General features: G+C 42.1%; 2 protein-coding genes across 2 annotated transcripts; one reads left to right on the plus strand and one right to left on the minus strand.

Moving 5' to 3' along the window:
* The first annotated feature begins 29,004 nt into the window (after window positions 1–29,004).
* Window positions 29,005–29,703, plus strand: LOC143891207 (uncharacterized). Its single transcript, XM_077395837.1, has one exon. It carries the CDS (start codon window positions 29,005–29,007, stop codon window positions 29,701–29,703), a length of 699 nt encoding a protein of 232 aa, XP_077251952.1.
* Window positions 29,704–39,737: 10,034 nt separating this feature from the next.
* Window positions 39,738–40,355, minus strand: LOC143891208 (uncharacterized). The gene has a single exon (XM_077395838.1). It carries the CDS (start codon window positions 40,353–40,355, stop codon window positions 39,738–39,740), a length of 618 nt encoding a protein of 205 aa, XP_077251953.1.
* Between the last annotated feature and the right edge of the window lie 31,734 nt (window positions 40,356–72,089).

Raw genomic sequence — 72,089 nt, forward strand, 5'->3', positions numbered from 1 at the left:
TACAATGTCGCCTTGATAATATGTTGCCTTCAATGTCGCCTCAATTACAATTTCTCGGATACAATGTCGCCCAGGATATAACAATTACTCGGATAAAATATAACCTCAGATACGATGTTGCCTCTGATACAATGTTGTATTCAGATATAACGTCGCCTCGGATACAATGTCGCCTTGGATGTAACTTCGCTTCGACAATATGTTGCCTTCAATGTCGCTTCGGATACAATGTCGCCTCAGATATAACGTTGCCTCAATAATATGTTGCCTTTAATTTAGCCTCAAATACAATATGGCCTCGAATGCATTTTCTCCTCGAATACAAAGTCGCTTCGGATATAATGTCGCCTCGGATATAATGTTGCCTCGCATGTAACAATTCCTCGACTACAATATAGCCTCAGATAAAATGTTGCCTCAAATACAATGTCGCCTTCGGATACTACGATGCCTTCGGATATAATGTCGCCTCGGATACAATTATGCCTTTGGATATAACGTCGCCTCGATAATAAGTTGCCTTCAATGTCGCCTCGGATATAATAATTCCTGAGCTACAACATAGCCTCGGATATAATATTGCCTCTGATATAATGTCGCCTTCTGATACCGGATACAATGTTCCCTCGGATACAATGTCGCCTCGATAATATGTTGCCTTCAATGTCGCCTCAATTACAATTTCTCGGATACAATGTCGCCTAGGATATAACAATTCCTCGGATAAAATATAACCTCAGATACGACATTGCCTCGGATACAATGTTGCATTCAGATATAACGTCGCCTCGGATACAATGTCGCCTCGGATGTAACGTCGCTTCGATAATATGTTGCCTTCAATGTCGCCTGGGATACAATGTCGCCCCGGATATAACGTAGCCTCTATAATATGTTGCTTTCAATGTCGCTTCGAGTACAATGTCGCCTCGGATACAATGTTGCCTTGGATACAATTTTGCGTTGGATACAATGTCGCTTCGAGTACAATGTCGCCTCGGATACAATGTTGCCTCCGATACAATGTCGCTTTGAGTACAATGTTGCCGTCGCTTCAAGTACAATGTCGCCTCGGATATAACTTCGATTCGATAATATGTTGCCTTGAATGTCGCCTCAAATACAATGTCACCTCGGATACGATGTCGCTTCGAATATTACAAATCTTCGGATACAATATAACCCCGGTACAATGTTTCCTCTAGATACAATGTTGCCTTTGGATTCCACGATGCCTTAAGATATAACGTCGCCTCTGATACAATGTCGCCTCATATACAATATCGCCTCGGGTATAACGTTGCCTCGATAATGTCTCCTTCAAAGTCGCCTCAAAAACATTGTTGCCTTGAATACAATGTTGCCGTAGTTAGATTGTCGTCTTCAGATATCAAGATGCCTTCGGATACAATGTTACCTCAGATATAATGTCACCCCGATAATATGTTGCCTTCATTGGTACCTCAAATTTAATGTTGCCTCGAGTACAATGTCGTCTCGGATACATTGTCGCCTCGAATAAAACAATTCGTCGGATACAACATAGCCTCAGATACATTGTTGCCTTGGATACAATGTTGCCTCGGGTACAATGTTCCGTTGGATACAATGTCGCTTCAAGTACAATGTCGCCTCGGATACTATGTTGCCTCCGATACAATGTCGCTTCGAGTACAATATCGCCTTGGATACAACGTTGCCTCGGATTCGGATATAACGTCACCTCAATAATATGTTCCCTTCAATGTCGCCTCAAATACAATGTTGCCTCAGATGTAATAATTCCTCGGATACTATATAGCCTCAGATACAATGCTGCTTCCGATACAATGTCGCCTTCGGATACCACAATGCCTTCGTCGCCTCGGATAAAATGTCACCTCGGGTACAATATGGCATCGGATATAACGTCGCGTCTATAATTTGTTGCCTTCAATGTCACTTCAAATACAAAGTCGCCTCGTAGACAAGGTCGCCTCGGATATAACAATTCCTCTGATACAATATAGCCTCGGATACAATGTCGCCTTAGGATACCACGATGCCTTCGGATATAACGTCCCCTTGTTACTATGTTTCATTTAATGTCGCTTCAAATACAATGTCGTCTCGGATATAATGTCGCTTCGGATATAACAATTCCCCGGATAAAATATAGCCTCGGATACATTTTGCCTTAGAGACAATGTCGCCTTCGGGTGCCACAGTGCTTTCAGATATAACGTCTCCTTGGATACAAAGTCACCTCGGATACATTGCCGCCTCAGATATAACGTCGCTTCGATAATATGCTGCCTTCAATGTCGCCTCGGATATTACAATTCCTTGAATCCAATATAACTACGGATACAATGTTGCCTCAGATACAATGTTGCATTCGGATATCATGATGCCTTCAGATATAACGTCGCCTTGGCTATAATGTCGCCTCGGGTACAAATTGCCTCGGATATAACCTCGCATTGATAATATGTTGCCTTTAATGTCGCCTCAAATAAAAACTCACCTTGGATACAATGTCGCCTCGGATATAACAATTTGTCTGATACAATATAGCCTCGGATAAAATGTCGCATTCGGATACCACGATGACTTCGTTTATAACCTCGTCCCTAGATACAATGTCGCCTCGAATATAACGTTGTCTCGAATATAACGTCGCCTTGAGAATTTGTTGGCTTTAATGTCGCCTCAAATACAATGTCGTCTCGGATACAATGTCGCCTTGGATATAACTATTCCTCCGATAAAATATAGCCTCGGATACCATGTTGCCTCGGGTACAATGTTACCTATGGATGCGACGATGCTTTCGGATATAACATCCCTTCGGATACAATGTCGCCCTGGACACATTGTAGCCTCATATAACGGCGCTTCGATATTATGTTGCCTTCAATGTCGCATCGGATACAATGTCGCCTCGGATATAACGTTGCCTCGGTAATATGTTGTCTTCAATGTCGCCTCAAATACAATGTCGTCTCCGATATATTGTCGCCTCGGATATAACGATTCCTCGGATAAAGTATAGCCTCGGATACAGTGTCGCTTTCGGATTCCACGGTGCTTTCAGATATAACGTCCCCTTGGATACAATGTCGCGTCGGATACATTATCGCCTCAGATATAACGTCGCTTCGATAATATGTTGCCTTCAATGTCGTCTCGGATACAATGTCGCCTTGGATATTACAATTCCCCGGATATAATGTCGCCTCCAATACAATTTCACCTCGGATATAATGTCGTCTCGAATACAATGTCGCCTCGGATACTATGTTTCCTCGGATAGAATGTTGTCTTCGAATACCATCATCCCTTCGGATATAACGTCGCCTCAGATACAATGTCGCCTCATATATAACGTCGCCTCGCTAAAATGTTGCCTTCATTGTCGCCTTAAATACAATGTCACATCGGGAAGTATCGCCTCAGATATACCAATTCATTGGATACAATGTTGCCTCAGATACAATGTCGCCTTTGGATGCCACGATGTCTTCGGATATAACGTTTCCTCGGATACAATGTCGCCTTGGATATAACGTCGCCTCTATAATATGTTCCCTTCAATGTCGCCTCAAATATAATGTCGCCTCGGATATAACAATTCCTCGGATAGAATATATCGTCGGATACAATGTCGCCTTCGGATATAACGTCGCCTCGAATAAAATGTCGCCTCGAATATAACGTCACCTCGATAATATGTTGCCTTCAAAGTTGCCTCAAATAAAATGTCGCCTCGGATACAATGTCGCTTCAGAGCTAACAATTCCTCGAATATTATATATTCTCGGATTCAATCTTGCCTCGGATACAATGTCGCCTTCGAATAACACGATCCCTTCGGATATAATGTAGCCTCGGATACAATGTCGCCGCGGATATAACTATGCCTCGATAATATGTTGCCTTCAATGTTACCTCTGATACAATGTTGCCTCAATGTCGCATCGGATACAATGTCGCATCGGATACAATGTCGCCTCGCATACAATGTCGCCTTGGATATAACAATTGCTCGGATACAATATAGCCTCAGATACTATGTCGCCTTCGGACATCACCATGCCTTAGGATATAACCTCGCCTCGGATAATATGTCGCCTCAGATACAATTATGCCTTCGGATATAACATCGCCTCGATAATATGTTGCCTTCAATGTCACCCCAAATATAATGGTTCCTTGAATACAAAGTCGCTACAGATATAACAATTCTTCGGATACAATATAGCCTTGGATACAATGTTGCCTCGGATACAATGTCGCCTTCGGATACCACTATGGTTTCGGATATAACGTTGCCTCGGATAATAAGTCGCCTCGGATACAATTATGCCTTCGAATATAACGTCGCCTTGATAAAAGGTTGCCCTCAATGTCGCCTCAAATAAAATGTTGCCTCGAATACAATGTCGTCTCGGATATTTTATAACCTCGAATAGAATGTTGCCTCGGATACAATGTCGCCTTTGGATACTACGATGCGTTTGGATACAATGTCGCCTCCGATACAATGTCTCCTCGGATATAGCGTCGCCTCGATAATATGTTGCCTTCAATGTCGCCTCAAATACAATGTCATCTCCGATACAATGTTGCCTTGGAAACAACAATTCCTCGGATCCAATTTAGCCTCGGATACAATGTTGCCTCGGATATAATGTCGCCTCGGATACCACGATGCCTTTCCGTATAACGTCGCCTCGGATACAATGTCGCCTCAGATATAACGAGGCCTCAATAATATGTTGCCTTTAATATCGCCTCAAATACAATATGGCCTCGAATACAATGTCGCCTCGAATACAAAATCGCTTTGGATATAATGTCGCCTCGCATATAACAATTCCTAGGATACAATGTAGCCTCTGATAAAATGTTGCCTCAAATACAACGTTGCCTTCGGATACTACGATGCCTTCGGATAAAACGTCGCCTTGGATACAATTATGCCTTTGGATATAACGTCGCCTCGATAATATGTTGCTTTCAATGCCGCCTCTGATATAATAATTCCTGGGATACAATATAGCCTCAGATATAATATTGCCTCAGATATAATGTCGCCTTCCGATACCACGGTGCCTTCGGATACAAGGTTTTGTCGGATACAATGTCTTCTCGGATATAACGTCGCCTCGGTAATATGTTTCCTTCAATGTCGCCTCAATTACAATTTCTCGGATACAATGTCGCCTAGGATATAACAATTCCTCCGATAAAATATAACCTCTGATACCGGATACAATGTCGCATTCAGATGCCACGTTGCTTTCGGATATAATGTCGCCTCGGATACAATGTCACCTCGGATGTAATGTCGCTTCGATAATATGTTTCCTTCAATGTCGCCTCGGATACAATGTCGCCTCGGATATAACGTAGCCTCGATAATATGTTGCTTTCAATGTCGCTTCGAGTACGTTGTCGCCTCGGATACAATGTTGCCTCGGATACAATTTTGGGTTGGGTACAATGTCGCTTCGAGTACAATGTCGCCTCGGACCAATGTTGCCTCCGATACAATTTCGCTTCGCGTACAATGTTGCCTTGGATACAATGTCACCTCAGATATAACTTCGCTTCGATAATATGTTGCCTTCAATGTCGCCTCGAATACAATGTCGCCTCGGATATTACAAATCTTTGGATACAATATAACCCCGGATACAATGTTGCCTCAGATACAATGTGGCCTTTGGATACCACGATGCCTTAAGATATAACGTCGCCTCGATAATATGTTTCCTTCAAAGTCGCCTCAAATACATTGTTGCCTTGAATACAATGTCGGCTCTGATACAATGTCGCTTCAGATATAATAATTCCTCGGATACAATATAGCCTCAGATAAAATGTTGCCTTAGATACATTGTGGCCTTCGGATACCACCATGCCTTCGGATACAATGTTGCCTCAGATATAACATCACCCCGATAATATGTTGCCTTCATTTTTGCCTCAAATTTAATGTTGTCGGATACATTGTCTCCTCGAAAACAACAATTGGTCGAATACAATACAGCCTCGGATACATTTTTTCTTTGGATACAATGTTGTCTCTTGTACAATGTCGCTTCGAGTACAATGTCGCCTCGGATATAACTTCGCCTCGATAATATGGTGCCTTCATTGTCGCCTCAAATACAATGTCGCCTCGGATACAATGTCGCTTCTAATATTTCAAATCTTCGGATACAATATAACCCCGAATACAATGTTGCCTCGGATACAATGTAGCTTTCGAATACCACGATGCCTTAAAATATAACGTCGCCTCGGATATAATGTCGCCTCGGGTACAATATCGCCTCTGGTATATCGTCGCGTCGATAATATGTTGCCTTCAATGTCGCCTTAAATACAAAGTCGCCTCGGATACGATGTCGCCTCGGATACAATGTCGCCTCGAATAATATGTCGCCTCTGGATATAACCTCGCCTCGAATAATATGTCGCCTCTGGATATAACCTCGCCTCGAATAATATGTCGCCTCGGATACAATTCTGCCAAAGGATGTAAAGTCCACTCGATAATATGTCTCCTTCAATGTCGCCTGAAATACAATGTTGCCTCGAATACAATGTCGGCTCGGATACAATGTTGCCTCAGATATAACAATTCCTCGGATACAATATAACCTCGGTTACAATGTTGCGATACATTGTCGCTTTGGATACCTTGATGCCTTCGGATTCAACATCGCCTCGATAATATGTTGCCTTCAATGTCGCCTCAAATACATTGTTGCCTTGAACACAATGTCGTCTCGGATACAATTTCGCACCGAATTCAACAATTCCTTGGATACAATATAGCCTCTGATACAATGTCGCCTTCGGATACCAGGATGACTTAGGATATAACGTCGCTTCAGATACTATGTCACCTCGAAATATGTTCCCTTCAATGTCGCCTCGGATACAATCTCGCCTTCGATATGACAATTCCTCGGATACAATGTTGTCTCGGATATAATGTCACCTCGGATACAATGTCGCCTTCGGATACCACGATGCCTTAGGATATAACATCGTCTCGGATACAATGTTGCCTCGTATACAATTATGCTTTCAGTTATAACATTGTCTCGATAATATGTTGCCTTAAATGTCGCCTCAAATTTAATGTTACCTTGAATCCAATGTCGCCTCGGATACAATATAGCTTCGGATATAACAATTCCTCGGATAAAATGTAGCCTCGGATAGAATGTCGCCTACAGCTAGCACGATGCGTTAGGGTATAACGTCGCCTTGTATACTATATCACCTCGGATATAACGTCGCCTCGATAATATGTTGCCTTCAATGTCGCCTTAAATACAATGTCACCACGGATACGATGTCGCCTCGAATACAATATCGCCTCTAATATAGCAATTCCTCGGATACAATATAGCCTCCGATACAATGTTGCCTCGGATAGAATGTCGCCTTCGGATGTTACGATGCCTTCGGATACAATGTCGCCTCGGATATAACGTCACGTCGATAATATGTTCCCTTCAATGTCGCCTCAGATATAATAATTCCTCGCATACTGTATAGCCTCGGATACAATGCTGCTTCGGATACAACGTCGCCTTCGGATACCACAATGCCTTACATATAACGTCGCATCGGCTAAAATGTCACCTCGTGTACAATATGGCGTTGGATATAACGTCCCCTCTATAATTGGTTGCCTTCAATGTCGCCTTAAATACAAAGTCGCCTCGTAGACAGGGTCGCCTCGGATATAACAATTCCTCTGATACAATATAGCCTCGGATACAATGTCGCCTTCGGATATAATGTCGCCTCGGATAATGTCCCCTCGGATACAATTATGCCAACGGATATAATGTCTCCTCGATACTATGTTTCATTCAACGTCGCCTCAAATACAATGTCGTTTCGGAAACAATGTCGGCTCGGATATTACAATTCCTCGGATCCAATATAACCACGGATACAATGTTGCCTCGGATACAATGTTGCCTTCGGATACCTCGATGCCGTCAGATATAACATCGCCTTGGCTACAATGTCGCCTCGGGTACAAAATCACCTCGGATATAACCTCGCATTGATAATATGTTGCCTTTAATGTCGCCTCAAATAAAAAGTCGCCTCGGATATAACAATTCGTCTGATACAAAATAGCCTCGGATAAATTGTCGCCTTCGGATACCACGATGCCTTCATTTATAAAGTCACCTCGAATACAATGTCGCCTCGAATATAACGTCGCCTCGATAATATGTTTCCTCTAATGTCGCCTCAAATACAATATCGTCTCGGATACAATGTCGCCTTCGATATAACAATTCCTTCGATAAAATGTAGCCTCGGATACAATGTTGCCTACGGATGCGACGATGCTTTCGGATAAAACGTCCCTTCGGATACAATGTCGCCTCGGATACATTGTTGCCTCATATATAAGGCGCTTCGATAAAATGTCGCCTTCAATGTCTCATCGGATACAATTTCGCCTCGGATATAACGTCGCCTCTGTAATATGTTTCCTTTAAAGTCGCCTCAAATACAATGTCGCCTCGGATACAATGTCATATCGAATACATTGTCGCTTCAGAGTTAACATTTCCTTGAATACTATATATCCTTGGATTCAATCTTGCCTCGGATACAATGTCGCCTTCGGATACCACTATCCCTACGGATATAATGTAGCCTCGGATACAATGTCGCCGCGGATATAACGTTGCCTCGATAATATGTTACCTTCAATGTGCCTCTGATACAATGTTGCCTCAATGTCGCCTCGGATACAATGACGCTTCGGATACAATGTCGCCTTGGATACAATGTCGCCTTCGATATAACAATTCCTCGGATACAATATTGCCTCAGATACTCTGTCTCCTTCGAACACCACCATGCCTTAGGATATAACCTCGCCACCGATAATATGTCGCCTCGGATACAATTATGCCTTCGGAGATAATATGTTGCCTTCAATGTCGCTTCAAATATAATCGTTCCTTGAATACAATGCCGCTACTGATATAACAATTCTTCGGATACAATATAGCCTCGTATGCAATGTTGGCTCGGATACAATGTCGCCTTCGGATACCACTATAGTTTCGGATATAACGTTGCCTCGGATAATAAGTCGCCTCGGGTACAATTATGCCTTCGAATATAACGTTGCCTCGATAAACGGTTGCCTACAATGTCGCCTCAAATAAAACGTTGCCTCGAATACAATGTCGTCTCGGATACAATATAGCCTCGTGTCACGGGCCAAATATTTGAGCAACGGAATAACCCGTGCGGCGCCCCAACATGCACGAATGCTAGGGCCAGCCTTCAATCGTGCAAGCCTTTAAAGGCCCTACACGCCAACACCCCTTGATGCTTCAATTGTGCACACAAACTCTAAGCTGTTCAACAGGCTACTTGGCTCAGATCTTGACATGCGCTTCTAGATACCCACACTCATGATCAGCCTGCATCACGAGTACATCGAACATAAGGCCTTGGGGCCTAATGCAAAGTCCATCGAGTACGAGGCATGACGATGCCACGCACCAATCCGCCAAGCACTAGGCCTTGGTCATCCAAGGAGCAAGATGCCCCATGGACTGATCCGCAAGGTGTACACCTCGCGAGGGCAACCGAAGTCTCCCCGGCACGAACCCATGGAAGACCTACAGAATGGCCTACCCACGAGACGTACCGCGGTGCAGAGGGGCAAACAGTATAGGTAGCCCCTGCACCGGCCCGCCGCGCAATGCATGTGGGAACCCAACCCAACATGCACTGTCTTTGGCCCCCATCCTCAACCAAAGAAACTGGAGCATCCCTATGGATAGCTCGCAGTCCGCACCCAAAGCTCCCTTAGGGCACGCCTACGAGTTGAAGTATGATTTCCTACTGTGTGCAACAAATGCACAAGTAAGTCCTCTTGCAACCCATGAGCAAGCCACCAAGGCTCCTGTCCACACCTGCTGGGCCTAACGGGGGAGGAGTCAGCAAGTCACGGGGTCAACTCCTATAGAGTTTGGCCAACCAACCAGCTTAGCGGCGAGTGGCGACCAAAGGTGCTATAAACAACGCATTTCCAAGACGCAACGAGACAAGACGAGATGGATTTTAATACCGGTTGTGTCCTGAACTGTTTCCCCGTGACACTCGGCTACAATGTCGCTTTCGGATACTACGATGCGTTTAGATACAATATCACCTCTGATACAATGTCTCCTCGGATAAAACGTCGCCTCGATAATATGTTGCCTTCAAAGTCGCCTAAAATACAATGTCATCTCCAATACAATGTTGCCTCAGAAACAACAATTCCTCGGATACAATTTAGCCTCGGATATAATGTCGCCTTGGATATCACGATGCATTTCCGTATAAAGTCGTCGTAGATACAATGTCGCCTCGGATACAATGTCGCCTCAGATATAATGTTGCCTCAATAATATGTTGCCTTTAATATCACCTCAAATACAATATGGCCTCGAATTCAACGTCGCCTCGAATACAAAGTCGCTTCGGATGTAATGCGCCTCGGATATAATGTCGCCTCGCATATAACAATTCCTCGGATACAATATAGCCTCGGATAAAATGTTGCCTCAAATACGTCGCCTTCGAATACTACGATGCCTTCAGATATAACGTCTTGGGTATAACGTCGCCTCGATGATATGTTGCTTTCAATGTTGCCTCGGATATAATAATTCCTGGGGTACAATATAGCCATGGATATAATATTGCCTCTGATATAATATCGCCTTCCGATACCACGGTGCCTTCGGATACAATGTTCCCTCGGATACAATGTCGCCTCGATAATATGTTGGCTTCATTGTTGCCTCAATTACAATTTCTCGGCTACAATGTCGCCTAGGATATAACAATTCCTCGGATAAAATATAACCTCGGATACGATGTTGCCTCGGATACAATGTCGCATTCAGATGCCACGTTGCTTTCGGATATAACGTCGCCTCGGATACAATGTCGCCTCGGATGTAACATCGCTTCGATAATATGTTGCCTTCAATGTTGCCTCAGATACAATGTCCCCCCAGATATAAGTAGACTCGATAATATGTTGCTTCAATGTCGCTTCGAGTACAATATCGCCTCGGATACAATGTTGCCTCGGATACAATTTTACGTTGGATAGAATGTCGCTTCGAGTACAATGTCGTCTCGGATACAATGTGGCCTCCGATACAATATCGCTTCGAGTACAATGTTGCCTCGGATACAATGTCGCTTCTAGTACAATGTTGCCTCGGATATAACTTCGCTTCGATAATATGTTGCCTTCAATGTCACCTCGGATATTACAAATCTTCGGATACAATATAACCCCGGATACAGTGTTGCCTCGGGATACAATGTGGCCTTTGGATACCACGTTGCCTTAAGATATAACTTCACCTCTGATACAATGTCGCCTCGTGTACAATATCGCCTCGGGTATAACGTCGCCTCGATAATATGTTTCCTTCAAAGTCGCCTCTAATACATTGTTGCCTCGAATACAATGTCGCTTCAGATATAACAATTCCTCGGATACAATATAGCCTCGGATAAAATGTTGCCTTAGATACATTGTCGCCTTCGGATACCACGATGCCTTCGGATACAATTTTGCCTCAGATATAACGTCACCCTGATAATATGTTGCCTTCATTGTTGCCTCAAATTTAATGTTTCCTCGAGTACAATGTCGTCTCGGATACATTGTTGCCTCGAATACAACAATTTATCGGATACAATACAGCCTCGGATACATTGTTGCCTTGGATAGAATGTTGCGGTATAATGTTGCATTGGATAGAATGTCGCTTAGAGTACAATGTCGCCTCGGATTCTATGTTGCCTCCGATACAATGTCGCTTTGAGTACAATATCGCCTCGGATATAACGGTGCCTCCGATACAATGTCGCTTCGAGTACAATGTTGCCTCGGATACAATGTCGCCTCGGATACAATGTTGCCTCGGATACAATGTAGTTTCGAGTACAATGTCGCCTCGGATATAACTTTGCCTCGATAAGATGTTGCCTTCAATGTCGCCTCAAATACAATAATGCCTCGGATACAATGTCGCTTCGGATATTACAAATCTTCGGATACAATGTAAACCATGGATACAATGTTGCCTCGGATACAATGTAGCCTTTGGATACTACGATGCCTTAAGATATAACGTCGCCTTGGTTTCAATATCGCCTCGGGTATATCGTCGAGTCGGTAATATGTTGCCTTCAATGTGGCCTCAAATACAAAGTCGCCTCGGATACGATGTCGCCTCGAACACAGTGTCGCCTTTGGATATAACGTCGCCTCGGATAATATGTCGCCTCGGATACAATTCTGCCAAAGGATGTAAAGTCCCCTCGATTATATGTCTCCTTTAATGTCACCTCAAATACAATGTTGCCTTGAATACAATGTCGGCTCGGATACAATGTGGCCTCAGATATACCAATTCCTCCGATACAATATAACCTCGGCTACAATGTTGCGATACATTGTCGCCTTTGGATACAGTGATGCCTTCGGATACAACATCGCCTCGATAATATGTTGCCTTCAATGTCGCCTCAAATACATTGTTGCCTCGAACACAATGTCGTCTCGGATACAATGTCTCCTCGAATTCAACAATTCCTTGGATACAATATAGCCTCTAACACAATGTCGCCTTCAGATACCACGATGCCTTACGATATAACGTCGCTTCAGATACAATGTGCCTCGGATATGACGTCGCCTCAAAATATGTTCCCTTTAATGTCGCCTCGGATACAATCTCGCCTTCGATATGACAATTCCTCGGATTCAATGTTGTCTCGGATATAATGTCACCTCGGATACAATGTCGCCTTCGGATATAACATCGTCTCGGATACAATGTTGTATCGTATACAATTAATGCTTCAGTTATAACGTTCTCTCGATAATATGTTGCCTTAAATGTCGCCTCAAATTTAATGTTACCTTCAATACAATGTCGCCTCGGATGCAATGTAGCCTCGAATATAACAATTCCTCGGATAAAATATAGCCTCGGATACTATGTTGCCTCGGATATAACGTCGCCTTGTATACAATATCGCCTTGGATATAATGTCACCTCGGTAATATGTTGCCTTCAATGTCGCCTCAAATACAATGTCACACCGGATATCATGTCGCCTCGAATACAATATCGCCTATTATATAGCAATTCCTCGGATACAATATAGCCTCCGATATAATGTTGCCTCGGATAGAATGTCGCCTTTAGATGCTACGATGCCTTCTGATAAAATGTCGCCTCGGATATAACGTCACCTCAATAATATGTTCCCTTCAATGTCACCTCAAATACAATGTCGCCTCAGATGTAATAATTCTTCGGATTACTATATAGCCTCGGATACAATGCTGCTTCGGATACAATGTCGCTTCGAGTACAATGTTGCCTCGGATACAATGTCGCCTCGGATACAATGTTGCCTCGGAGACAATGTCGCTTCGAGTACAATGTCGCCACAGATATAACTTCGCCTCGATAACATGTTGCCTTCAATGTCGCCTCAAATACAATATCATCTCGAATACAATGTCGCTTCGGACATTACAAATCTTCGGATACAATATAACCCCGGATACAATGTTGCCTCGGATACAATGTGGCCTTAAGATACCACGATGCCTTCGGATACAATGTCGCCTCGGATATAACGTCACCTCAATAATATGTTCCCTTCAATGTCGCCTCAATTACAATGTCGCCTTAGATGTAATAATTCCTCGGTTACTATATAGCCTCGGATACAATGTTGCTTCCGATACAATATCGCCTTCGGATACCACAATGCCTTGGATATAACGTCGCCTCGGATAAAATGTCACCTCGGGTACAATATGGCCTCGGATATAACGTCGCGTCTATAATTTGTTGCCTTCAATGTCGCTTCAAATACAAAGTCGCCTCGTAGACAAGGTCACCTCGGATATAAAAATTCCTCTGATACAATATAGCCTCGGATACAATGTCGCCTTGGGATACCACGATGCCTTCGGATATAACGTCCCCTCGTTACTATGTTTCATTCAATGTCGCTTCAAATACAGTGTCGTCTCGGATATAATGTCGCCTCGGATATAACAATTCCCCTGATAAAATATAGCCTTGGATACATTGTTGCCTTAGAGACAGTCGCCTTCGGGTGCCACAGTGCTTTCAGATATAACGTCCCCTTGGATACGAAGTCACCTCGGATACATTGCCGCCTCAGATATAACGTCGCTTCGATAATATGCTGCCTTCAATGTCGCCTCGGATATTACAATTCCTCGAATCAAATATAACTACGGATACAATGTTGCCTCAGATACAATGTTGCATTCGGATACCACGATGCCTTCAGATATAACGTCGCCTTGGCTACAATGTCGCCTCGGGTACAAATTGCCTCGGATATAACCTCGCATTGATAATATGTTGCCTTTAATGTCGCCTCAAATAAAAACTCGCCTCGGATACAATGTCGCCTCGGATATAACAATTTGTCTGATACAATATAGCCTCGGATAAAATGTCGCCTTCGGATACCACGATGCCTTCGTTTATAACCTCGCCCTGGATACAATGTCGCCTCGAATATAACGTCGCCTTGAGAATTTGTTGCCTTTAATGTCGCCTCAATTACAATGTCGTCTCGAATACAATGTCGCCTTGGATATAAGGATTCCTCCGATAAAATATAGCCTCGGATACAATGTTGCCTCGGGTACAATGTTGCTTACGGATGGGACGATGCTTTCGAATATAACGTCCCTTCGGATACAATGTCGCCTCGGATAGATTGTCGCCTCATATAACGGCGCTTCGATAATATGTTGCCTTCAATGTCGCATTTGATACAATGTCGCCTAGGATATAACGTCGCCTCGGTAATATGTTGCCTTCATTGTCGCCTCAAATACAATGTCGTCTCCGATATAATAATGTCGCCTCGGATATAACAATTCCTCGGATAAAATATAGCCTCGGATACAATGTCGCTTTTGGATGCCACTGTGCTTTCATATATAACGTCGTCTTGGATACAATGTCGCCTCGGATACATTCCGCCTCAGATATAACTTCGCTTTGATAATATGTTGCCTTCAATTTCGCCTCGGATACATGTCGCCTCGGATATTACAATTCCTTGGATACAATATAACCATGGATACAATGTTGCCTTCGGATACCATGTTGTCTTCGGATATAACGTCGCCTTTGCTACAATGTCACCTCGGGTATAAAATTGCCCGGATATAACGTCGCCTCGATAATATGTTGCCTTCAATATCGCCTCAAATACAATGTCGTCTCGGATATAATGTCGCCTTGGGTATAACAATTCCTTGGATAAAATATAGCTTCGGATACAATGTCGCCTTCGGATGCCACGGTGCTTTCAGATATAACGTCTCCTTAGATACAATGTCGCCTCGGATACAATGTCGTCTCCGATATAAAGTCGCTTCGATTATATGTTGCCTTCAATGTCGCCTCGAATACAATGTCACCCCGAATATTGCAATTCCATGGATACAATGTTGCTCTCGGATACCACGTTGCCTTCAGATAAAACGTCGCCTTAGCTACAATGTCGCCTCGGGTACAAAATCGCCTCGGATATAACATCGCCTTGATAATATGTTGCCTTGAATGTCGCCTCAAATACAAAGTCGTTTCGGATATAACAATTCGTCTGATACAATATAGCCTCTGATAAAATGTCATCTTCGGATGCCACGATGCCTTTGGATATAACGTCGCCTTGGATAATATGTTGTCTCAGATACAATTATGCCAACGGATGTAACGTCGCCTCAATAATCTGTTTCCTTCAAAGTCACCTGAAATACATGGTTGCCTCGAATACAATCCCGGCTCGGATACAATGTCGCCTCAGATATAACAATTCCTCAGATACAATATAGCCTCGGATACAATGTTGCCTCAGATACATTGTCGCCTTCAGATACAAAGTTTCCTCGGATATAACGTCACCCCGATAATATGTTGCCGTCATTGTTGCCTCAAATTTAATGTTGCCTCGAGTACAATGTCGTCTCCGATACATTGTCGCCTCAAATACAACAGTTCGTCGGATACAATACAGACTCGGATCCATTGTTGCCTTGGATACAATGTCGCCTTCGGATACAATGTCTTCTCGGATATAACGTCGCCTCGATCATATGTTCCCTTCATTGTCGCCTCAAATAAAATGTCACATTGGATACAATGTGACCTCGGTTATAACAATTCTTTGGATACATTGTTGCCTCGGATATAATGTCGCCTCTGATACAATGTCGCCTTCGGATACCACTATGCCTTAGGATATAACGTCGGCTCGGATACAATGTTGCCTCGTATACAATTATTATGCCTTCAGATATAACGTTGTCTCGATAATATGTTTACTTAAATGTTGTCTGAAATACAATGTCACCTCGGACATAACAATTCCTTGGATACAATATAGCCTCGGATACTATGTTGCCTCGGATAGAATGTTGTCTTAGAATACCATCATCCCTTCGGATATAACGTCACCTCAGATACAATGTCGCCTCGGATATAACGTTGCCTCGCTAAAATGTTGCCTTCAATGTCGCCTTATATACAATATCACCTCAGATACAATGTCGCCTCGGAAACTATCCCCTCAGATATACCAATTTGTTGGATACAATGTTGCGTAGGATACAATGTCGCCTTCGAATGCCGCGATGTCTTCGGATATAACGTTGCCTCAGATACAATGTCGCCTTGGATATAACGTCGCCTCGATAATATGTTCCCTTCAATGTCGCCTCAAATATAATGTCGCCTCGGAAATAACAATTCCTCGGATACAATATATCGTCGGATACAATGTTGCCTTCGGATATAACGTCGCCTCGAATAAAATGGCGCCTCGGGTTAAATCTCGCCTCGGATATAACGTCGCCTCAATAATATGTTACCTTCAAAGTCGCCTCGAATACAATGTTGCCTCGGATACAATGTCATCTCGAATACAATGGCGCTTCAGAGATAACAATTCCTCGAATACTATATAGCCTCAGACACAATGTCGCCTTCGAATAACACGATCCCTTCGGATATAATGTAGCCTCGGATACAATGTCATCGCGGATATAATGTTGCCTCGATAATATGTTGCCTCTGATACAATGTTGCCTCAATGTTACCTCGGATACAATGTCGCCTCTGATACAATGTCGCCTCGCATACAATGTTGCCTTGGATATAACAATTCCTCGGATACAATATAGCCTCAAATACTATGTCGCCTTCGGACACCACCATGCCATAGGATATAACCTTGCCTCGGATAATATGTCGCCTCGGATACAATTATGCCTTCGGATATAACGTCGCCTCGATAATATGTTGCCTTCAATGTAGCCCCAAATATAATGGTTCCTTGAATACAATGTCGCTACAGCTATAACAATTCTTCGGATACAATATAGCCTCAGATACAATGTTGCCTCGGATACCACTATGGTTTCGGATATAACGTTGCCTCGAATAATAAGTCGCCTCGGATACAATTATGCCTTCGAATATAACGTCGCGTCGATAAAAGGTTGCCTTCAATGTCGCCTCAAAAAAAATGTTGCCTCGAATACAATGTCGTCTCGGATACAATATAGCCTTGGATACAATGTCGCCTTCGGATACTACGAATCGTTTGGATACAATGTCGCCTCCGATACAATGTCTCCTCGGATATAACGTCGCCTCGATAATATGTTGCCTTCAAAGTCGCCTCAAATACAATGTCATCTCTGATACAATGTTGCCTCAGAAACAACAATTCCTCGAATACAATTTAGCCTCGGATACAATGTTGCCTTTGATATAATGTTGCCTCGAATACCACGATGTCTTTCCGTATAATGTCGCCTCAGATACAATGTCGCCTCAGATATAACGTTGTCTCAATAATATGATGCCTTTAATATCGCCTCAAATACAATATGGCCTCGAATACAATGTCGCCTCGAATACAAAGTCTATTCAGATGTAATGTCTCCTCGAATATAATGTCGCCTCGCATATAGCAATTCCTCGGATACAATATAGCCTCGGATAAAATGTTGCCTCAAATACAATTATGCCTTTGGGTATAACGTCGCCTCGATGATATGTTGCCTTCAATGTCTCCTCGCATATAATAATTCCGGGGATACAATATAGCATCGGATATAATATTGCCTCTGATATAATATCGCCTTCCGATACCACGGTGCCTTCGGATACAATGTTCCCTCGGATACAATGTCGCCTCGATAATATGTTGCCTTCAATGTCGCCTCAATTACAATTTCTCGAGTACAATGTCGCCTAGGATATAACAATTCCTCGGATAAAATATAACCTCGGATACGATGTTGCGTCGGATACAATGTCGCATTCAGATGCTACGTTGCTTTCGGATATAACGCCGCCTCGGATACAATGTCGCCTCGGATGTAACGTCGCTTCGATAATATGTTGCCTTCAATGTCGCCTCAGATACAATGTCGCCCCGGATATAACGTAGACTCGATAATATGTTGCTTTCAATGTCGCTTCGAGTACAATGTCGCGTCAGATACAATGTTGCCTTGGATACAATGTCGCTTCGAGTACAATGTTGTCTCGGATACAATGTTGCCTCCGATACGTTATCGCTTTGAGTACAATGTTGCCTCGGATACAATGTCGCCTCGGATACAATGTTGCCTCGGATACAATGACGCTTCGTGTACAATGTCGCCTCGGATACGATGTCGCTTCGGATATTACAAATCTTAGGATACGATATTACCCCGGATACAATGTTGCCTCGGGATACAATGTGGCCTTTGGATACCACGATGTCTTAAGATATAACGTCGCATCTGATACAATGTCGCCTCGTGTACAATATCGCCTCGGGTATAACGTCGCCTCGATAATATGTTTCCTTCAAAGTCGCCTCAAACACATTGTTGCCTCGAATACAATGTCGGCTGGGATGCAATGTCGCTTCAGATATAACAATTCCTCGGATACAATATAGCCTCGGATAAAATGTTGCCTTAGATACATTGTCACCTTCGGATACCACGATGCCTTCGGATACAATGTTGCCTCCGATATAACGTCACCCTGATAATATGTTGCCTTCTTTGTTGCCTCAAATTTAATGTTGCCTCGAGTACAATGTCGTCTCGGATACATTGTTGCCTCGAATACAACAATTCGTCGGATACAATACAACCTCGGATACATTGATGCCTCGGGTACAATGTCGCGTTGGATACAATGTCGCTTCGAGTACAATGTTGCCTCAGATACTATGTTGCCTCCGATACAATGTCGCTTCGAGTACAATATCGCCTCGGATATAACGTTGCGTCCGATACAATGTCGCTTCGAGTACAATGTTGCCTCGGATACAATGTCGCCTCGGATATAACTTTGCCTCGATAACATATTGCCTTCAATGTCGCCTCGGATACAATGTCGCTTCTGATATTACAAATCTTCGGATACAATATAACCATGGATACAATGTTGCCTCGGATACAATGTAGCCTTTGGATACCATGATGGCTTAAGATATAAAGTCGCCTCGGTTTCAAAATCGCCTCGAGTATATCGTCGAGTCGGTAATATGTTGCCTTAAATGTGGCCTCAAATACAAAGTCGCCTCTGGATATAACGTCGCCTCGGATACAATTCTGCCCAAGGATGTAAAGTCCCCTCGATAATATGTCTCCTTCAATATTGCCTCAAATACAATGTTGCCTTGAATACAATGTCGGCTCGGATACAATGTGGCCTCAGATATAACAATTCCTCCGATACAATATAACCTCGGTTACAATGTTGCGATACATTGTGGCCTTTGGATACTGTGATGCCTTCAGATACAACATTACCTCGATAATATGTTGCCTTCAATGTTGCCTCAAATACATTGTCGCCTCGAACACAATGTCGTCTCGTATACAATGTCGCCTCGGATATAACGTTGCCTCGCTAAAATGTTGCCTTCAATGTCTCCTTATATACAATGTCACCTCAGATACAATGTTGCCTCGAATACAATGTCGCCTTCGGATGCCACGATGTCTTCGGATATAACGTCGCCTCGATCATATGTTCCCTTTGTTGTCCCCTCAAATAAAATGTCACCTTGGATACAATGTGGCCTCGGCGACAACAATGCTTTGGATACAATGTTGCCTCGGATATAATGTCGCCTCGGATACAATGTCGCGTTCGAGTACCACTATGCCTTAGGATATAACGTCGCTTCGGATACAATGTTGCCTCGTATACAATTATGCCTTCAGATATAACGTTGTCTCGATAATATGTTGACTTAAATGTTGTCTGAAATACAATGGCGCCTAGAATACAATGTCACCTCGGATATCATGTCGCCTCGGATATGACAATTCCTCGGATAGAATATAGCCTCGGATACTATGTTGCCTCGGATAGAATGTTGTCTTTGAATACCATCATCCCTTCGGATATAACGTCGCCTCAGATAAATGTCGCCTTGGATATAAAGTTGCCTCGCTAAAATGTTGCTTTCAATGTCGCCTTATATACAATGTCACCTCAGATACAATGTCGCATCCGAAACTATCGCCTCGGATATACCAATTCGTTGGATACAATGTTCCCTCGGATACAATGTCGCCTTCGGATATAACGTTGCCTCAGATACAATGTCGCCTTGGATATAACGTCGCCTCGATAATATGTTCCCTTCAATGTCGCCTCAAATATAATGTCGCCTCGGAAATAATAATTCATCGGATAAAATATATCGTCGGATACAATGTCGCCTTCGGATATAACGTCGCCTCGAATAAAATGTCGCCTCGGGTTAAATCTCGCCTCGGATATAACGTCGCCTCGATAATATGTTGCCTTCAAAGTCTCCTCAAATACAATGTCGCCTCGGATACAATGTCATCTCGGATACAATGTCGCTTCAGAGATAACAATTCCTCGAATACTATATAGCCTTGGATACATTGTCGCCTTCGAATAACACGATCCCTTCGGATATAATGTAGCCTTGGATACAATGTCGTTGCGGATTTAACGTTGTCTCGATAATATTTTGCCTTCAATGTTGCCTCTGATACAATGTTGCCTCAATGTTACCTCGGATACAATGTCGCATCGGATACAATGTCGGGGGGAAGTCGTCTCGGATACAATGTCGCCTCGGATATAACAATTCGTCCGATACGATATATCCTCGGATTCAATGTTGCCTCGGATACAACATCCCTTTGGATACCTCGATGCCTTCGGATATAACATCGCCTCGGATACAATGTCGCCTCAGATATAACGTCACCTCGATAATATGTTGCCTTTAATGTCGCCTCAAATACAATGTCGCCTCGGATACAATGTCTCCTCGGATACAATGTCTACTCGGATATTACAATTCCTCGGATACAATATAGCCTAGTGTCACGTGGGCATTTCGTCCAGCGCTGTTCGCATGGCCTATGGCCCGTGACTTGGTCTATGAATGTAATATGTAAGAGTCATGCCTATGTACATGTTGTAGTGAGGACGTAGTTGCTATTAAAATCCGAACGTGCCTCGTCTTGTTGCATCTTGGGAAGTTGTCATTTATAGCACCTTTGGTCGCCACTCGCCGCTAAGTGGGTTGGTTGGTAAGGCTCTTTACTCTGAGATCTTGGTTGGCCATCGAGTGGTGCATTGCTAGTGCATATCCTAGCAGGGATTCCATTATAGTCAACGGGTGATCGGGGACCCTTAGGAGTTGTAGACCTTTTTGGCATAATCCTATTGTAACTTGTTCTAGAATCATCAATAAAGCTTAACATTTGCCTACTCGCATGCCATATTGCTTTGTGTGTGTTTGGAAACTTAACACTCCATTTTTTGTTTCTTTTGTTGGTTTGATTCTCATAACTTTGCTAGGCTCACTCTCTTGTCGTGGGGCAACTCACATGTCGCACGGACCTCAATCCCAAACCAAAGGTCCGTGACAGTTGGTATCAAAGCCGAAGTTCCTACCTACATTCAGAAATGGTGGAAGAATGCTACCCAAATACTCATTGTTGAGTCTAGTCAGGTCCGTGATGGTCAAGAACCAGTCAATGAACCAATATCGGCGCGAAGTACAAGAGAACGGATTGCTGGTGTTGAGGAAAGGGTGACACCAGTAGAGCAACAATAGTTTAATCTTGTCTGTTGACAGAAGGCCTTGGTGTGGAGACCAAGGGCATGATAGAAGAATTACAAGAGCGAGTCCATGCTCTTGCTGAGCTATTCAATCAGGCCACGATGGAGGATCTTCGAAAGCAAGTTGAGACCCTCACTGGCCAGGTGAATTTACTCATGAGGACCATCGGTAATGGCATAGGTGGTCACGGTGATGGACAGGGTTGCCGGGTGCGAGTGCCTGAACCACGATGCTACACCGGTACCCGTGATGCTAAGGAGTTACAAAACTTCTTGTTCGATATGTAATAATTTTTCCGTGCAGCACATCTTGATGAGGAGGCCAAAGTCACTACGGCCAGCATGTACCTCAGTGCTGATGCCAAATTGTGGTGGCGAACCCCTTATGAAGAGATTGAAGCGGGACGATGTATTATTGATAGTTGGGAAGACATGAAGCGAGAACTTAAGGCACAATTCAAGCCTGAGAATGTGGAGTTCATTGCCCGAAAGAACCTACAGCGCCTTCAACAAACCGGGTCGATTCGGGAATATGTGAAGAAATTTTCGACTCTCATGCTCAATATAAAGAGCATGCCAGAGGAAGACAAGCTATTCCAATTTATGGAGGGACTAAAGCCTTGGTTCCAGACAGAGCTCCGAAGAAGAGGAGTTCAGAACCTTATCACGGCATTGACCGAAGCAGAAAAGTTATTTGATCATGTGGGGGATGACGCAACAAATAGGAAGAAAGACCTCAATAAAAAGCCATCCAGCAGCTTCAACAGCCCTCCCAGCAACATGAATACCTCTAACCTGTCTTTTAGTAGCACAAAAGGACGAATCTAGGGTCCAGGGGGCGATAGGAGAACCTATCCCAGAGAAGGGTCCAGACAATACAATGAGGCACCAAGTTCTGCATCACAGGAGTCATGCTTCATTTGCACAGGTCCACATTATACTCGGTTTTGCCCAAAAAAGGGGACTGTCAATGCTTTGCTAGCTTCAACTTCCTCATCCCACAATTAGAGCGAAAAGGAAGAACAGGAGGAGGAACCAAAGATGACAACTCTAAGCCTGTGCACTGCTATCAAGGGACAAGGTGCTAAGAAAATTCTTTCTAAAGGAGTCCCATCCAAAGGCTTGATGTAAATTGAAGATGCATCAATAGAAAGATGACTCGGGCTATGATCGATACAGGTGCTACACACAACTTTGTCTCAGAACAAGAGGCAAAACGTTTGGCGTTGAAGCTCGAAAAAGATGACTGGAAAATGAAGGCAGTAAACTCAGAGGCCCGGCACAGTACGAGGAAAGCAAGGAGTGTACCAATCAAGATTGGGGCATGGTCTGGAACAACCAATCTCATGGCAGTACCCTTAGATGATTTTCATGTCATCTTGGGGATAGAATTCTTGAACCAGGCCAAAGTAGTTCCAATGCCCTACTTAAACTCCTTATGTATGTTTGGAGAAAAAGCACCTTGTGTGATTCCTGCCACTAGACAGGTGAAGAAAGACGTCGAACACTTAACGACTCTTCAGCTGAAGAAGGGTTTAAAGAAAGGGGAACCCACCTTCGTGGCAACCTTAAAGATGGGAGAGGCACTGGTGGGGGAGATCCTCATTCTCCCGAGCATCAAAGATGTTATAGAAGAATTTAAAGATATCATGCCTGAGAAGCTACCCAAGAAGCTGCCGCCAAGGAGGGCAGTGGACTATAAAATCGAGCTAGAGTCTGGCAGCATACCCCCAGCCTGTGCCCCCTACAGAATGGCCCTCCAGAGCTACCAGAGCTTAGAAGGCAACTCAATGAGCTACTAGAAGCAGGATTTCTTAGGCCTTCAAAGGCCCCCTTTGGTGCCCCAGTTCTATTCCAAAAGAAGCATGATGGGAGTCTACGATTGTGTATTGACTACAGGGCCCTTAACAAGCTGACTGTGAAGAATAAGTATCCTATCCCTCTAATTGCTGACTTGTTTGACCAACTAGGAGGAGCCAGATACTTCTGCAAGTTGGATTTGCGATCCGGCTATTACCAGGTGCAAATTGCAGGAGTTGAGGCCAAGACAACCTGTGTAACAAGATATGGTGTCTTTGAATTCTTGGTGATGCCATTTGGCCTTACTAATGCCCCTGCAACCTTTTGTACTTTGATAAATGGGTTGTTTCATGAGTTTCTAGACAAGTTTGTAGTGGTGTACCTCGATGACATTGTAGTATATAGCAACACTCTCGAAGAACACGACGATCATTTAAAGGTCCTTGGGGTACTCAGAAATAACCAACTCTATGTGAAGCTAGAGAAGTGCTCATTTGCTCAGGAACGTATTATGTTCTTGGGTCACGAAGTGGGTGGAGGAGAAATTCGCATGGACAATGAGAAGGTCCGTGCCATCCAAGAGTGGCAAATTCCAACCAAGGTGGGAGAACTCCGGTCATTCCTCGGGTTTGTTAACTACTATCGGCGGTTCATATGAGGATACTCAAATCGAGCGGCTCCTTTGCCAGACTTCTTGAAGAAAGATCGCTCGTGGTTATGGTCCGAAAAATGTAATACTGCCTTCTAGAATCTCAAGGATGTTGTTATGGTGGAGCCAGTGCTACAGCTGCCAAACCATTCGCTGCCATTTGAAGTTCAGACTGATGCCTCAGACTATGCTATTAGCGTTGTGCTCATGCAAGAAGGGCACTCGATTGCTTATGAGAGCCGCAAACTCAATGACACTAAACGAAAGTACACTGTGCAAGAAAAGGAGATGACCGCAATAGTACACTGCTTGCGAGTTTGGAGACATTACCTTCTTGGCTCCAAGTTTGTTGTCAAGACCGATAATGTAGCCACAAGCTATTTTCAAACCCAAAGAAAGTTGTCACCAAAACAAGCTCAATGGCAAAATTTTCTTGCAGAATTTGACGTGGTTCTAGAATCTAAGCCGGGCCGATCAAACCAAGTAGCCGACACACTCAGTCGAAAGGCTGAGTTGGCCACCTTGAAATTAGATGAACATGCCTCCATGTGTCAAATAGAGCAACCTACAAGACCGTATTCGTGAAGGGCTTGAGAAAGATCCCTTCGCCCAAACTATCATGTAGCTTGTGAGGGGGGGGGGAATCACGACGTTTTTGGACCCAAAACGGTCTCCTACTGACCAAGCGGAGTCGAATATACATCTCGCGATCAGGTGACCTAAGGAAGGAACTTTTGAGAGAGTGCCATGATACTCTGTGGGAGGGCACCCTGGGATTCATCGCACTCTCGCCCTAGTAGAATGTAGTTACTACTGGCCCAGAATGAGGGATTATGTGGAAGAGTATGTTCAGACGTGTCTCACTTGCCAGCAAGATAAGGTGGAAAGGGACAAGCCCTTGGGACTCTTAGACTCGTTGTCAGTGCCGGAGGGACCTTGGGAGAGTATCTCCCTTGACTTTATTGTGAGCTTACCCAAAGTTGGGGAGTTTGGCTCTATCATAGTGGTTGTGGACAGGTTTTCAAAGTATGCAACCCTCATACCAGCGCCATTATATTGCAGTGCAGAGGAGGCAACTAGACTATTCTTCCGCCATGTTGTGAAGTATTGGGGCGTTCCCCAAAATATTGTCAGTGATAGGGACCCAAGATTCACAGACCGCCTGTGGACCGAAGTGTTTAAGTTGTTGGGCACAAAGTTAAACTTCTCCTCGAGCCTACACCCCCAAGCCGACGGACAGACAGAAAGGGTCAATGCCCTACTTGAAGCATACTTGAGGCCCTTTGTTAGCACCAACCAACGAAATTTGGTTCACTTGCTCAACGTAGTGCAATTTTGCTACAACTTACAAAAGAGCTTTGCATCTAATCAAAGCCCCTTCGAGCTAGCGACTGGCCGGCAACCTTCCAGCCCCCATTCCATCGCTGCTGGTTATATCGGCAATGGCCCCTCTGCTTATCATATGACAAAAGAGTGGCACACAAATGTAGACATCGCCAGAGCGTATTTGGAGAAAGCGTCAAGGAGGATGAAGAAGTGGGCGGATCAGGATGGAAGACCAGATGACTTCAAAGTTGGTGACTTGGTGTTAGTCAAATTGAACTCGAGCCAGCTCAAGTTCACCCGCAAAGTGCATAAAGGCTTGGTTTGAAAGTATGAAGGACCCCTTCCCATCCTTGAGCATGTTGGTAAAGTCTCATTCCGGGTCCAAGTCCCTTCATGGCTCAGAATCCATCCTGTCTTTCATGCAAGTTGTTTGAAGCCCTATCGAGCTGATAAGGAAGACAACACCAGAAACAAATCAGTTCGAGAGGAACCGCACGCAACTTCCTTCACACCTGAAGTTGAGGGTATCATGGCTGAATGCACCATGCCGCGAGGAACTTCTCGAAGGCCGACACTAGAATACCTCGTCAAGTGGAAAGGCCTACCAGACTCAGAAGCCAGCTGAGAACCAAGGGAAAAGCTCCACCTCACTGAAGATGAAATACGTACCTACATGGACACAATGTCGATGAGGGCGTCGACATAATTGGGTGGGGGAGTGTCACGTGGCCATTTCGTCCAGCGCTGTTCGCATGGCCTATGGCCCGTGAGTTGGTCTATCAATGTAATACGTAAGAGTCATGCCTACGTACATGTTGTACTGAGGACGTAGTTGGTATTAAAATTCAAACGTACCTCGTCTCGTTGCATCTTGGGAAGTTGTCATTTATTGCACCTTTGGTCGCCACTCGCCGCTAAGTGGGTTGGTTGATAAAGCTCTTTACCCTGAGATCTTGGTTGGCCATTGAGTGGTGCATTGCTAGTGCATATCCTAGCAGGGATTCCATTCTAGTCAACAGGTGATCGGGGACCCTTAGGAGTTGTAGACCTTTTTGGCATAATCCTATTGTAACTTGTTCTAGAATCATCAATAAAGCTTAACATTTGCCTACTCGCATGCCCTATTGCTTTGTGTGTGTTTGGAAACTTAGCACTCCATTTTTGTTTGTTTTGTAGGTTTGATTCTCATAACTTTCCTAGGCTCACTTGCTTGTCGTGAGGCAACGCAAGTGCTGCACGGACCTCAATCCCAAACCAAAGGTCCGTGACACTAGGATACAATGTTGCCTCGGATACAATGTCTCCTTCGGATACCACGATGCCTTCGGATATTACGTCGGCTCGGGTACAATATCGCCTCGGATATAACGTCGCCTCGATAATATGTTGCCTTCAGTGTCGCCTTAAATACAATTTCGCCTCGGATACAATGTCGCCTCGAACACAATATATCTCGGATACAATATAGCCTCGGATACCACAATGCCTTCTGATATAATGTCGCCTTGGATAATATGTCACCTTGGATACAATTATGCCAACGGATGTAACGTTGCTTTTATAATATGTTGCCTTCAATGTCGCCTTAAGTACAATGTGGCGTCAAATACAACGTTGCCTCGGATATTGTGTCGCGTCGGATACAATGGCGCCTTGGATATACTATTTCTTTGGATGCAATATAGCCTCGGATACAATGTCGCCTTCGGATGCCATGATGCCTTCGGATATAACGTCGCCTCGGATACAATGTCGCCTCGATAATATGTTGCCTTCAATGTCGCCTCGGATACAATGTCGCTTCGAATATAACAATTCCTTGGATACAATATAGCCTCGGATACAATGTTGCCTCGTGTCAGGGGGAAACGGTTCGGGGACGTTGTCGGTATTACAATCGAACGCACCTCGTCTCGTTGCGTTCTCAAAAGTATTTGCTAGCAGCACTTTTTGAGGGCACTCCTAGCTAAGCTGTTTGGTTGGCTAAACTCCTTAAGAGGAGTTCGGCCCGTGACATGCTGACTCCTCCGGTTAGGCCCGGCAGGCATGGGCTCTACCTTAGTGGTTTGCTTATGGGTTGCATGAGGATTTGCTTGTGCGCATGTGAGGCACACAGCAGGAAATCGTACAACTATTCGTGGGCGTACCCTAAGGGAGCTTTGGGTGCGGACTGCGAGTTATCCTTAGAGATGCTCCAGTTTCTTTGATCGAGGATGGGGGCCAAAGGCAGTGTATGTTGGGTTGGGTTCCCACATGCATTGCGCGTACGAACCAGTTCAAGGGGCTAGCTATACCATTTGCCTTCTGCTCCGTGGTACGTCTTGTGGGTATTCCAATCTCTAGGTCTTCCATGAGTTTGTGCGGGGGCGACCTCGGATTCTCTCACTAGATGGATACTCCTTCCGGATCAGTCCTTGAGGCATCTTGCTCCTGGGATGACCAAGCCCCACTGCTTGGCGGATTAGTGTGTGGCATCCTCTGGTCTCGTACTCTCAATGGACTTTGCGTTGGTCTCCAAGGCTTGATGTTTGATGTACTCGTGACGCTGACTGATCACGAGAGTTGTCTCAGAGTTGCTCTCGGCATATCTAAATGCAGTAGCCTGATGAAAGGTTTGGTGGCCGTGAACAAAGTATCTAGAGCTGCATTACAAGTTCTTAGCCAAGTAGCCTGTTGAACAGCTTGGTGATTGTATGCACATGCGAAGCATAAAGAGGTGTTGGTCATGCAGGGCCTTCAGAGCCTTGTGCGTTTGAAGGCTTGCCCCAGCATACACATGTTGAGGCTCCACCCGAGCAATTCCCCTTCTAAAACTGTAAGCCCGTGACACGGATACAATGTCGCCTTCGGATACCACAATGCCTTCGGATATAACGTCGCCTGGGATAGAATGTCGCCTCAGATATACCGTCACCGCGATAATATATTACCTTCAATGTCGCCTCAAATACAATGATATGGAGAGAAAGGAATAGCCGGCTGCACGGGAAGCACCCTTGCCATAAGACGAGTACCCTCCACAGTTGCCTCAGTATCATTCATTCTAGGCTTGCTCATCTTCACCTGGACGATGTTATTAGCCGGAAAAATGTTGCAACTGCAGCAAATTTTGGTCTTCCTTGTATCCAAGTGAAAACCGACGCTGTCTTCTGCTCCTGGATCAGGCCGGATCATGAATTTTACAAGATTAATACTGATGCTGCTGTACACAATGGGATGGGTGGAATAGGGGGCTTAATTCGGAACTCGATGGGGGAGGTCCAAGTCATGTTCTCTCTTCGGTCGGGCTGTGAGGAGATCCATCTTCTGGAAATGAAAGCCATCCTCCATGGGATCATCCTCGCGCGCACGGAAGGGTATGAATCAATCTGGATTGAATCCGATTCTTTGGTTGCAGTAAATGTGATCTTAGAAAAGTGGGAGTGTCCCTGGAAAGCCATTCCAATTGTTGAAGAAATTCGTGACGCCCTCAGAAACACTCAGAACTGGAAATTGTCTCATATTTGGAGAGAAGCGAACGGGGCCGCAGACTTCCTGTCTAAGCCCGACTGTTGTTGCAAAGGAGCTGTCCTCCTCCCTTCTACTATCCCCCCAACTCTTAGGGATATCCTGGATCTTGATGCAGCCGGCCACCTTTACCCTCGTGTGTAGGGTTATCGATGTGACCTTCAGATCCGCAGCGGTGATCAATGCTGTGGTTAGTTGTTGGTGTTGGGGGGCTATATGTACCCCCAACTGTGGGATTCTTCTACACTGCTCTTTGATTCTCCTTTTGGCTCTATGCCTTTGCTGCCCATCTGGGCCCCCCTTGTAATTCTTGCTTATTGGTTTTAATATATCCGGTCGGGGTCTGCCTAACCCCAGCTTACCAATCAAAAAAAAAAAATACAATGTTGCCTCGGATACGATGTCTCCTCAGATATAATATAGCGTCGGATACAATGTTGCCTCGGATACAATGTCGCCTTCGGATACCACGATGCCTTCGGATACAATGTCGCCTCGGATATAACGTCGCGTCGATAATATGTTCCCTTCAATGTCGCCTCAAATACAATGTCGCTTCAGATATAATAATTCCTCGGATACTATATTGCCTCGGATACAATGTTGGTTCGAATATAATGTCGCCTTCGGATACCACAATGCCTTGGATATAACGTCGCCTTCGATACAATGTCGCCTCGGGTACAATATCGCCTCGGATATAACGTCGCCTTGATAATTGGTTGCCTTCAATGTCGCCTCAAATACAAAGTCGCCACGGATACAATGTCGCCTCGGATATAACAATTCCTCTGATACAATATATCCTCGGATACAATGTTGCCTTCGGATACCACGATGCCTTCGGATATAACGTCATCTCGGATAATGTCGCCTCGGATACAATTATGCCAACGGATGTCCCCTCGATAATATGTTGCCTTCAATGTCACCTCGAATACAATGTTGCCTCGAATACAATGTCACCTCGAATACAATGTCTCCTCGAATTCAAAATTCCTAGATACAATATAGCCTCAGATACAATTTTGTCTCGGGATACATTGTCGCCTTCGGATACCACGATGCCTTAAACGTCGCTTCACATACAATGTCGCCTCGGATATAACGTCGCCTTGATAATATGTTCCCTTAAATGTCCTTGGATACAATGTCGCCTTCGGATACCACGATGCTTTAGGATATAACATCGCCTCGGATACAATGTTGCCTCGTATACAATTATGCCTTCAGATATAAAGTTGTCTCGATAATATTTTGCCATAAATGTCGCCTCAAATACAATGCTGCCTCGAATATAATGTCGCCTCGGATACAATGTAGCATCGGAGATAACCATTCCTCGGAGACAATATAGCCTCCGATAATATGTTGCCCCGATAGAATGTCGCCTTCAGATAACACGATGCCTCGAATATATTGTCTCGATAATATGTTGCCCCGATATAATGTTGCCTCGGATACAATGTCAACTCGGATATAATGTTGCCTCGATATTATGTTGTCTTTAATGTCGTCCAAATACAATGTCACCTCGGATACAATGTCGATTCGGATGCAATATCGCCTCGGATATAGAAGTTCCTCGAATACAATGTTGCCTCTGATACAATGTCACATTCGGATGCCACGATGCCGCCTGACGTCGCCTCGGATGCAATATCGCCTCGGATATAATGTCGCCTCAATAATATTATTTCTTCAATGTCGTCCAAATACAATGTCACCTCGGTACAATATCAATTCGGATACAATATCACCTCGGATATAGCAATTTCTCTGATACAATGTCGCCTCGGATTCAATGTCGCATTCGGTTTATTCAACGTCACCTCAAATACAATGTCGCCTCGGATATTAAAATTCATCGGATATAATCTAACCCCGAGTACAATTTTGCCTCGGATACATTGTCTCCTTCAAATAACACAATGCCTTGGATATAACATCGCCTCGATAATTTGTTGCGTTCAATGTCGCCTCAAATACAAAGTCGCCTAGGATACAATGTCGCGTCGGATATAACAATTCCTTTGATACAATATAGCCTCGGATACAATGTCGCCTTCGTATACCACGATGCCTTCGGATATAACATCACCTCGGATAATGTCTCATCGGATACAATTATGCCAACGGATGTAATGTCCCCTCGATAATATGTTGCCTTTAATGTAGCCTCAAATATAATGTTGCCTCGAATACAATGTCGTCTCGGATACACTGTCGCCTCGAGTTCAACAATTCCTCGGATACAATATAGCCACGGATAAAATGTTGCCTTGGATACATTGTCGTCTTCGGATACTACGATGCCTTAGGATATAACGTCGCTTCAGATACAATGTCGCCTCGGATATACGTCGCCTTGATAATATGTTCCCTTCAATGTCGCCTCGGATACAATGTCGCCTTCGGATATCACGATGCCTTAGGATATAACATCGCCACGGATACAATGTTGCCTCGTATACAATTATGCCTTCAAATATAACGTTGTCTCCATAATTTTTGTCTTAAATGTGGCCTCAAATACAATGTTGCCTCGTTAGAATGTCGCCTTCGGATAGCACGATGCCTTCGGATAGCACGATGCCTTCGGATATAACGTCGCCTCGATAATATGCTGTCTTCAATGTCGTCCAAATATAATGTCACCTAGGATACAATGTCGATTCGGATACAATATTGCCTCGGTTATAGCAATTCCTCGGATATAATGTCGCATTCGAATGTCACGATGCCTTCGGATATAACGTCGCCTTGGATGCAATGTTGCCTCTGATACGATGTCGCCTCGGATATGACATCGCCTCAATAATAAACAGCATTCAATGTCGCCTCGGATACAATGTCGCCTCGGATATAACGTCGCCTCGATATTATGTTCCCTTCAATGTTTCCTCAAATACAATGTTGCCTCGAATATAACAATTCCTTGGATACAATATAGCCTCGGATTATTCAATGTCGCCTTCGGAATTAACGTCGCCTCGTATACAATGTCGCCTCGAGTATAATGTCGCCTCGATAATATGTAGGCTTCAATGTCGCCTAAAATTCAATGTCGCCTAGGATACAATGTCACATTGGATACAATGTGGCCTCAGATATATCAATTCTTCGGATACTATATAGCCTCGGCTACAATGTGGCCTCGGATCCAAGTTGCCTTCGGATAATGCGATACCTTCGGATAGAATGTCGCATTGGATACAATGTCGCCTCGGATACAATGTCACCTCGGATATAACAATTCCTCGGATACAATATAGCGTCGGATACAATGTTGCCTTCGGATACCTCCATGCCTTCGGATATTACATCGCCTTAGTTTCAATTATGCCTTCGGATATAACGTCGCCTTGATAATATGTTACCTTCATTGTCACCTCAAATACAATGTTGTCTCGAATACAATGTCTCTTTGGATACAATGTTGCCTTCGGATACTACGATAGCTTCGGATATAACGTCACCTCGGATAATATGTCGCCTCGGGTACAATTATGCCTTCGAATATAACGTGGCCTAGATAATAGGTTGCCTTCAATGTCGCGTCAAATAAAATGTTGCCTCGAATATAATGTCGCCTCGGATATAACAATTTCTCGGATGCAATATAGCCTCGGATACAATGTTGCCTCAGATACAATCTAGCGTCGAATACAATGTCGCCTCTGATAAAATGTCGCCTCGGATATAACGTCGCCTCGACAATATGTTGCCTTCAATGTCGCCTCGGATACCGCGATGCCTTTGGATATGACTTCGCCTCGGATACAATGTCGCCTTGGATACAATGTCTCCTTGGATACAATGTCTCCTTGGATATAACAATTCTACTTGTAGAATATAGCTTTGGATAGAATGCTGCCTCGGATACCACGATGCCTTCGGATACAATGTCGCCTCAGATATAATGTAGCCTCGGATACAATTAGCCTCGAATACGATGTCGCCTCTGGTAAAATGTCGCCTCGGATATAACGTCGGCTCAATAATATGTTGCCTTCAATGTCGCCTCAAATAAAATGTTACCTCGGTAACAAAGTCGGCGGCTCGGATACAATGTCGCATTGGATACAACAATTCCTCTGATAAAGTATAACCTCGGATAGAATGTCGCCTTCGCATACCATGATGCCTTCGGATATAAGGTCACATCGGATACCTTCAATGTCGCCTCAAATACAATGTTGCCTTGAATACAATGTTTCATTGGATACAACAATTCCTCGAATACAATATAGCCTCGAATACAATATAGCCTCGAATACAACGTCGCTTTCGGATGACACAATTCCTTCGGATATAAGGTCGTCTCGGATACAATGTCGCCTCGGATATAACAATTCGTCGGATACAATATAGCCTCGGATACAATGTCGCTTCGGATACCGCGATGTCTTCGATTATAACGTCGCCTCGGATACAAAGTCGCCTCGGATGCAATGTCAACTCGGATATAACGTCGCCTCGATAAGATGTTGCCTTTAATGTGGCCTCGGAAACAATGTGGCCTCAGATATAACAATTCCTCGGGTACAATATTGCGTCGGATACGTCGTCGCCTTCGGATATATTGTCACCTCGGATACAATGTCGCCTCTGATATAACGTCGCCTCGATAATGAGTTGTCGTCAATGTCACCTCAAATACAATGTTGCCATGGATAACACGATGCTTTCGGATATATCATCGCCTCAGATACAATGTCACCTTCGATACAACGTCGCCTCAGATATAATGTGGCCTCAATAATATGTTGCCTTAAATGTTTCCTTAAATACAATGTGGCCTCGAATACATTGGCGCCTCGGATACAATGTCGCCTAGGATACAATGTCGCCTCGGATATAACAATTCCTTAGATACAATACAGCCTCGGATACAATGTTGCCTCGAATATAACGTCGCCTCGATAATATGTTACCTTTAATGTCGCCTCAAATACAATGTCGCCTCGGATACAATGTCACCTCGGATGCAATGTCGCTCAGATATAACAAGTTGTCAGATACAATATAGCCTCAGATACCATGCTGCCTCAGATACAATGTCGCCTTCGGATATAACATCGCCAAGGATACAATGTCGCCTCGGATATAACGTCGCCTCGATTATATGTTCCCTTCAATGTCGCCTCAAATACAATGTTGTCTCTGATACAATTCCTTGGATACAATATAGCCTCGGATACAATGTTACCTCGAATATAACGTCGTCTCGATAATATGTTACCTTTAATGTCGCCTCAAATACAATGTCACCTCGGATACAATGTCACCTCGGATGCAATGTCGCTCGGATATAACAATTCGCCAGATACAATATAGCCTCGATACCATGCCGCCTCAGATACAATGTCGCCTACTGATACCACGAAGCCTTCGAATATAACATCGCCAAGGATACAATGTCGCCTCAAATACAATGTTGCCTTTGATACAATGTCGCCTCGGATGCGATGTCGCCTCAGATATAACAATTCCTTGGATACAATATAGCCTCGGATATAATGTTGCCTCGGATACAATATCGCCTTCGAATACCACAATGCCTTTGGATATAATGTAGCCTCGGATACAATGCCGCCTTGGATATAACGTCACCTAGATAATATGTTGCCTTCAATGTCGCCTTAAATATAATGTAGCTTCGGATGCAATGTCGCCTCGGATATAACAATTCCTCGGGTACAATATAGCCTCAGATACAATGTTGCCTCTGATACCTTGTTGCCTTCGGATATATTGTTGCCTCGGATACAATGTCACCTCGGATATAACGTCGCCTTGATCATTTGTTGCCTTCAATGTCGCCTCAAATACAATGTCGCCTCGAATATAACAATTCCTCTGATACAATATAGTCTCTGATACAAGGTTGCCTCGGATACCTCGTCGCCTTCGGATACCACGATGCCTTTGGATATATTGTCGCCTCGGATACATTATCGCCTCGGATATAAGTTCGCCTCGATAATATGTTGCCTTCAGTGTCACCTCAAACACATTGTCGCCTCGAATACAATGTCGCCTAGGATATAACAATTCCTTGGATACAATATAGGCTCGGATACAATGTTGCCTTCGGATATCACGATGCCCTCAGTTATAAGGTCGCCTCGGATACAATGTCGCCTTAGATATAACGTCGGCTCGATAATATGTTTGCCTTCAATGTTGCCTCATATACAATGTCGCTTCAGATACAATGTCCCCTCGGATACAACAATTCCTCTGATACAATATAGCCTCGGATATAATGTTGCCTCGAATACAATGTCGCCTCGAATATAACAACTCCTCGGGGACAATATAGTCTCGAATACAAGGTTGCCTTGGATACCTGCTCGCCTTCGGATACCACGATGCCTTTGGATATATTGTCACCTCGGATACAATGTCGCCTCGGATATAACGTCGCCACGTATACAATGTCCCTAGGATATAACAATTCCTCGGATACAATATAGCCTCAGATACAATGTTGCCTCGAATACATTGTCGCCTTAGATATAACGTCGCCTCGATAATTTGTTTGCCTTCAATGTCGCCTCAAATACAATGTCGTTTCGGATATAATGTCGCCTCGGGTACAACAATTCCTCTGATACAATATAGCCTCGAATACAATGGTTCTTCGAATACAATGCCGCCTTCGGATAGCATGGCCTTCGGATATAAGGTCGCCTCGGATACCTTCAATGTCGCCTCAAATACAATTTTGCCTCGAATACAATGTCGCCTCGGATAAAACAATTCCTCGGATACAATATTGCCTCGGATAGAATGTTGCCTCGGATACAATGTTGCCTTCTGATACCACGATGCCTTCGGATATAAAGTCGTGTTGGATACAATGTTGCCTCGGATATAATGTCGCCTTGATAATATGTTACCTTCAATGTCGCCTCAAATACAATGTCGCCTCGGATATAACAATTCGTCGGATACAATATAGCCTCGGATTCAATGTTGCCTCGGATACAATGTCGCCTTCGGATATAACATCGCCTCGGATACAATGTCGCCTCGGATTCAGCAATGATATTTATTTAGACTTGATTTGGGTTCCACATGACCAGATTCTTCGCTTGACCGTGTGATTGTAATTAGCATACCTATTCCAAGTTCCAACCTTAGTTAATCTGGTTAACATAGGGGTCAAGCATATTTGGTAAGCTTTCATTTCCAGGAGGCAAAGGAGAGGGATATTTTCTTTACATATAAGGTGCTTAATTTCATCCCTCCTTGACTTGGTGCAGAGCCCTCTAACATTCCATGCTGCGATTGGGATCATTTTGAGGATAGGAAGAATGTTAATGGGCTGTAACAACTGGTTTTCCAGGTCCAATGGCAATTTGGCTCTCCTGAGGACTTGTGAAGGACTCCTTGCTTCTTATCAATAGGGTATGCTGATTTGCTTTGGTATGGGTATTGATGCCAGGGGACCAGTTTGTTTTGAGGTTCGCAAACGGCTCCCTTTTTTCTGTTTCAATTCCTTCACCAGCATCTTCTTCAGAGAGAATCTAGTCTGTTGAATCTGGGTTTACAGAGGGCTCTCTTTGTTCAGGTTCATCTCTATCATCAACAGATTCAACTTCTTCATCTTGGTGAGGCTGGTCTGAGGAATCTGGGTTTTCCTTATCCAGGATTTCAAAAGGATTGTAAGTGGTAATAGCTTTTGGATTTCCTGTGTCTTTAATGTTAGAACAGGATGGCACTAAAGGTACTGAGGGAACTGAGGATGGGGCTGGTTCATTGATGGAGCTAATTGGATTAGGAGGCTTAGGAGTTTGATCAGAGGCGGGGGGGGGGGGGGGGGGGGGGGGAAGGACTAGCCTCCGTTCTTTTTTGGGAATGGTCTCTTTTTTCTGAACTCTTATCAGTGGCCAAATTTTTGGAGAATGGGTAGAAGTGTTACAGTTTTTGGAAGGGTTAGGCTTCCAATCATATTCTATTTCCTGGGTTATTTTGTCTATGGAGGTTTTGATTTTTAGAGTCGGGGAGTTCTGCCCCTGCTTCCACTTCTGCACAAATCCGAGCATAATTAAATCTCGAGGCTTCTGCAGTTTGGGTGTCTAGGTACAGAGGTTTTCCTATTCCACTTGCTATCCTACTGAGGGCATTGGTGGTCCAGAATTTTAGGTGTAAACCAGGGAGCCTAATCCATGTCGGAATGGAGTATAGATCCAGTTTTTCGAAAGAAAGATCAGATGATCATTTTCTGAGAATGATGGGTCTCCCTCCATAGTTATGATTTGTAGCCTCAGGCACTTGAGTACAGTCTTTTCTTTTCTTTTTTGAATGGTAAGCACAGTCTTCACCGTTTAGGAATTTAAAGAGGAAGAAGCCATTTCGTAGCGCAGACAGTTTTAACTCAAGCCATTTCGTAGCGCAAACAGTTTTAACCAAGGAAGCAGGATTCTTCCTGAGAGCCTTCGATTCTCGCTCCGATTCCTGTTTCGATTCCCGCTTTCAATTCCCGCTCTGGCAACCTTTAGTAGGATTCTTCCCTGGGAGCATTCGATTCCCTCTTTCGATTCCCGTTTTGATTCCCGCTTTCGATTCCTGCTCTGGCAACCTTGGTTTTAACTCCCCTTTCAGTTTCCATTTTCTAGCAAGATGATCCTTCAGAGCCAAAAAATATGGCCTACGACCCATGAAATATCCGACTAAGCAGTTTGTCCACTTTGAGTCAGCTTCTTCAATATCATTATCCGGAACTTCAATGCAAATCTGTCCTTCTTTTATCTTCTCAGGTTTGAAAATTTCATGGTGGGAGAAGGGTTTGAAGGCTTATTGGAGAAGAGAGTGTTCCAGCCTCTCTGAACGACAAGAGGAGACTTGGAAGTGGGTAAAGCTGTTTTTTCATTTTCCCGCTCGAAAATTGAATTTGAATTTTGAGAGTTTCCGCTCACATGTGGGGGGAGATTTTTAGGGCTGATGTGAGCGGGGTCTCAAAATTGGGTTGAGAGGATTGGTCATGTTCCACCAGGGTGCTTGAGTGGATTTTGAGGGATGGTCGGATTGGTAGGAAGGTAGTATACCAAGTTTGCCATTTTGGTGATAAGAGCTTCCCTCCATAAGACTAGGTAGCCTAGGGTAATCCTCTTTACCTGGAATATTTTCTACATTCATATTTCGGACCTCCGGTTTATGGGGGGAGTCGTGAGGGAGTGACCGCATAGGGAAGGGGTCAGTAAGGACTTTTCTGGCTTCGGTTAGATGGGACAAATTTTGAAGGTTGAAATGTACTAGGACTCTGGCTGGTAGGGCAAGACTTGTCCTTTGATGCAATGGCGGGAGAAGGGAAACACAGGGCCCCGGATTCCGACGAGGAGTTCCCGGATCTCGGCAAAGGAATGAAGTGGGCAATCATAGGATGAGCCAGGGGGTGGGTGTGGTTAATTCGCGCAGATTTCATGGTCAAATTTGGGTTGGGCTGAAGGAGAATTTCTGTCTCTATCAAGGGCAGGCCTCTTTTTGGACTTTTTCGAGGGGTTGGTAAATGGGGGAGCTGTTGTGATTTTCTTGTGAAGTCTTGTGCCTTTCCTGTAATGGGTGGTTGGGTCAAAGCTATCAAAGGAATCGTCACCATACTTGCCTTCTCTCAGAGCAGCAATGTTTTTGAATATTGAATCAGAACCTCCAGCTTTTTTCTGGATTATTAATCATCGGCCAGACCATATCATCTTCCTCATGAGTAGGTTGTTTACCTGGGTCTGGTGGTTCCATGAATTAAAAAGCAATGAGGCTTAGGGAGCAAGGAAGGGTTTGGGCCCTTAGGAAGAATCCCTCCGCCGGCCTGAGTCGCCGGAGAAGAGAGCACCGAAGGAGGGAGCACTAAATCACAAGAATCCAGCTAAGGGGGGAGCTACAGCTGAACTATGTTTAAGTCTACTAGCTTCAATCCATATGATATTGATCTCTTTGGAAATGGCCAATTGCATACCAATTAAGATGGCCCTCATTTTGAGAATATGAATTTCTTCTTTGATGGTCTCGACAGTGTACAACCAAACTACCATACCTTCTTTGTTCCGGAGGACACCACCCAATCCTGCTCCATCCAACTCCATTGACCCGTCAGAATTCAGTTTGAATTCCTCAGCATCTGTTTTGTGCCATGAACACTGATTAGTAGAGGTAGCGGATGCTTGGAACCTTTATCTGAATAGATGAGCAGCCTTTCTGTTTGCGTCGTTAGGAGTGTCACGACGGTTGTCGTCATTGATCTTTACTTTGATATCCTGAATGACGTGACGGAGAATCTGGGTCTTGTGATTCACCTTGTTTTCAAATAATCTGCTATTTCTTTCCCTCCATATATGATATATGGTAGGTTGGAAGCCATATTTTAATGCCGTTGTCCTTTGACCTTCTCCCGTGAAGTTATCTCGGATCCACTGCTCTTCTTCGGCCACGTTTTTTTTGAGTCTTCTCTGAGTTCCGATTCTCCATAATATTGATCTCCATATCCACGATGAAAACCCGCAGTTAAAGAAGAGATGATTTACCGTTTCAGGTTCAGTAGAACACAGGATACATCTTCGATTTTGGCCAGAATTGAGGAACGACAATCTGTCCGTAGTGCTTAGTTTATTGATGATTGCTTTCCAGCTAACAATAGAGTGCTTGGGAATGGCTCCTTTGAACCAGATTGTGCTGGACCAGGGAGTGATGGCGGTTTTTAATCTAACAGCATTCCAGGCACTTTTTGAGGAAAACTTCCCACTGGCTTCCGGCTTCCGGATAGCAATGTTTGTGGCATTGTGATTGAACATTGCTTTAGACAGAACAGCCTTCTCCTTCCGAAGAGAGGCCTTTTCAATAAGGGGATGCCAAATACCGTTTTTATGAAGTTGATCAAGGCACTTCAGTTAAGCCAGTGAAGAGTCAGTGTTCCTGCTGTATATGAGTATTCAACGGGCCATCTGGGAGCCAAGGTTGGTTCCAAAGGTCGATCGAGTGCTCTTCGCCAACCAGATAGCAAATGTGGTCCTTGGCCAATTCCTGAGCTTTGAGAATGCCCCGAACTCCCCATGAAGGCCGCAATGGCATTTGAATGACCCATAAGTTCCTGCTTTTTAAGTACTTCGATTGGAACCATCTGGACCACAGAGAGCTGGTATTGGTAACTGTTTGCCAGAATATTTTTAATTGCAGGGATTTATTGACCTGCATAAGCTTTCTTAGCCCCATTCCCCTTTTTCTCTTAGGCTTACAGATTGTATCCCAGGATATAGAATACAATTTTTTGACCATTCAGAGCCACTCCAAATGAATTGGCAAAAGATTCTTCCAGCGTCTGTATGACTTCCGAAGGAATGAGGAATGCAGCTGATTAGAAAATCTGGTAAGAATTAAGAATTGAATTAACAAGCTCAACTAGCCCAGCTTTAGAGAGATTCTTTGAAGCCCAACTGTTAACTCTGTTTTTAACTTTCTTAATCAAAACCTGAAAATCAGTGACTTGGAAGCTAATTCCCTGACCAGAGAAGTCTCAGAAGAGGAGATCAAAGTGGTTGTAATGAATTCTGACGGCTTGAAAGCCGCAGGCCCATATGGCTTCAATGGTGTCTTTTTTCGGTCTTTTTTGTACCTCATAAAATCGGATCCCACTAAGGCCATCCTTCACTTCTTCAAATCTGTTAGACTCCTCCAAGAAGTGAATTTTTTTTTGATGGGTAAGCTGGGGTTTAGCAGGACCCCGACCAGATATATTGATATTAAAAAGGGGTTAAACATGAAGACCAGAAACAGCCCCAGCAAACTAGGGAACAACATCAAAAACACAAAACACAGGATGCTCAAAAGAGCTACAAATAAGCTACTACAAAAACAGGAAATAAGGCCTCTAGGATCAGAATGGCAGAATTAAACTGACATAAACCTAACAACATTTCTTCAAAGAACTGTTCTTCGATATTGAGGGAAAAACAAAAGATGGAGATCCCAGAAGAGGGTCGGTGTAGTCTTTCACCGCTTTTTTTGGACCACTTGCCAAGAGTCTTCTTTTTGCATAGAATCCGAAAATGGTAGCCCTGGATTCTCCTTTACAATTTCTGAATCCCTCCCATCAATGTCTTGTAGAACCGCAAAATGTTTACTGGCTGGATATTTGATGATGAGGGGGTGCCATTGCCTTCATGAGTTGGTTTGGGGATGCCATCACGCGAGAGCTCCAGGTTTGTGCTGTTGAGGGGAGGAGCAGGTTCTACTTCCCTTGAAGCTTTCAGTTGAAAGTTTCTGGGGGAAGGAATGGGATCCACGTTGAGATCAGAACCAGAAGAGTTCTGAAACTGATCGCCCATTTAATCCTCCATTTCTGCCATTTCTTGAGCAGAGCTTTGGGACATACAATAATGGAACTAACCAAAACTGAAACTAACTAAAACCAGGGACAAGAAACCAGGGAAGAAGAAGAACTAACCCATAGAAAACTTCAAGAACTCTGGTTTTTAAAAGAAATATCCTCACCCTTGCAGCAGCAATCTTTTTTTTTTTTATGGGTAAGCTGGGGTTAGGCAGGACCCCTACCAGATATATTAATAGAAAAAAGGATAATATATGAAGCAAGAAGACAAACCCCAAAACAAGCAGGGGAAACAAAGGAAACAAGGCAAAAGCCAAACAAAACACTGCAGACATTGGAGGGAAGTACAGACAGCATAGCAACAGTATGAGACCAAAAAAAAAAACTAGCCTAAGAATAAGCCAAATTCATTGATAAACATTAAAAATGAAATTTCTCTCAGGTCTTGAAATTTTCATGAATGAGGCCTTTGATGAGTGGGGGAGGACGATGACCAGGCATGGATGGAAGAAATGGGAAAACATTTCCTTTTTTTTCCTGATAACAGTTTGCCACGAACCCCCATCAGAGGTGGAAGGGATAGATGCAGGGCCCTGTCTGTGGAGGAGACATCCGAATTCGGTTTGAAGCCTTCGTCATTTCTACTTGATTGAACTGTTGTATTCGGCTACTCCTCTGGAGTGGCTAAGGCAGGGAATCTATTAGGATGACCTTGATGATCGTTTTGAGCTGAAATGGTTTTTCCCCTTATAGGATTAGGCCCCCAAGCTAGGATCTTGATTAGGAATCTCAGTAGTCATTGAATTACTGAAAGCAGTGGACGTAGGTTTAATAACTGGGCGTCATTCTTTTCTGGCTTGAGATGGAGCTGGATTGGGATTGCAATCTTTAGTACTGTGGCTAAAATCATTACACATTGCGCAAGCTATCGGTTTCCAATCGTAGAGAATCTATTGAGAGATCGATCCTGAAGACTTCCTAAGGTTTATCGACTCAGGAAGGGGGCGATTTGCCTTTACTTTGTGCACATCCTTGGCATAATTGAGCCTAGATGATTGCCTAGACGATTCAGCCGTTTGGGTATCCATGCAGAGAGGTTGACCGATAACACTTGCAATCCTGCTTAGACAATGAGTATTCCAAAATTTGAGGTGAAGGCCAGGAACTTTTACCCAAATAGGTATTTCTGTGAGCTGATTTTTTTCCAATGAAGTTTCCGGGGCCATTTTTGAAGGATGAGAGGACTACCACCCACATATTGACGTGGTTCTTCGAGGATCCGGGAACAGTCTTCATGACTCGAGAATTTGAAGAGGAAAAATCTATTTTCTAAAGTAAATAGTTGGAGGTCTCCTTTTAATTTCCATTTTCGGAGTAGGTTCTTCAGGGCAACAAAGTATGGTCTCCTTCTAAGAAAGTATCCTACAAGGCAATTATCCCATTTGGATTCAGACTTTTTCATGATCCCATCTTCAATGAGAATTTCTAGGTTTTCTTCTTCCACTTGAGCAGGGGCAATGAAATCCAGAGAGGTAGGGATTGGTGTCTCCAGAGGGTCAAGGAAGAGGTTTTTCCAAGGGTTTGGGGGGCGCAGATTTGATTTTGATTCCCCATGGGGTGTAGGAACAGAGATTGTGTTTCGCTGGGATGTAGTAGCAGAGATTGTGATTCCCTGGGTAGCTAGCAGAAGCTGGGAAGAGGAGGCTGAAGATCTGATGGTTTTTTGCTTTTGAGAAGGGGAGGCTGCACTCTGGTTTACCCTTTCAAACTCTTGCTGGTTTTTTGAATTAGAGGGAAGAGAATAAGGGTGCGAAGATAAACTCTTGCTGACTATTTGATCCACAGATTCGTCTTTATTGCTGTCCTTTGTCAGTCCCCCTGTCTGCAAGCTGTTCCTTTCCTTGTCTTTTTTATTTTGAATTTGTTCAGAATTTTGAAATTTAGCTAGGCAGGAAATCAGAGCTTCAGATAAATGGTCAGCAGAAAATAAGGATAAAAAGGACTCTCCTATCATTTTCGTCCTTGGGTGAGAGAACTTAGTCATTGTGGGACTCAAGACAAGCCTTCTCAAGGCAAGATGCTGGCATGGTACAGCCTTTGCTGTCAAGGTCCTTGCTCACTTTGTACTGCTGGGTAATAGCTATCATATTTGGACTAGCGGGCAAAGTCAAGCTGATTTGTCCTTGAGCTGCAGGACTATTTGGGCTCCGAAGAGCATTAGATTTCGTGGGGCGCAGGTAAGATGGAGAGTTCACAAGTCCTTTCTCAAGTGGAGTAGAAAGGGACATGTCTTTTCTGCTGGAGCAATCATTAGGAGAAGAAAGGACCATGTCTATTCTGTCAGAGCAGACATTAGGAGTAGACTTTTCAGGGTTTCTAGCAGTACTGATCTGGTTTGAGACCAATAGAGGAGTGGCCTTCTCACCAGAAATCGAGTTTGCAATGATGGTTTTGCAGACATCAGGAAACTGGTTTTCAGGGGCAATAAGAGTGGTATTCCGATCAGGAGATGGAATTCCGGCAAGCGATCCCCACCACTGGTAATCTTGGTCTTCAACATCAGAGGAAATTTCAGAGGGGAGGTTAACGGGTTTGGACACCATGAGCATCTTCACTCGATCTTCATACCCAATGAAGAGCTCCTTTTCCTCAGCAATGTGGAACTTATTACTATCTTTAGCTTTTTTCCTGCTTTTCTTGTTCTTCTTCTTCTTTTGAGATGAGGAGTTAGATTCTTTCGAGTTGCTTGAGGTGGCTGAATAAGGAGAAGAGGACTCCTTTGAGTTACATTGCATCTGCAATGGGGAAGCTTCAGATTCTACAAAGTTAGATGATTCCATTAATGATTGTACGGGAAACCTAAAAGTTACCATGTCTCATATGATTGTACATATAACTTGTCATCCTTCAGAATTTGTCATCTTATCAGAGCACGGGAAACCTAAAAGTTACCATGTCTCTTGCCCAAATATTCATTTCTCACTCTTATCTTTCTCAATGTTCAACTCAATACTCTCTCACTCTCTCTTGATCTGTCTTGTTTTTCAATTCCGTACTGATATATTGATCTATCCATAGGAAGTATTTATATATCTCATCATGAGTCTTGGATGAAATCAGTTTCTTTTCTTTTTCTCTCATTCAATCATCCCTTCTCCCTCTCTAAATTGGGGGAAGCATGTATCCGTCCCTCTACCTTTTCAACATTTCATATTGCCATTCTACCACTATTGACCAGCCTACATGAGCCACACATCTCATCATCCATCTCCCCATCAAATTAAAGGTGGATACTATAACTCACATTAGATTGGTAGGAATACTTGACGAAACATCTCTAGCATCTCCACCGCCCACTGACCAATCGAATAGAAGAAAGAGTACAGATGACTCGAGTGAAAGCAGTGGTGATGATGAGGTTCTTGATCAGAACCACTCTTGTGGTTATGCAAGACCTACTATTAGCACATTTGCACTGATTTATCCCATGATTATTCATTCAATGTCTCGAGCTACTCAGTGGCATTATGTCTCTCGTCATTAGTGGTATCTGTCATATATCATGCCTTTTACTCCAAACATTAAGCATTTCTCACAGTTAGTTATGGCTTGGTTGAACCCCTTATTCTAACAATACAATTGAATGGTATAAATCATGTCTTTTTTCCAAAGATTTAATTAACGTCATAGTATACATTTTGATAAGAAATTCAGCCTTGTTGTGAGGAAACCACTATTCCCTTACTTATTTTCCTTTCTACATCACACGACTGGAATTTGGTCTACGTCAAGAATGTCTTAATCAATGGCATTCTCAGTTAACAAGTCAATATAGAAGAACTCTTGGATGTCTCCCCTTCCGCCCAGGTATGTTTTGTAACTTTGTCATCTTTAAAACTGTTGTGAGCAACTTTTACATAGTTTCATCACTTTACTAGCTTGGTCCCTGAGTTAGGGCTTACTTTCAGTAAGCTTGACTCCATGTTCATTCGCTAGGACCTCAATGGTACTATTTATTGGTTTACGTCCATGACATCATTCTGCCTTCCATGACACTTCATTGCGTTAGTTCATTACTCACCTTGGTAGTTAGTTTGATATGACAGATCTTGGTTGACGTTATTACTGCCCTTCATCTCTGATGTCCTCTTTCTGTCTTAGACAAAGTATACCCTACATCTTTTAAAGTGTATTGATATGTTATATAAGCAAACCCATCAGTTCTCATGTTGAGTTTAACTGCAAGGTTTTTCTTAATGATGACCAATAATCTCAGATGATCCGGCTCTTTACCACAACAATGTTGGTGGGTTACAATTCATCATGCTGACTTGCTTGTACATTTGGCATGCCATTAATGTGGTGTGCTAGTGCATCGTCCCACAAATCATCTAGTGGTTGTAAAGTGCATTTTTCCTTGTGTCAAGGGCCCTAGGAGTAGCTTTTGAATTTTCCTGGATAGTAGCCTTATTTTTGTTAGAAATGTTTAGATAACCCTCACTAAGGGTAATGATGTAATTTGTACCTTAGACTATATGAGACCTTGTGTAACATACTTTTAAAATTATTTAATGAAGTGCACAACCTTTTCTTCCTCACGTCTTATCTCCTCTCTTTCTGTCTTCTTTATCTTTGGCTTCATTTTCACAGAGAGAATGGAAGAAAATGATCCATGTAGACGAACACAACTAGTGTCAAGATTAGACTTAGTCTCTTTCTATAGTTTTTCAGGTTGTTTGTCTTCGTTACATAATCTTCTATTTGTTAATGTATCCAACATTCTTGCTTAAGTTAAGAAACATTCTGATGGAACTACATTGCTTCCAGAAATTGTCAGATAGAACCATGAGATACTTGCAGATGGATCCTAAACAAATTTCACGATTGTTCCAGAAATTGTCAGATAGAATCGTGAATTATTCCACCAGTGATTTTTTTTTTCATTTTAGAGCAATAGATGATTTTAGAAAGGTGGCCTCAAGTCAAATCTCTGTCTTATATTTTTTGGAGGCTAAGCAAAAATCTTTGTTGGATCATGGAACAAGATACATTCTGTTTTCCATCATGTTGTAATTTTAATGCAAAAAATTTGAAGTCTTGGACAACTGAATAACAATCACTTTCATTTTCTAAACCAACTTTGTTGTGTTGTTTCATAGTAAGATATGCAGTTCCTTCATGATGAATGTGGGTGAAGGAGCACTCATAGCAATAGGCCTACCAATCTTTTATAGCAGGAAATAAGCTTCTCAGACTCTAGGGAGAACTTCATGAAACTATGAAATAGTAAGAAGGATGTCACCTAGAATCCATACTTTAGAGAAAGTGGGACCCGCTCTTCCTTTGAATGTGTAGAACAATTTCTCAATGATCCACAGTAGAGCTTTGCATGAACTAACTAATAACGCTTATGGAGATATCAGGACGTGTAATCCTGAGATACATAAACTTTCCAACAAGTGGCCGGGCCAATATCAATCGGGATCTTCAAACAATATTCTCATGACCTTGATTAGATTAATATAGGGGTCCATAGGGCTGTCGATAGGCTTTGCTCCTAGCATACTAGACTCAGACAGAAGAACAGTAAAATACTTCCTTTGGCATGCCAAATTTTTGTCTTGCCACTTCAATCCTATGAAAGAAACATGAAAGTGTTGAATCTTTGGTTTGTACATGATCTTGTAGGCATCTCTTGATCTCATGTATTTTCCTTTAATTATTCCCAGTAACCACAATTTATCCACGCATACTACTAGAATCACCATCTTACTATTATGTCTCCATACAAACATAGGGTGAGTCAATTAATGAAAGTCAAACTTGATGACAATTGAGCTGAATTTCTTGAACTATGCATATGAGGTGATTGCTTGAGACCATATATTGCCTTACGGAGCTTATAGACCTTTCCTGACTCTCCTGAGCAACATACCCTGGAAGTTCGCTCCAAATAAACCTCTTGATGAAGATTGTCGTTAAGAATGACATTCTTAAATCTAGTTGCAATAATGACCTATCTTTATTCCAACAATGAAATAATTACTCGGATTGGATTTAGTTTAGCCACTCGAACATATTTTTCAGAATAGTCAGTACCAACGGTTTGTGTGTATGCTTAGGCCACTAATTGTGCTTTCAACTGCTCAATTGTTCCATCTAGTAGATGATATAAACACAATAAAATCCCATTGAACATTTCCCTGCAGCTAATTCAGATAGTTCTCGCAATTGATTTTGATGTTGGGAAATCATTTCATTGTCCGTGGCCTTCCTCCTTCCATCATGCAATATCACCTCTTGGTAAGTACTAGGTAGAACAATAGAAGAAAGGGATGCAACAAAACTTTTGTATGTGGATGACAAGGAAGTGAAGGAAACAAAGTTCGCAATTGGATGTTGAGTGCAGAGCCAAGTACATTCAGAACTACAGAAGGAAGATCAACAGAAGGGTCAATTGAAGAATCTTCAGATAGAAGAAAGGGTGGATGAATAGATTCAGTCGTAGGTTATATTTGTTTTGTGGTATATAGACCTTTTGTGGCTTCAAGGAATAAAATATTACACTCAGATGGCTCGATAAGAGAGGTAGTTGGTCTTGATAGAGGAACGTGTGGGTGACACAATGTTGGTAGAAGGGGAATCATGTTCGGTAGAAGAGGATCCCGACGAAGCAAAGAAGGGAGCATCCTTAAAGAATGCGACATCCGCACGTATGAACTTTTGTCTTGAAGTAGTCTTGTAACAACAATATCATCTCTAAGTACACAAATAACCCAGAAATACACATTTAACAATATGATGATCCAACTTTTCAATACCAAGACCTAGAGAATGAACAAAGCGGACACAACCAAACACTTAGGCTGAAAAAGAAAACAAGGTAGTATTTGAAGATGGAAGAACTGGGAAATGTTCATCTAAGATGATTGGATTCTATTAATTTAGTTGCAAGAAGTTAGGAAAACATCACCCTAGTACAAATTGAAATGTTCATATTGAATAACAAATTGCAAACCACTTCCAAGAGATGTTGATGTTTACGTTCGGACACACCATTTTGGTATGGAGTATCTTTTTTTTTTTGAATGGTGTTGAATAACATGTATTAGGGTAGTTTAGCTATTACTTATAGTAGTGAGCGTATTATAGTCTTTGTATGGGCCTATATATACATCATATTCGTGAGGAGCTCCCTAGTGGAGACCCTCCATCCTCTCTACTCCTTTTCTTCTTCCTCTCTGTAAGCCTAACTCCATTTCTAACATGGTATCAGAGCCAAAGGGCTGATTCAAGGGAAGAAGAAAAGTCTATTCATCGTCCACACCATTTCCTTTATCTCACACGCCATTCCTTCTCTCTATTATTTCTTTTTTTTGTTTCTCGTCATCTCTATCTCGTGGAAACCCTTTTTTGGATTTTTTTGAAAAATCTCTCCTTTTTTATCTCTCTCTCTCTCTCTCTCTCTCTCTCTCTCTCTCTTCGCACCTCCTCCCTTTATTTTCTTCTCATCAGACCCCATAAAATCTCTTTTTCTTTCTCAAGCTAGTTCTTTGTTATCCAAAAATAAATAAATCATGTCTCTGTTCTCCTGTAAACCCATTTTGGGTTCTCCATTCTTTATTTTCTCTTTTCTATAGCCTTTTGGCCTATGGCCTTTGTATTTCTTATCTCATCTTCAAGGTGCACCCAAAGTGTTTGATAAAATGTCTCAAAGGAGTTTTATGCCTTGAAAGTCTTCTTTCGGTTTAAAGTTGAAGGCCTTCGGCCTCAACTTGAGGGGGAGTATTGTCTTGTATTGTTTTTCTTATTGTCATGTATGGTTTCTTGTGGTTCTCTTTTTTTTTGTGTTGATGTCATCGCTTTCTTTACATTGTCTTCTATGTATTGTTTTCTGTCTTTTATGTAGTTCTTCAAGGCGCATACCAAGTGCTTGCTCAAATGTCTTCGTTTCTTTGTCTTCTTCAAGGCGCACACAAAGTGTTTAATGAAATGTCCTAGGGAGGTGTAGTGCCTTGTTTGTCTTCTTTTTTCGTTACAAGTTGAAGGTATTCGACCTTCAACTTGATGGGGAGTGTTATCATGTAGTTCTTCTAATGTTATCTTTTCGTAAGAGGCAGTGTTAGTTTTGTCTTGCTATTGTTTTCTTGAGGGAGTTTTGTCTTCTTGGGGGAGTGTTGGTGTTCTTCTTCATGTCTTTCTGTTTCCTTGTCTTGTCATCTTCGGGCTCATGTAGTCCCGTCCGAGGGGGAGTGTTGTGTATTTCCTTTATGTTCTTGTTGAGTGTTCTCTTTATTCAGTCTTGTTGTCTCCTCTTTGATGTATTTCACCATTCCTTCATATTGTGAGTTTCTTCTTCTCTTTATATTCTTCTTATGTCTCCTTGGTGGTTGTTTTTCCGTTGTGTCAGTTTTTCTTGTCCATTGTTTGCTCTTTGATATCTTCTCTTGGCGTAGTTTTACGCATTATTGTCCGGCTTTATGTTTTATCAGTCACCAGACGATGGTTTCCCCATCGTTGGTCAATTCGCAGGTGACGGTGTCCCTGTCGTCCTAGTCTCACCGGGTGATGGTTTTTCCATCGTTGGTCGGTTCACCATAGGGGAGCAACTGGGGTTGGGTTGCGTTGAGCTTTTGCTAAAAAATGAATAGGAATCAACCCGAACCCGACCCGATTTTAAGGTAAAAAGCTCAACCCGAATTCCAAAATATCGACCATAGTTGCACCTCTAGTTCACAGGCGACGGTGTCGCCGTCAACCTTCTTTCCAGATGATGGTATCCCCATCGTTGGTTGGTAGTCTCTTTAGGTGACGATTTCCCCATTGACATGTCTTCAGGCGACGATGTTTATGTCGTCGACCTTCTATCCAGACGATGGTTTCCCCATAGTTGGTTGGTTCTTCAAGTGACGATGTTCATGCCGTCGACCTTGTCACCAGATGATGGTTTCCCCATCGTTGATTGGTTTTCTTCTCATTCTTCTTATCTTCAGGCGACGATTTCCCCATCGTTGTTGTCTCTGATGGTTTCCCCATCGCTTATTCTTCTTCTATTGGCGTTGGTGTACCCGCTCGTGGTGCTTCGTCATTGCTCATGTGCACACCGTTGGTGTGCCCTTTTTGCTAGATGGATCGATGTTATTTCCTTGTTGAGGTGCTTCCGTCCGATCCTTCATGGTTTGCAGATTTATTTGCTGGGCTCTCATTCAAGGGGAGGCCCTGATCCCTCTCGCCAAGTGGCGCTTTAGGGGGATCTGTTCCTTTTTGGTGGCCGTTGATCTCGATGATTGTACTCTCATGATGGCCGTTATCTTTTATTATGCTTTCATTATGTATTTACCACTCCAGCTTGAGGAGTGTTTGTACTTTTTGTTCTTTTAAGTTGTTTGTTGTAGTTTCTATGTAGCAAGATGGAGTTCCATAGCATATACGCTCCATCTTGAGGGGGAGTGTTGAATAACATGTAAGGGTAGATTAGCCATTAGACAGAGATTAGAGGGTATTATTTTCTTTGTACTCAGGTTGACCTAGATGGGCCTATATATACGTCATATTCATGAGGAGTTCCCTAGTGGAGACTCTCTATCTTCTCTACTCTTCTTCTTCCTCTCTCGAACAATGACTCCATTTCTAATTTTTTTTAATGGATGTTATGGATTATTGTTGCATAAGAGGTTTGTCAATTATCCATGATTGGAAAGTGTTGGGGGTTAAAACTGAACTCCAATGCAATGCCTACACATGGTGCCACTCTCAAGATGAGACCACCTAGCTGAACTAAGAGCACACAGTCCCTTCGATGGACGGCCCGCACCAGGGTGCCTCTGGTGGCGAGTGACCTTAACTTGTGCCCTATTTTAACCTTCTGCCCCGAGTGGAAACCTCCCAAGCCACATCACGCCATCCCCTAGAAGTCTGCGTGACGTCTTGTCACTACCCAACACTGTCACCCGCTAATCTGTCACCACCTGAAGAAGCAGACCGCCTATCCCGTCACATCACTCTCTAGGATTGTACACGCATGCAGTGCAATGCCGGCATTTGCAGCGATATACACAATGCCACATCACCATCACATCGCGCCTAGGAATCCAGAACCCTAGGGAGATCAAGATCCAGGGTTCATCACATACTTCGGGCACCCCAGACTGACCAGGTTTATTCCCTCTGGTAAACATATTGTCTGGTGCAAGTATCTGCCCTTAGCTTATGATTACAATGATCTCCTTGCCTCTCCTTCATTCAGCTCTCCTTTCCTAGTGCCTCAGCCTGCCTTGAGTGTCGAAGGGGTCCCCCAGAGTTCCGACTCAGGGTGGTCCTTAACCTTTTGCCTGTGGGTACAGGTCACAGGTCCAGCCAGCCTCCCCTCCGCCCGAACAAAACAGGAGGCAGGATCAGTGCATCTGGACCGTTCGCACTCACGCACAGATCCGAACAGCATCAAATTGGTGCTTTCATTATGAGTTGACCCCCTACATTAGGTGAAAAGGAGAGCCGACTGCTTTCCAGCGCAACCTCCGTCACTTCTAAGCGGCGAAAATGGTTAATAACCACTAATCACGATCTCGCTTTTACAGCGGAGATCGTTGGTGTTTCAATCCAAGAAAGTCTTCTAAAGCCGTCGTTTGCATCATACAATGGCTTAACTGATCTTAGATAGTAGATGGACACATTTGAAGCCACTTTGCTATTGGACAGCACGCTAAACACCGTTATATGTCGAGTTTTCTCCTCCACTCTTTAGAGCGTAGCAAGAGTCTTGTTTGCCACGTTTCAACATCACTCCATTAGGTCCTAAAAGGAACTCAGTGAGCAAAATGGCCGCTTGCTTTGACGCCACTCGAGGATACTTGGGACCTCCATCTTCCTTAGCCATGTTAAAACATATCACAAGAGAATGGGACCCTTCTTGAGTGGCCTAAAAGGCTTTTCTCCTGCAGCAAAAGAGTCGACAGAAGCAAGTTCTGCTAGTTCCATTGAGGCTACGATCATGACAATGAAAGTTGTTGCCTAATGAAGGACCAAGTCGAAGAACTCATTCAACAGCGCTTCTTCCTCGAATACGTGGCGGGCCACCCCCCGCGATAGTGCATAGCCTTTGTCGTGCCCCACCCACGCGGCAAACCATGCGAGGCTTTTTGTCCAATCACAATCTTTGCTCACCTACCCCTCCTCAAATGATTTCCTGACATGCCTTGGCACGTGCGCTTGCTAGGAGCAACAGTACCCAAGCTCTCATCCTAGTATTACATCCTCGTGTTCAGGGGCGATGCCAGAAATTTTGCACAATGGGGGCAAAATTTTTTGTAATTTTTTTCTCCAAACAAATGAAAGCAATATTATAAACATGGTAGGAGGATTTAATTGGTTTTGGAATGGAGGAGGAAATACCTGGGAAGGGAAAAAGATATTGTTTAGAAGGAAGGGAGATAAAAATGGTAAAATTAAAATTTTAAACTCATTTTCTATCTTAGGGATGATTGGAAAAGGGGGCATATTTTTTTAAAAATGGGGTAAGTATAATAAAAAAAATATTAAAAAATAAAGGTATATTTTTTTTTCCTAAAAAATTAAGGGCGGCAACTGTCCCCCTTTCCTTTCAAGTGCCATCGCCACTGCTCGTGTTGAGGGGGGCTCAAAACGTGCCTCAACGCGTCGCCACCTCGCCAGATGAGTCGATTCCTTCTTATTACATCCTCTCTGCATTGAGAGGGGGCTTAACTCGCCACCTCGTCGGATGAGTCGATTCCTTCTTTGATAGCCAAGTTTTGAGATTTGGATTAGATGGTATTGAATCTTAGATTTAGTTGATGAAGGATGGAGATTGAAGAAAGAGAAATATAAAGTTTCTTATTTTAGAAACTTTATAAAACATCAATCTTTTAGACATAGGAAACTCTCGTGATTAAGGAGATTTTAGCCAAATTTTGAGATGGAGATAAGATGGTATTGAATCTTAGCTTTAGTTGATAAATGATGAATATTGAAAAACTAAAAAGTTTCCTATTTTAGAAACTTTAAAAAACATCAATCTCTTAGACATATGAGACCACTAGAGATGGTGTGAAGGAGCTTATAGCCAAGTTTTGAGATTAGGATGAGATGGTATTGAATCTTAGATTTAGTTGATGAAAGACCATATTTTATGGTATTGAAACCCTAGAGATGATGTCAACCAGCTTTTTGCCAAGTTTTGGGATGAGAATGAGAGGGCATTGAATCTTAGATTTAGTTGATGAGGGATGGAGATTAAAAAATTAAAAGTTTCTTATTTTAAGGACTTTATAAAACATCCATCTTTTAGACATAGGAAACCCTAGAGATGATGTCATGGAGCTTTTAGCGATGTTTTGAGTTGAGAATGAAAGCGTATTAAATCTTATATTTAGTTGCTGAAGGATGGAGATTGAAAAAATAAAAAATTTCTTATTTTAGAAACTTTATAAAACATCAATCTTTTACACTTAGTAAACCCTGGAGATGGTGTCTAAGAGCTTTTAGCCAAGTTTTGAGATTTAGATTAGATTACTGAATCTTAGATTTTATTGATGAAGGATGGAGATTGAAAAAATAGAAACTTTCTTATTTTAAAAACTTTATAAAACAGCAATCTTTAAGACATAGGAAACCCTCGAGATTGTGTTAAGGAGCTTTTAGCCAAATTTTGAGATGGGGATGAGATGGTATTGAATTTTACCTTTAGTTGATAAAGGATGATGATTGAAAAAATAAAAAGTTTCCTATTTGAGAAACTTTATGAAACATTAATCTTTTAGACATAGGAGACCCTAGAGATGGTGTGAAGGAGCTTTTAGCCAAGTTTTGAGATTATGATGAGATGGTATTGAATCTTAGATTTAGTTGATGAAAGATCATCTTTTATCGTATTGAAACCCTAGAGATGATGTCAACCAGCTTTTTGCCAAGTTTTGGGATGAGAATGAGAGGGTATTGAATCTTAGATTTAGTTGATGAAGGATGGAGATTGAAAAATAGAAAGTTTCTTTTTTTAGAAACTTTATAAAACATCCATATTTTAGATATAGGAAACCATAGAGATGATGTCATGGGCCTTTTATCCATGTTTTGACTTGAGAATGAGAGCGTATTAAATCTTAGATTTAGCTGCTGAAGGATGGAGATTGAAAAAATACTAATTTTCTTATTTTAGAAACTTTATAAAACATTAATCTTTACACTTAGTAAACCTTATAGATTGTGTCAAAGAGCTTTTAGCCAAGTTATGAGATTTGGATTAGATGATATTGAATCTTAGATTTAGTTGATGAAGGATGGAGATTGAAGAAATAGAAAGTTTCTTATTTTAGAAACTTTTTAAAACATCCATCTTTTAGACATAGGGAACCCTCCGGATTGTGTTAAGGAGCTTTTAGCCAAATTTTGGGATGAAGATGAGATGGTATTGAATCATAGATTTAGTTGATAAGGGATGAAGATTGAAAAAAGAAAAAAGTTTCCTACTTTAGAAACTTCATAAAACATCAATATTTTTGACATTAGAGACCCTCGAGATGGTGTGAAGGAGTTTTAGCTATGTATTGAGATTAGGATGAGATGGTATTGAATCTTAGATTTAGTTGGTGAAAGACCATCTTTTATGGTATTGAAACCCTAGAGATGATGTCAACCAGCTTTTCGCCAACTTTTGGGATGAGAATGAGAGGGTATTTGAAGTGCAGTTGTGAAATCCAAGAGGGGGGTTGAATTGGTCAATTAGAAATTTTAGTCTTAATTAAGGAAGATTAAAAATTAATCTTCTAATTAATCACTAATTAGTCTAACCCTTGTTCTAATATGTTTATCAATAAAAGCTAGGATTTAGACTTTCTAATCATGCACATTTACTAACCCTTGTTCAAATGGATATCATAATGCAATTAGGGTTTATAACATTTAACACAAGTGCATTTACTAACCCATGTTCAATTAAAGCATAACAAAAGTAAGGTTAGAAATTACTAATCACCACACGTGCAAGAGAGAGAGAGAGAGAGAAAAGAGCGCTATCCACAAGGCACAAGATTTATACTGGTTCGGTCACAACTTGACCTAATCCACTCTTCCAAGTTTACCTCCTTGGGATCTGCACTAAAATGATCAAGCCATACACCCGACTCCTTAATCTCCAAAGGGAACAAACTCTTTCTTTTTCATTTTCAAGGGCCAAAGCGAAGCCCCTCGCACGAAGCCTTGGCAAGGGAATCAAACCCTCACACATGATTCACCGTTCTTCACGGGCCGAATCCGAGACCCTTTTCTTCACCTTTCTTTACGGGCCGAAGAGAAGGCCCTCTCATGAAGAACAAATTAAATGTAAAACTTTCAATGCCTCTTAATAGGCGGATTACAACTTTGTAAGCACACATTCACTCAAAGAAATAAACAAATAAAAGCGCTATGGAGTGCCTCTTGATAACATGTAGAAATGGAAGATCAAAGAGGTTTTTAGCATTTGAAATAGAATGTTGAAGCTCAAGGAGAAATGAGATTTGATCTTTCTCAAAATGTTCAAAAGCTTATAGAGATAGATTTTAATGATGTATATATAGTGTATTTGAAAATACGACCATTTGGGGTAAAACTGTAAATAAATGGCTTGAAAAAGTCAAGCAGAAAACGCCCCAACGGCTAGTTTGCTCGACCGGGCTACGGCGGTCGTCCACCTCTATCGAGCGCTGTATTCTATTTTCAAATTTCTTACCATCGCGGTCGACTGGCCACACGGCGAAGGCTAACTGTTTACTCAAACAATTTGGCTCAAAAACCTATCCCGGTTGACCGACCCGCTGCGTTCGTCCGTCCAAACCATGTAGGATTGTTCTGTTTTGAAACAGACACATCCGCGGTCGCCCGGCTTAACCCGGTCGACCGGCCCGATAAAATTCGAGATGGCCTGGATTTCTAGGTTCCATCCCGTGGTCGCTCGGCCTAGCCCCGGTCGATCGGCCCTAGTAAAAATTCCATTTTAACTTTAAAGATCAGGGGCTATTGGGCTATGGTCTTTGGGCTTAAGTCCAAGGTTTTCAAACACATTTTTGGGTGTGTTGATGGTTTTCAAAGATGTAAAATGTTAAGTATAAAAACCATTTGAAAACCTTTTGAAAGTGCATTTAATCATAAAATCAAGAGGACTTCAAATACATTCTAAAAATAAGAACCTTGAGTCTTCTTGGAATGTCTTGGCTCCTTTGCACTTTCTTGGACTTCTTCAGCTTGGGTGAACATCTTGTACTTGTCTTGACTCTTGTGACTTGTCCTCCAATCTTCAATGCATCTTGAGATACATGAGGTGTCACCATGGCATGTTTAGCTCCAAGCTCCTTCTTGACACTTGCTTAGGGAACTTGTGGAATCTTCATGATGAGCTTCTTGATTCGAACATCTTCAAATGAGGATGTCTTCAATGTCGATGCAAGCTCTTGGTTCCTTTGCTCCTTGATCCACAAGCCATGTGTTGTGAAGAGTTGTGTAATGGCGACTATGACATGAAAATTCTGTATACAACACAACACCTCAAAGCAACACATCAGTCCATAAATGCTAATCAATTTAGTTTGCTAGTATCAAAACAAGAAGGTAAGGTGAATGATTAACACATGGAAACCCTTAGGCTTATAGTATTGAATCATAGATTTAGTTGATGAAGGATGGAGATTGAAAAAATAGACAGTTTCTTATTTTACGAACTTTATAAAACATCCATCTTTTAGACATAGGAAACCCTAGAGATGGTGTCAAGGAGCTTTTAGTTCCCATCGAAAACCTCTTCCGAATTGGCTAAGGAAGCAAAACTGTTAGCTTGGGCAAACTCATCATTTCGAACTGAAAGAATATTTTCTTTGAGAACTTTAGACCCAATAATAGGATCAGATAGAGGAAGATCTGGATTTATGGGACTGATAGGTACACCCTCAGCAACTCTAGAAACAGGTCTCCATTCCTCTCTAGAAACAATTTGTGCAAGCCTTCGGCTTCCAATCGAAAATTATGGGTTGGATAATCTCTTTGGAGGAGGTTTTGAGTGTGATGAAGGATGGGAGGACTTGTTTAGCACTGATTTGAATGCACATTCTGGCATAATTAAGCCGAGTAGCTTCTGCTGTTTGGGTATCCATGTACAGAGGGTTACCTATCAAACTAGCGATTCTACTTAGACAATGCTGGGACCAAAACTTTAGGTGAAGCCCTGGGAGCCTTACCCAAACGGGAATGTCAGGTAATTGCTTCTTTTGTAAAGAGGAATCCGGATCCCACCTTTGAAGGATCAAGGGTCTGCCTCCATAATGTTGCCCAGCTTCTTCAAGAATTCGGGTGCAATCGGCTGTAGAAGAGAATTTGAATATGATAAAACCATGATCAAGGTAGTACTTGGTAGAAGGCCTTTCTTCTCCACTCTTAAACAGCACCTCCAGAGAAAATGGAAGCTAAAGGGAGACTTTCTTCTCTCTCCTCTTCCAAAAAACTTCATGCTATTCAAATTCTCTCTTGAAGAAGATTCTATTAAGGTCCTGGAAGCGCCAATCACAACCTACGGTGGGAGGCCTCTTATTATTCAAAAATGGTCCCCAGAATGTTCCTTGGAGAGAAGAAAGTTTTCTTCCATCCCTGTTTGGATTAGGTTCCCAGAACTCCACCTTAAGTTTTGGACTCCCAGTGGCCTTGGTAAGTTAGCTAGCACTATCGGTCATCCCCTCTTCATGGATACCATCACTGCTGAAGGCACTCATCTGAACTTTGCCCGAGTGTGTGTTGAAGTCACCCCTGAGGATGACCTTCTTGACTCCATTGAAATTGAAACCCCCTAAGGCACTATATTCCAACCTGTGGAGTATGATTGGAAGCCCAAAGCCTGCCCCACTTGCCGAGATTTTAGCCACTCTGTTGATCATTGTCCCACCACTCCTCTGCCAAATCCTAAGCCTAAACAGGAATGGATAAAGAAAGCATCAAAAGCCTTAGTCAATACCCCTCCTGTTGCCCAGAACAATAGAAGCAAAACTCAGAACACCTTCCCTATTTCGAATCCCGGTACCCAGGCTTCTTGCACTCAGCTAAAAGTCAGTACTCAAAATGAATTCAGCATTTTAGAATCCTTGGATCCAGAAAGCCCTGTTGAGACCAGATCATCTTCAATCATCCTAATTCCCTGTTCGGAACCCACCTCCACTACGCCTCCTGAACCCAACCTCGATCCCACTAACCTTGATCCCTTTAACATTATCCTTGATCATTGTGTAAATTCTCAGACTAAGCAGTGCTTGCCTGATTCCTCTGTTCTGCTCTTGCCATCTTCCCTTTCTCCAGAACACCTCACTTCAACATCATCCGACCCTGACACTGCTAGTCCCCTTCTGGATGGCACCCCTCCCTCCCTTTCTGCCTCCTGTGGAGCCGCGAATCCACCTGCTCTGGATTCTCAATGAAGCTAATCTCAGTTTGGAACACTCGGGGTCTCTGCTCCCGTACAAAACGTAGAGAAATCAGAAGTTTTCTAAATAGCTCTAACACCTCAATCTGCTGTTTACTGGAAACCAAGGCTTCGTGTAACAAGATGAAAGACTATGTTAATGACTATTGTGAAGGTTGGGAAGCCCATGGTAACTACTCTTGCGTTCTTAAAGGAAGAATTTGGATTCTCTGGGACAAAGCCAGGATTAACTTGAAGATTGTTGATGAATCTAGCCAGCACATTCACTGTGATGTGGAAGTCATCCAGACTAGTATGGCCTTCATTTTGACTTCAGTTTATGCCCATAATTATTATATTTCTAGGAGAGATCTGTGGTCCAAGCTGGAAAATATTGCCTCATCAAATCAGGCTCCATGGTTAGTGCTTGGAGACTTTAATGTTGTTCGTAGCCAGGAGGAAAGGTATGGGTACCCCCCAAATATAGCTCAAATGGAAGAGTTTAATTCATGTCTTACCAACAGTGCTCTAACTTACCTTCGTTCTGTGGGTCTGAATCTTACTTGGAACAACAAAGGAAAACTGGGAAACCTGAAAATGGCTAAGCTTGACAAATCCCTCGTCAACGAAGAATGGCTTCACTCCTTCCCGAATTCCTTTACTGAATTCATAGCTCCTGGAATTTCTGATCACAGCCCTTTCATTGTGTCCTGCACTAACCACCAATCTCTTGGGCCTAGACCCTTCAAGTTCATGGATATGAGGCTGGATGACCAGTCCCTTTACCCTAGTGTGGAAAGAGCTTGGAATCTCAGAGTAAAAGGGAACCCCATGTATTCCTTTGTCCAAAAACTGAAAATGGTCAAAAATCACATCAAAACTTGGAACAAAGAGGTATTCGGTAGAATTGACATCAAAGTGCCTCTCATCAGAAAGTCGTTGTTACAGGTTCAAGAAAAAATCGAGAAAGATCCAACCAGCAATTATCTCCTTGAAAAGGAAGCAATTCTTAGAGAGGATCTTATCAGATGCTCTTCCCTTGAAGAATCATTGCTTAAGCAGAAATCTACAGCCCAATGGCTTCAATTGGGAGACTCAAACTCAAAATTCTTCTATTCCCATTTGAAAGTTAGGCAAAATAAAAATAATATCCTTGCTCTGAAGAGAGAAGATGGCACTCAAGCTACTGATCCTCATGATATCTCCTCCATCCTGATCAGCCACTTCCACAAGATTCTTAACAATGGAAAAATTCAGAGTGAAGCAACTCCCGACCCTCTCAGAAAGCTGAATGATGGGGATGCTGCCTCATTATCTAAGCCTATCTCCTCGGATGAGATCAAAGAAGCTGTTTGGAAAGCTAATGGTGACAAAGCTCCGGGTCCTGACGGATTTAATGCCTGCTTTTTTCATGCCTTCTGGTACCTTCTTGGAGATGAGTTCATTGCTGCTATCCAAAATTTTTTCAAATCTGGTAAGCTCCTAAAATCCATAAATGCCACTTTCATTTCCCTCATTCCGAAAGGTCCTGATGCCTCCTCCCCTTCCCAGTACCGCCCTATCTCTCTTTGCAACTTCCTGTACAAAACTATAACCAAAATCCTGGCTAACCGTCTTAGGACTATTATATCCAACCTTATTAGCCCATCCCAATCTGCTTTTATTAGAGGTCGTCAAATTCAAGATAATATCCTTCTCACCCATGATCTTCTTCACAACTTTCATCTCCCCTCCCCCTCCCCTATCATGTGCCTGAAAATTGATCTAGCGAAAGCTTTTGATAACATTAATCGTCAAGCTCTGTTATCTTTTATGGGTAAACAAGGGTTTGATTCTATTTGGCTAGGCTGGATTGAGGAATGCATTAGGAATCCTTCTTTTTCTATCCTTCTAAATGGCTCCCCCCAAGGTTTCTTCTCTTCCTCTAATGGTCTTCGCCAAGGAGACCCTCTCTCCCCCCTCCTCTTTTCTATCTCTATGGAAATGCTTTCAGTGCTTCTGGAAAATGCCATTTCTTCTAATGCTCTTTCTACTCCCTTCGTTCAAGGTCCTTTATCTATTTCTCATCTGCTATTCGCAGATGATCTTATGATATTTGCCAAGGGATCTACCGAAAATGCATCTGTTCTCTCTTCCTGTCTTAAGCATTACAAGAGTGTCACTGGGCTGGAGGCCAATCCCTCAAAATATGAAATCTTTTTTCGTGGTTCTGTGCTCAAGGATAAGCAGGCGATCCTTGGAATACTAGGGTTTAATGAAGGAGTCCTCCCCATTAGGTACCTTGGTCTCCCGTTGTATACTTCGAGACTCACAGTTTCTGATTGTGCTCCTTTGATCACCAAAGTCCGTAAGCGCATTGCCAGTTGGTCTAGCAAATGCCTTAGCCAAGCTGGCAGAATTGAATTAGTAAAGACGGTGCTAAACAGTTTCATGATCTATTGGTCATCTGCTTTTGATATCCCCAAGGGTGCCATGGACACGATAGAGAAAGTTTTCAGATCTTACATCTGGGGTGGCTCTGAAGGCAAAAAAGCCCACCATTCAGTTTCGTGGAATGAATTGTGCAAACCTTTGAGGGAGGGAGGAACTGGCCTTAGGCTCATCAGGGACATCAATGTATCTCTCAGAATCAAGCAGGTATGGTCTATCATTTCTGGCATGAGCAGCCTCTGGAACAGATGGTTCTCTCTGAAATACATCAAAAAAAAAAACTTCTGGACCATTAACCAACCTTCTAAGCCATCCTGGGGGATTAGGAGTATCTTTAGGAGCAGGGATTTGGCTAAACCCCATATCTGCTACTTGGTGGGAAATGAAGCCGACATCGACTTTTGGAACCAGCCATGGCATCCGCGGGGGTTTTTATCATCCCTCATTCCCAAGCATAATACTGTCTCCTCCCTTTCATCCTTGACTTCCCTAGACCAAATTCATCTTGATGGACCCTGGAATCCAATTCTGGACATCGGATCTCTCACCAGAGAAAAAGCCCTTCTTTCCGAAGTCCTTTTCAATGATACAGCTAGAAACCTCCCTATTTGGAAACCAAACAGTAATGGCCTTTTCACCGCCAAAAGTGGGTGGGAAGTCACAAGACAGAAATTTGTTAAACCTGGCTGGGCCTCAAGAATTTGGTTCAGCTGTCATATTCCAAGGCATGCTCTTGTTTCTTGGAAATCTCTCAAAAATGGCCTAAGCACCACTGATAACCTCCCATTCCTGGACCCCCTCTGTAAACAGGAGCTGTATTTTATGTAATTCTGATCTGGAATCTGTTAACCATCTCTTCTTTCAATGTAACTATTCGAAATGGATCTGGAATATTATTATTCTTGGGAAGCTTGGGCACAGGCGCAATCCAAACCCAGACTTACTACAGGAAGAGCTGTGGCTTGCCAACAATTTCAAAGGTGCAGGTCAATCATCAAAATTGGCTTACATTGCTTTCGAAGCAGCCATCTACATCATCTGGATTGAACGGAATAATCGTGTTTTCCACAAAAGTTCCCTCCCCAACTCTGCGCTGCTGTCTGAAATTCTAATCCTGGTAAGATCAAAGGTCCTGGGTATGAAGATTGAGGAGGAGGACAATCCAAGCAATAGGGCCATTGCCTCTAACTTTGGTTGTACCTTAAGCCCCAAATTCCGTCCTCCCTAGTTTTGTTCCTGGCTAAAGCCGGTTCAAGGGACTTTTAAAATCAATTCTGATGCTTCTTTGGATGCTGAAGGAGGAGGTATTGGCGGAGCAATTCGGGATAACAATGGATTCCTTGTTTCCATGTTCTCTGTTAATGTGGAGCGGGAGGAGATTCTTGCCCTGGAAATCCGTGCTGTTCTTGCGGGATTGCAGATGGATCTTTGGGCCTTGTTAGTATTTGGATGGAAGTAGATTCTAAAATTGCACCCGATGTAATCAATGAAAAATCTAAAATTCCTTGGAGATGCTTCAATCGTATTCAGGTAATTCACCAGCTCTTATCCCATTTCCAAAACTGGAGGATTACTCACATTTGGCGAGAAGGAAACAGTGTTGCAGATTTTCTTTCCAAACGGAATTGCCCTTGCAAAGGGACAGACATCCCTCCTTTTCTGTCTCCCCCGGCTCTCCTTGACCTCCTGGATTCTGATAGGCAAGGAAATGAGTACTGCAGATTGTAATTCCTCCATGCTTTGTAAGTCTGTTTTTTGGAGTTTCTGTTGTTGGGAGCTTGTTCCCTTTTGGTTGGCGTTTCAGCCCCCTTAGTTGTAACCTTTTCTCTTTCTTAATGGCTGGTTGGGGTCCTGCCTAACCCCTGCTAACTCATCAAAAAAAAAAAGAAGTGTCTTCTGCCAATAAAATACCCAACCAAACAATTCGCCCATTTAGCTTCAGATTCCAGGGTCTCATCATCATTGAAATGAAGCTTCAAATTTTCTTGTTCTTCAGCAACAGAAGTGATGAGATCTAACTTTGTAGGCACAATCCCTTGGTCATGGTTTGAGAACAATTTTTTCCATTGATTTGGGGTAGAGCTGGGTGGCTTTAGAGACAGATTCTTACTGTTACCGGGAGCAAGAATGGAGTTCCTTGGATTCGGAACAGAGATTTGAAGATCCCTGCTCTGATCGAAGTTGGAAGAAATCAAAGGGTAGGAGCAAGCTATGGGGTGGGAAGCATTTGGGTCTAAGTAGTTCGAAGGGTTTGGAGAAGTGTTGAAGATAGGGTCATTTGAGTCAAAATCTAAAGACCCAACAATTGGGCGGGAACCAACATGAGAAGCAGCATTTGAAATTTTAACTTTTTCCGCATCTTCTGCAACAGGATGATCAGAAGCTACAGGGGGGGAGGACAGGATTCCAACATGTTTTCTGTCTTTTCTGACATCTGTAAGTTCCCCAAGCTGAGAAACATTTGAAATTCGCATTGCTGGAGTTCCTACCTCCCCAAGATCAGATGCACTAGGACAGAAGTCTACAAGACTCTCAGCAGCAGGCCCATGAGCAATAAATGCAGAATGCAGAGTAGCCTTTACTTCATCTGATTTTTCAGAGGCCATCAGATTGCAGATGTCTACATCAGAGTGGCTCAAACCAGGTAGCTGAATACCAGGCAATGAGTGGAGGAAAACCGGAGTGGTTTGTTCAAAACCAGAAGCTGGAAGAGAGGGTCTGGCATGGTTTGGTTGCAGGGTGGTAATGGGGATATTTTGGCCAGCATTGGTGGTTGGTGACTTCAATAATAAGGAACTTCCAGCTGGAGAATCATTCGTGAGGCTCATAACTCTGGATTCATATGATATAAATTCCTCTTCATTAATGAGTTGCTTGAAACTTGTAATAGCCTTCTTCCTGGACTTCTTTGATTTCTTTTTTAATAGAGCTGCTGGACTCACTCGTGGAGGAGGAAGAACCTGTTGCTGGTGGTAAATGAGAAATCTCATCTTCAACTTCTTTGAGGATCTTCATCTTCTCCTTTACAGACAAATCCTTCTCAAAGCCTCCAGAAATTGCGGTTTCTCTCGCTTTCCTCAGATAATCACTGAGGTGGGGAGCACCATTAATCTTGTTACAAAGGAACTGGGAGAAGGTCATGAGCTGGGGGGATTCAGGAAGGCTATTTTCTGAATGAAGGAGTCCAGGAGACCAATCTCTCCTGAGATATGGGAAAGGGTTTGTGACTTCCGGGTCTGGATTCTCATCCGAGTCCATTGACCCAGTAAGAACTGAACTGATCTGCTTCCCTCTAAAAGGGAAATGATATATTCGGCCCTACCCTTTTTTTTAATTTTTTTTTTTTTAACTCTTCCTATCAAAGACAAACACTCAAAACAAGAGGGATTTTTTTTTTATAAAACAAAACCTGCCAAGGTAAGCAAATAACCAAGAATACATTTGAACCTTGGGCTTTATACCATTAAATGCAATGGATATTCAAGATTTAGCACAAGCCCCTAATACTAAACCAATTTCAAAATGAAATTAAGTTGGGGCTTTGGGAACCCAAGAAATTTTGGTCCCAATCCTATCCCTACTCAATTTTGATGCACATTGGAATTGATAATGCCCATGAAGGCCGCAATAATGGCATCGAATTGAGGGGTTAGCTAGGCTAGTTACATTATGATATACACTTCTAGATCTTACACTAGCCTTTCTAAGGATTATGTCTATAATTTTGTCTCCATTCATAAAACCATATAGACACATCCTTAGCCTCTCATTTTAATTTTGAAGATGATTTAAATAGTTTGAAAACTCAAATCTTTCATCTTCAAAAGACTTGGATGAACTTGCCATATTTTGAAAGCTCAAAACATGAGTCTCAAGTTCACTCAAGCGACCCTTAGGGGTCTCATTTTCAGACTTTAAATCTCCTTCCATTTTGGCTTGGGCTTGAAACTTAGAAGAAAAGTTTTGATTTAAAGATTCAAGTTCTTTTTTAATATGAGAAAGATTTTTCTTTAAAGCTTTATTTTTTAACATTTGCAAATCCAAGGTTTCACAAACCTCATTATAAGTCATTTCATTATCGTTAGAACTTAAACTAGAAGATGGATGGGAGCGTACCTCATTTTTATCTTCTTCGATGTTGGCCATTGGACATACGGTAGGTTCAACATGGGCCGAGATACAGAAGTTTGATTTTTCTTCCTTGGAGCTCTTACTTGATGATGAACTAGTGCTATCACTAAGCCAATCCGAATTTGTCACGTGTGCTCTAAACTTCTTCCCATATTTCTTCTTCTTGTTCTTGAGGAGAGGGCATTCCGGCTTTATGTGTCCGGGTTTGCTACATTCATAGCATTTTATTGGGTCCTCCTCCTTCTTCTTTTCCTCCTTTTTCTTCTTATCTTTTCTTCCTTCGTTCTTCCACATCTTCTTAAACTTCTTGAAAGCTTCCAATTCATCACTATCGGAACTTGAGGAAGAAGATGATGATTTGGCGGTGAAGGCAATGGATTTTCCTTTGTCTTTCTCCTTGAGTTTTGAAGCCTCGGCTTGTTGGTTTTCCCTTCTCTTCATCTTCATTTCATGTGTAATGAAGGATCCATCTAACGCATCTAACTTCACATTGTCAAGATCTTTAGATTCTTCGATCGCCGTGACCTTGGGGTCCCAACTAAATGGAAGACACCGGAGAAGCCTCGTCACCAATTCTAAATTTGCATAGGTTTTGCCTAAACCTTCAAGCTCATTAACAATATTAGTAAAACAAGAATACATTTCGGAAATGGATTCATTTTCGTTCATTTTAAAAGCTTCTAAATCACTAACAAGAAGACTAACATTAGACTTTTTGACTTGTGAAGTCCCCTAATGAGTGGTTTCAAGGATTGTCCATATATCCTTAGCCGTATTACAAGTAGACACCCGATTGAATTCGTCGGGAGATAGAGAACAAAAGATTGTGTTCACTCCTTTAGCATTCAATGCGGCTCTCTTCTTTTGAGCGGCCGACCACTCACTTCTATCACTTGTGGGAGGAATGTATCCATCTTCAATTAACTCCCACATTTCAAAGTCTAAGGATTGTAAAAAGAAATCCATCCGGGTTTTCCAATACCCATAATTTGAACCATTAAAGTATGTGGGTCTATAAACGGATTGTCCTTCAGCATATCTGGATGGGGTTGCCATTATCTTTTTCTCTTCTATTTTTGAATTTTTTTTCAAAAACCTAAATAAGAGCCTTGTGCTTTGATACCAAGTGAAATCCCAGGGCTGATGGCAACCCAAGAGGGGGGGGTGAATTAGGTTTTTAAAAAAAAAAACTTTGCCAAAAAAATTGCGGAAATGAAAAACTAAATGGCAAATTAAAACTTTAAACACAAATGCACAATCACAAAATAAGAGAGTGAGGGAAATACAGAGAGTACACCCGAGATTTATAGTGGTTCGGTCACTCATGGACATACTCCGCTCCACCAAGACCTCTTGGTGCTCTCACTACGGATTCCCTTAATGGCGGGGAATCAACCAAATTATAATGGTTCGGCTCCGCCTTGCAAGAATCGCCACGAACTGGGGAAAGTTTTGCGTCTCCAACACTCGCTCTTGAGATGGCTACACGTCTCTTCGTACTCGCCAAAAATACAATGTTCTTCAAAGAAAGAAAACTAAAAAGTTACAAAGGATGGATGTTGATGTACAAATTTAAGCCTAATCCACTTCCTTGGTTAGAGAAGAGAGAGGATCCAAGAACACTTTGGTTTGATCTTTAGAATGTTCAAAATGATGTTCAAAGATGGTTTAGAAAGGTTTAGATAGTGTATATAAAGCCCATTTGAAAATATGACCGTTTGGGGGTAAAATTGTCAAAAACGGAGTTGAAAAAGTCAACAAGAAAAAGCACCAATGGCACTTTTGCCAGGCCGCTAAGGTCGACCGGGCCACAGCGGTCGCCCGCCCTAATCGTGCGCCTTTTTTTATTTTCAAATTCTCTATCGTCACAGTCGACCGACCCAATGGCGGTCGTCTGGCGAGGACTACCTGTTCGGTCAAAAAATTTGGCTCAAACCCTTTACACGGTCGACCGACTCTTGGCGGTCGTCCGCCCCAACCATGCTGGATTGTTTCTGTATGAAACAACAACACATCCGCGGTCGGCCAGGACTACCTCTGTCGACCGGCCCCGATAAGTTTTGATATGCCTGGAATTCCAGGTTCCATCTCGCGCTCACCCGGCATAGCCCAGTCGACCGGTCCAATATGAAATTCCTTTTTTACTTTAAAAACTTTTGGGCCTTTTGGGCCATGGACTTTGGGATTTAATCCTACATTTTCAAATAAATTTTATCCTATGTTTAATGCCTTTGACATCTCTAAAACCAAAGAGAGGAGTACAAACTTTATTGACTTGAAAAGCACTACAATCTTCTCTTGGTCTTCAAGGCTTCAAGTCCACCAAGCTTCTTGGATCATACTAGCTTTAGCCAAGTTTTAAGTTAGGAATGAGAGGGTATTAAATCTTAGATTTTGATGCTGAAGGATGGGGATTGAAAAAATAAAAAGTTTCTTATTTTAGAAACTTTATAAAACATCAATCTTTTACACTTAGTAAACCCTAGAGATGTTGTCAAAGTGCTTTTAGCCAAGTTTTGAGATGACGATTAGATGGTATTGAATGTTACATTTTATTGATTAAGGATGGAGATTGAAAAAATAGAAAGTTTCTTATGTTAGAAACTTTATAAAACATCCATTTTTTAGAGATAGGAAACCCTTGAGATGGTGTTAAGGAGCTTTTAGCGAAGTTTTGAGAAGAGGATGAGATGGTATTGAATCTTACATTTAGCTGATAAAGGATGGAAATTAAAAAATAGAAAGTTTCTTACATAGGAAGTCCTAGAGATGGTGTGAATGAGCTTTTAGCCAAGTTTTGAGATGAGAATGAGATGGTATTGAAACAGAGATTTAGTTGATGGAGGACCATCTTTTATGATATTTAAACCCTAAAGATGATGTCAACGAGCTTTTAGCTAAGTTTTGGGATGAGAATGAGAGGGTTTTGAATCTTAGATTTAGTTAATGAAGGACAGAGATTGAAAAAATATAAAGTTTCTTATTTTTGAAACTGTATAAAACATCTATCTTTTAGAGATAGTAAACCCTAGAGATGTTGCGAAGGTGCATTTAGCCAAGTTTTGAGATGAGAATGAGAGGGTGTTGAATCTTTGATTTAGTTGATGAAGGATGGTGATTTAAAAACTAGAAAGTTTCTTATTTTAGAAACTTTATGAAAGATTAATCTTTTACACTTAGTAAACCCTAAAGATTGTGTCAAGAAGCTTTCAGCCAAGTTTTGAGAAGAAGATGTGATCGTATTGAATCATAGATTTAGTTGATGAAGGACTATGTTTTATGGTATTGAAACCCTATAGATGATGTCAATGACCTTCTAGCAAAGTTTTAAGATGAGAATAGAGGGTATTGAATTATAGATTTAGTTGATTAAGGATGGAGATTGTAAAAATAGAAAGTTTCTTATTTTATAAATTTTTTAAAACATCAATCTTTTAGACATAGGAAACCCTAGAGATTGTGTCAAGGTGCTTTTAGCAAAGTTTTGAGATGAGAATTAGAGGGTACTGAATCTTAGATTTAGTTGCTTAAGGATGGAGGTTGAGATTAGGATGAGATGGTATTGAATCTTTGATTTAGTTGATGAAAGACCATCTTTTATGTTATTGAAACCCTAGAGATGATGTAAACCAGCATTTTGCCAAGTTTTGGGATGAGAATGAGGGGGTATTTAATCTTAGATTTAGTTGATGAAGGATGAAGATTGAAAAAAAAAAAAGTTTCTTCTTTTAAAGACTTTTTAAAACATCCAACTTTTAGACATAGGAAACTCTAGAGACGATGTCAAGGAGCTTTTAGCAAAGTTTTGAGTTGGGAATGAGAGGGTATTAAATCTTAGATTTAGTTGCTGAAGGATGGGGATTGAAATAATAAAAAGTTTCTTATTTCTGAAACTTTATAAAACATCAATCTTTTCCACTTAGTAAACCCTAGGGATGGTGTCATAGAGCTTTTAGCCAAGTTCTGAGATGAGGATTATGTGGTATTGAATCTTAGATTTAGTTGATGATGGATGGAGATTGAAGAAATAGAAAGTTTCTCATTTTAGAAACTTTATAAAAAAATTAATCTCTTAGACATAAGAAACCCTCGATGTTGTGTTAATGAGCTTTTTGTCAAGGTTTGAGATGAGGATGAGATGGTATTGAATCTTAGATTTAGGTTATAAAGTTTGAAGATTGAAAAAATAGAAAGTTTCTTATTTTAGAAACTTTATAAAACATCAATCTTTTAGCCATAGGAGACCCTAGAAATGGTGTCAAGGAGCGTTTAGCCAATTTTTGGGATGAGGATGAGATGGTATTTAATCTTAGATTAAGTTGATCAAGGGCCATATTTTATGGTATTGAAACCCTAGAGATGATGTCAACCAGCTTTTAGCTAAGTTTGGGATGAGAATGAGAGGGTGTTGAATCTTAGATTTAGTTGATTTAGGATGGAGATTGAAAAAAATAGAAAGTTTCTTATCTTAATACTTTATAAAACATCCTTCTTTTAGACATAGGAAACCCTAGAGATGGTGTTAATGAGCTTTTAGCCATGTTTTAAGATTAGAATGAGATGGTATAGAATCTTAGATTTAGTTGCTGAAGGACTGAGAATGAAAAAATAAAAAATTTCTTCTTTTAGAAACTTTATAAAACATCAATCTTGTACTTTTAGTAAACCCTGGAGATTGGGTCAAAGTGCTTTTAGCTAAGTTTTGAGATGAGGATTACATGATATTGAATCCTAGATTTAGTTGATGAAGGATGGTGACTGAAAAAGTAGAAATTTTTTTATTTTAGAAACTTTATAAAACATCCATCTTTTAGAAATAGGAAAACCTCGAGAAGGTGTTAAGGGGCTTTTAGCCAAGTTTTGAGCTGAGAATGAGATAGTATTGAAGGATGGAGTTTTAAAAAATAGAAAGTTTCTTATTTTAGAAACTTTATAAAACATCAATCTTTTACACTAAGAATACGCTAGAGATGCTGTCAAGGAACTTTTTGCCATGTTTTGAGATGAGGATTAGATGGTATTGAATCTTAGATTTAGTTGATGAAGCCTGGAGATTGAAAAAATAGAAAGTTTCTTATTTTAAAAACTTCGTAAAACATACATCTTTTGGACATAAGAAACCCTACAGATGGTGTTAAAGAGCTTTTAGCCAAGTTTTGAGAAGAGGATGAGATGGTATTAAATCTTAGATTTAGTTGATAAAGGATGGAGATTGAAAAACTATATAGTTTCTTATTTTAGAAACTTTATAAAACATCCATCTTTTAGACATATGAGACCCTAGAGATGGTGTCTAGAAGCTTTTAACCGAGTTTTGAGATGAGGATGAGATGGTATTGAATCATAGATTTAGTTGATGAAGGACCATCTTTTACGGTATTGAAACCCTAGAGATGATGTCAACGAGCTTTGAACCAAGTTTTGGGATGAGAATGAGAGGTTATTGAATCTTAGATTTAGTTAATGAATGATGGAGATTAAAAAAATAGAAAATTTCTTATTTTAGAAACTTTATAAAACATCCATCTTTTAGACATAAGACACCCTAGAGATGGTGTCAAGTATCTTTTAGCCAAGTTTTGAGTTGAGAATGAGAGGGTATTGAATCTATAGATTTAGTTGTGAAGGATGTAGATTGAAAAAATAAAAAGTTTCTTATTTTAGAAACTTTATAAAACATAAATCCTTTACACTTAGTAAACCCTAGAGATAGTGTCTAAGATCTTTAGCCAAGTTTTGAGATTTGGATTAGATGGTATTCAATCTTAGATTTTGTTGATGAAGGATGGAGATTGAAAAAATAGAAAGTTTCTTATTTTATAAACTTTATAAAACATCAATTTTTTAGACATAGGAAGCCCTCGAGATTGTGTTCAGGAGCTTTTAGCCAAATTTTGAGATGGAGATGAGATGGTATTGAATCTTAGCTTTAGTTGATAAAGGATGAAGATTGGAAAAATAAAAAGTTTTCTATTTTAGTTAGAAACTTTATGAAACATCAATCTTTTAGACATAGGAGCCCCTAGAGATGGTGTGAAGGAGCTTTTAGCCAAGTTTTGATATTAAGATGAGATGGTATTGAATCTTAGATTTAGTTGATAAAGGATGAACATTGAAAAAAGAAAAATGTTTCATACTTTAGAAACTTCATAAAACATCAATCTTTTCGACATTAGAGACCCTCGAGATGGTGTGAAGGAGTTTTAGCCATGT

The sequence above is a fragment of the Tasmannia lanceolata genome, unplaced genomic scaffold, assembly GCF_043159265.1.
Source record: "Tasmannia lanceolata isolate RefF3 unplaced genomic scaffold, GAP_Taslan_0.1 ptg000013l, whole genome shotgun sequence".
Lineage (NCBI taxonomy): Eukaryota > Viridiplantae > Streptophyta > Magnoliopsida > Canellales > Winteraceae > Tasmannia > Tasmannia lanceolata.

What these genes read in the sequence shown, in the direction of transcription:
- LOC143891207 (XM_077395837.1), top strand. Translation starts at nt 29,005, where the DNA reads ATGATATGGAGAGAAAGGAATAGCCGGCTGCACGGGAAGCACCCTTGC.
- LOC143891208 (XM_077395838.1), bottom strand. Translation starts at nt 40,355, where the DNA reads ATGTTCAATCACAATGCCACAAACATTGCTATCCGGAAGCCGGAAGCC.